Source organism: Homo sapiens, chromosome 4 (assembly GCF_000001405.40).
Source record: "Homo sapiens chromosome 4, GRCh38.p14 Primary Assembly".
Lineage (NCBI taxonomy): Eukaryota > Metazoa > Chordata > Mammalia > Primates > Hominidae > Homo > Homo sapiens.
The window spans coordinates 156105186-156177274 of NC_000004.12; the positions used below are offsets into that span (position 1 = coordinate 156105186).

At 36.3% G+C, this 72089-nt stretch overlaps 1 long non-coding RNA gene across 6 annotated transcripts, besides 2 other annotated features; it reads right to left on the bottom strand.

Annotated features, from left to right (window-relative positions):
* Nucleotides 1216-1717: an enhancer, noted in NCBI's record as "H3K27ac hESC enhancer chr4:157027553-157028054 (GRCh37/hg19 assembly coordinates)". NCBI's record gives its function as "activates a minimal SCP1, AML or CMV promoter by ChIP-STARR-seq in naive H9 embryonic stem cells {active_cell/tissue: H9 hESC(naive)}" and the evidence as "EXISTENCE:reporter gene assay evidence [ECO:0000049][PMID:30033119]".
* Nucleotides 6454-7062: an enhancer, noted in NCBI's record as "OCT4-NANOG hESC enhancer chr4:157032791-157033399 (GRCh37/hg19 assembly coordinates)". NCBI's record gives its function as "activates a minimal SCP1, AML or CMV promoter by ChIP-STARR-seq in naive H9 embryonic stem cells {active_cell/tissue: H9 hESC(naive)}" and the evidence as "EXISTENCE:reporter gene assay evidence [ECO:0000049][PMID:30033119]".
* Nucleotides 7406-38689, bottom strand: LOC102724785 (uncharacterized). 6 transcript variants are annotated; one of them, XR_939392.2, is made up of 7 exons: nt 38567-38689; nt 33641-33718; nt 24766-24823; nt 23586-23657; nt 15048-15125; nt 8603-8636; nt 7406-7568 (listed from the first exon to the last, which is right to left on the bottom strand). It is a non-coding gene; the product is annotated as an uncharacterized LOC102724785 (long non-coding RNA). The 6 variants fall into 6 exon arrangements; XR_939391.2 differs by having other exon boundaries at nt 8603-8652; XR_001741525.1 differs by lacking the exon at nt 23586-23657 and having other exon boundaries at nt 8603-8652.
* Between the last annotated feature and the right edge of the window lie 33400 nt (nt 38690-72089).

Sequence of the window (72089 nt, forward strand, 5' to 3'; positions counted from 1 at the left end):
CCTGCCTTTGCTGGTGTGTGGCGATTAGGCCTGGTGGAACCGCCATCAATAAACTAAGTGTGATCAGGGTGAGAAACAGGGAAGAAGGAAATGTGGGGAAATGGGATGAACGTCAGGTGGATCAGAGAGATGCAGTCATGAGGGTCAGGTGTGGTATCTGGAATAATGTGGGAGGCCGGACTGAAGTCCGGGGCAGGAACAATGGTAATTGTGGACACTTAACAAAGAGTGAGTACAGCTGAAGGAGCCGGGGAGCAGACAGTATATGCATCAGGTGTGAGTAAGAAAATAGATTTTGGAATTTATGAGAGCTGTAGAGAGTGAGTTGAGCATAGTTTGTGATTTTTAGGGCCTCTAAAAGTATTAAAGCAGTGGCAGCCGCTGCGGGCAGACATGAGGGCTAGGCTAAAACAGTAAGGTCAAGTTGTTTGGACAGAAAGGCTACAGGGTGTGGTCCTGGCTCTTGTGTAAGAATTCTGACAACACTAACCATGCCTAGGAAGGAAAGGAGTTGTTGTTTTGTAAGTGATTGAGGTTTGGGAGATTAACTGGACATGATCAGCAGGGACAGCACGTGTGTTTTTATGAGGTATGCCAAGATAGGTAACAGATGAAGATGAAATTTGGGCTTAACTGAAGTAATGGGAGCTATCTGTGAAGACTTGCGACAGTACAGCCCAGGTAATTTGCTGAGCCTAATGGGTGTCAGGGTCAGTCTAAGTGAAAGCAAAGAGAGGCTGGGACGAGGAGTGCAGGGGAATAGTGAAAAAAGCATCTTTAAGAACGAGAACAGAATAGTAAGTTGTGAAAGAAGGTATTGAGGACAAAAGAGTGTACGGGTTGGGCACCACAGGGTGGATAGGCAAAACAATTTGGTTGATAAAGTGCAGATCCTAAACTAATCTGTAAGACTTGTCCGGTTTTTGGACAGGTAAAATGGGGGAATTGTAAGGAGAGTTTGTAGGTTTTAGAAGCCCATGCTGTAGCAGGCGAGTGATAACAGGCATTAATCTTTTTAAAGCATGCTGTGGGATAGGATATTGGCATTGAGTGGGGTAAGGGTGATTAGGTTTTAATGGGATGGTAATGGGCTGTGATCGGTTGCCAGGGAAGGAGTAGAGATGTCCTATACTTGTGGGTTAAGGTTGGGGGATACGAGAGGAAGACACGAAGGAGGCTTTGGGTTGGGGAGAAGGGTGGCAATGAGATGCGGCTGTAGTCCAGGAATAGTCAGGGAAGCAGATAATTTTGTTAAAATATCTCAGCCTAATAAGGGAACTGGGCAGGTAGGGATAACTAAAAAAGAGTGCATAAGAGTGTTGTCCAAGTTGGCACCAGAGTGGGGGAGTTTTCAGGGGTTTAGAAGCCTGGCAGTCAATACCCACAACAGTTATGGAGGCAAGGGAAACAGGCCCTTGAAAAGAAGGTAATGTGGAGTGGGTAGCCTCCGTATTGACTAAGGGGACGGACTTACCTTCCACTGTGAGAGTTACCTGAAGCTCGGTGTCCGTGATGGTCTACGGAGCTTCCGAGGTGATCGGGCAGCGTCAGTCTTCAGCTGCTAAGCAGAGAAGGAGTCAGTCAGAGAGCCTTGGGCCAGAGTTCCAGGGGCTCTGGGAGTGGCTGCCAGGTGAGTTGAACAGTCTGATTTCCAGTGGGGTCCCGCACAGATGGGACACGGCTTAGGAGGAATCCTGGGCTGCAGGCATTCCTTGGCCTGGTGGTCAGATTTCTGGCACTTGTAGCAAGCTCCTGCAGGAGGAGGTTCTGGAGGAACACCTGGCCACTGCGGTTCAGGCGTTTGGAAGTTCTTGTGTGCTGGAGAAGTGGCTGGGGTTTGTCTCACAGTGGAGGCAAGGAATTGCAACTTTTTTCTATTATTGTACACCTTGAAGGAGAGGTTAATTAAATCCTGTTGTGGGGTTTGAGGGCCGGAATTTAATTTTTGGAGTTTTATTTAATGTCGGGAGCAGATTGGGTAATAAAATGTATTTTGAGAATAAGACGGCCTTTTGACCTTTTAGGGTCTAGGGCTGTAAAGTGTCTCAGGGTTGCTGCCAAACAAGTCATGAACTGGGCTGGATTTTTATATTTGATGAAAAAGAGCCTAAACGCTATCTGATTTGGGATAAAGAAAAAGGAGCATTAACCTTGACTATGCCTTTAGCTCCAGCCACCTTTTTAAGAGTAAATTGCTGGGCAGGTGGGGGAGGGCTAGTCACGGAATGAAACTGTAAGCCAGACCCGGTGTGAGGAGGGGAGGTAATAAAAGGATTATAGGGTGGAGGAGCAGAGGCTGAGGAAGAATTGGGAACTAGCTCGGCCTGGCGAGGAGCAGCCTGGGAGGAGGGGAGAGGTCAGATGGGTCTGTAGAAAAGGAAGATTAGAAAGACTCAGCGACACTTGGGGTTGGGACTGAGGGGACAGGCGGGAGGGAAAGAAGGAAGATTTGGGACGAGTTGCACTGGGCACAGAGACTAGGGAGGGACCGATATGTAAAAGAATGCCTGGACGTCAGGCACCTCAGACTGTTTGCCCATTTTATGACAAGAATTATTTAGATCTTGCAGGATGGAAAAATTGAAAGTGCCGTTTTCTGGCTATTTGGAACTACTGTCGAGTTTGTATTGGGGTCAAGTGGCATTGCAGAAGAAAATAAGGCACTTAGGTTTTAGGTCAGGTGTGAATTGAAGAGGTTTTAAGTTTTTGAGAACACAGGCCAAAGGAGAAGAAGGAGGAATGGAGGGTGGAAGTTTGCCTATAGTGAAGGAAGCAAGCCCAGAGAAAAGAGAGAGTAGAGACATGGAGGGAAGGGGTTCGGGGGTTCTTACCTTCTAGAAAAGCGGGAAAGGGGTTGGGGCATGGATATAAGGGATTGGGGCGCAGAGATAAGAGGTCGGGACGTGGAAACAAGGGATGGGGCGCAGAGATAAGAGGTCGGGGCATGGAAATAAGGGATCGGGGTGCAGAGATAAGAGGTTGGGGCACAGAAATAAGGGATTGGGGTGCAGAGATAAGAGGTCAGGGTGCAAAAATAAGCGATTGGGGCACAGAGATATAAGAGGTTGGGGCACGGAAATAAGGGATTGGGGCACAGAGAAACAAGGTTGGGGTACTTACCCCTCCTCTGGAAAAGCAGGACTTGCCGCTAAGAGTGAAGGAGAAGGGTTTGGGGGTTTCTTGCCCCCCGGAAAGGTAGAGAAGGGGTAGAGACATGGAGAGAAGGGGTTGGGGTACTTGCCCCTTCCCCAGAAAAGCGAGACTTGCCGCTAAGGGTGAAGGACAAAGGCAGGCGTCCCTGTGTGGTCTGACACCTCTGAAACATGGTTGAATAATCAGAGAGGCATCCCTGCAATAATTAAACACCAAGGGAAGGCTGCCTTCCCTAGTCCGTGACCGACACCGGAGTTTTGGGTCCACAGATAAAACGTGTCTCCTTTGTCTCTACCAGAAAATGAAAGGAATTGAAATTAAGAGAAGGGAGAGATTGAAGAGTGGAAAGGAGAAAGTGGTTGAGGGACAGTGAGAGAGGTTGGAGAAGAGAGTACGAAGAGGTCGCTTACCTGATTTAAAATTGGTGAGATGTTCCTTGGGCTGGTGGGTCTGAGGACCTGAGATCGTAGGTGGATCTTTTTCATGGAGCAAAGAGCAGGAGGACAGGGGATTGATCTCCCAAGGGAGGTCCCCCGATCTGAGTCACGGCACCGAATTTCATGCGCGTCCCTGTGAAGAGACAACCTAACAGGCTTTGTGTGAGCAATAAAGCTTTTAATCACCTGGGTGCAGGTGGGCTGAGTCCGAAAAGAGAGTCAGCGAAGGGAGATGGGGTTGGGCCATTTTATAGGATTTGGGTAGGTAAAGGAAAATTACAGTCAAAGGGGGGTTGTTCTCTGGCAGGCAGAGTGGGGGTCACAAGGTGCTCAGTAGGGGAGCTTTTGAGCCAGGATGAGGCAGGATAAGGAACTTCACAAGACAATGTCATCAGTTAAGGCAGGAACAGGCCATTTTCACTTCTTTTGTGGTGGAATGTCATCAGTTAAGGCAGGAACTGGCCATCTGGTTGTGTATGTGCAGGCCGCAGGGGATATGATGGCTTAGCTTGGGCTCAGAGGCCTGACAATTACCATATGTAAACATTGGTCTCAACACTAAGCATACAAGAATACACAGAAGGCAATTTATGATCTAGTTTGGGATCTAGGATATACACATCAGACATTGCCCATTGTAGGGAGCAACTGGCAAATGAATTATATAAATAATGAGGTTGGAAAAGGAAGATATCATTTTCAGTACCCATGGTGAAGAAAACTTTTATTTGTTAAAAACGATATCGTGCAGTAAATGTTTATTGAACACTATCCATAGCCAGGACAGGTTCTGACACTAGGAATACCAAAATCAAATAACACAATGTTATTAAGACCCAAAAACATTATAGAACTAAACAAATATAATGCAATGTGCTAAATGTTATCATTAAGGCATTAATATTGTACTTCGGGGGTTCAAAAGAGAGTTTCTACTCTTCCAGAGAAGTAAGGAATGGTGTTGAAGCACAGCTGTATTTTTGGTGGATTAGGAAGAAGTAGTAAGAGTACATCAGGCAAAATAGGCATAAAAAATAGGTTGTTCTCAGCAAAAGAAGGATTCATGTGCTTGGGTTTTCAGCAGGCTGAGTAGGGCGGGGCAAGGTGTTTTAAAATGCAAGTTTTATTATTATTATTCAGGTATGATGAAGCCAACAGATCAAGACATGGTTGTCACTGAAAAGTGAGTTTGTTACACAAGAGGAAGGAGCGCATCATGCCACACATTGCAACACAGGGAACCGCCAGCAGGGGTGAGGAGGCAGAAGGAGTTGGGGGTTGGGGGAATGTGAGCAACAGCCTTTATTTTTATTTTTTCTTTTGTGGGAAGGAATGAGCAAGGCAGATGCTATGGTTTGAATGTGTGAAAAAAGCATGTATTGGGAACTTAATTCCCAATCCAACAGTGTTGAGAGATGGAATCTAATGTGAGGTGTGTAGGTCATGAGGGCTCTACCCTCATGAACGGATTAATGACAATTTTAAAAGGGCTCGAGGCTACAGATTCAATCTCTTTCTTGCTCTCTGTTGCTCTTTCACCTTCCACCATAGGATAATGCACTGCAAAGGCCTTTGCTGGATGCTGGTGCCATGCTATTGGATATCCCAGCCTCCAGAACTGTGAGCCAAATAATGTTTGTTTGTTTTCTTTTAAGTTATCTAGTCTCAGGCATTCTGTTGTAGCAGCACAAAACAGACAAAGACGACAGGATAAGCAGGCTAAGTAGGTTTAGAAACGGTTAGTGTAAATAATTTCTGTGAGCTCTGAGATTTAGGGACTGACTCTAGTTGTCTGATGCCTGGTTCTGGGATGATTCGGTCAGGGAGATAGTGACCCAGGAGTTTAAGAACTTGGCCTCACCTCAGATGGAGGAGGGGAAGTAGTAGTAGCAGCGTGCTGAATCTAGCCAAGGAGCTGGGGGAATTGCTGGATTGCCCTAGAAACGCCGCCAATTCTTTTCTTTTGCATGATGATACATGTTTCCTGGAACTCGTTAATCCCTGCCTGTTCTTCCTCACCCTGATACTACATGTTCTGTTAACTAAGGCAGGAAGTGGGAGGGCCAACTTGTCTCCTATGGTTTGCTCTGATATGTCTCCTCATCCCTTAATCTCCTTAAAAAGACACTCATGTACTTAAGATAAAATATATAGGTTAAATATCCTGTGTGATTCCAGCTCCATATGGAAAGTGCAAAACTTGTATTGCTTTCTCCTTTAATATACAAATGCCACCCAAGTAGTTACTGAATTTCAGGGAAGGGGCTTGGAGATCTGTTTATTTTGGAGCTAACAAATAGTAAAAGAGCACTTTCAGGAATTTTTCCTTAAGGGCAAATTTACTTCAGGTTTAATAAAACATATTAATTGGACATCAAGCAAAAAGATGAAGTGTGTACATTTCCGTCAAATACTCATGGACCCCTTGTTACATTGTGAGCTTTGACACGTGCTTTTCTTAAAAGCGTCTTTCAGCCCAGGGTCTTTAATCACTTCACAGTTATTGTGACCTTGCAGGTGTACTTATTATCTCTCTTTTGCATCTAGAAAACCTGAGACCCAAGGGTTTCTTCCCTGGAGCTGCGCTAATTTTTCATCTATAAAAATAACTAGTATTTACTGATACTTTACATTCTTTCTGTTTAAAGAAACCACGAATTATAGGGGTTTGTCTATCACTTTTAAATCCAAAATTTACGGTTCTTATTTTCAATTTTCAGGTAGTATCATCATTATGAGGTGATTGTTAAAAATGTGTATGAAAAGGGCTTCTAAATTTTAAAAAAGTATGTGTTTATTCCTACTGAATGTACCATATTTTTAAATGCATTTTATATCCCAATATATTGGAGGACAATTGATTTCAATACCAAACAAATACGTTTTATTAATTATTATAGCACATTTACCATGTTTATTTAAATATTCCCTCCTCACCTATTTTGAGAATATACATCCAAAATATTTTTTATGTTTTCCTGTATATATTTCCGACCCACCCAAGCTCTGAGGGAGCATCTGCAGCTGTTGGAAGAAGATGTTAAGGATGGACCACAGAATGAGGACATTTTAATGGAATTTAATAGCTGAATAGCAGGCACATTCTTAGGCGAACGTTTTTCCTAATGCCTCGGCATCCAGCTGCTTTCCTTAGCCTTCAGTTGGTGAATATGAAAGTGAGTGCTACTGCTAACATCTTACTTAGATTCTTCTCCCCATCTCCCTTTGTTTCTTCCCTCTCAAATGTCTTGAACTGTGATCAGATGCTATATTCGGTGTGTTGCAAACTAAGTGCCACTCAGCTAATTCACTCAAAGGCTGCCACAGTGTCCCCTGTGCTGGTGGACACTAATCCCATAAAGTGGGTCTGTGGCACTTGTATCTCCTTGTGAAACTAACCTGAGACTAAAAAATAAAGTTAAATTCTAAATGTTAATATATAATGGGAATATAAAAACAGTAAAGGAATTATAAAATTCACTACGGTCTATAATAATTGCATGATTTTTCTAGATAAAAGCAATTACCAATATTGAGTCAAGAGAGGCAGCATTATTTTAGATGATATGGCCATCTACTTAAAAACTTAGAAGAATCTACTGAAAAACCATTGAAATTAATAAGAGGGCTCAGTAATACAAGATCAACATTAAAAAATGACTTTCCTGTACCTGTAATGACCAAATAAGCAGCATGGAGACAGTTTTTATTCATATAGAAAATTAGCTTGCAATGTCACTTTTACACACATGCACAAAAATTCTAAGTTGACTACATAGTCAAATAACATATAAAATAATAAAAATAATCAGAAGAAAACATAGAGAAATACTTTATTAAAATTACAGTAAGAATGTTTTCTAGCATATTTATAACCAGGAAAAGAGCATGGTGAGATAATGACAATTACTCTAATATTTGCTTGAGGAAGATTTTAGTTTTTCCATATCTTCTTCTGCTGCAGCTTCAAGTTCGACCCTTGAAAGGTGAGTCAAAAAGAAAAACAAGAAAAGATCAACCTAAGGCTCAGCTTCAGAAAGCAAGTGGTATATAGAATATTATCTTTCACTATTTATCTTACATGCAAGCACAGAAACATTTTGCCAACAGTAAGATATAAGTGGTAGGTTCTATCAAGAGAAAGTTCCATTTGTGTATTTTCTTGGCAGAAATTTATATACCAGTGGATACCAGAGGAGTAAATCTATTTTTAAAGTTCTAGTTTGCTTTTTGACAACTTCAAATAAAATTTCATCAACACAGGTTTGACCACATGAAATTCCAGTCTGAAAATGACCATTAAGATTACAGTCGTTTATCCTTCTTAGGTAACTAATACCTGCTGTTTTTGACCAAAAGTGGGAACAAAAGATGAGCTTCCATATCCCTTGTATAATTTTGGAGCTCTTTATTTGTTTCTTTTGCCATGAGGAATTATTGGTCACTAGTCATCCCAAATACAACCTTCTACTTCAAATATAACCTCAAACTATGATAAAATACTTTTACCTCAAGGTGGAGCTGTTATATTTTCAGAAGAGAAAAAGACTCAACACCTTGGTCTTGTTCTAGAATTTTGTTACAATCCTGAGGAAATGTTATTTTTAATAAGAAATGACAGAAAAAAATGACCATTCCTTTTCTTCTCTCTCTTTTTCTAGAACACAGTGATTAATGTTAAAGTTACAAAAGAACACTGACCCACAGGATCATTTTGTGTGATGACATTGTCTGTTCATTCTGGCACAGGCTGTTTTGAGCATATTTGGCATGGAGCTTCTTTTGTGCAGCTGTATACAGACTATGCAAACATGGATAGAAAGGCATCAAAACCATAACTTGCCTTTGTCAGAGCTTCTAAAAACATGACACTTTATGAACCAAGTTTTGTTTCTGTGTTCTCTGTTGACCTAATTAGGGATATTCTAGACAATTACGGCAGCTTTCCAAGTAGATGTTATCCTGGATATATTCAATTCTAATATAGTTTTATGTCCTTTTAAAAAACTTACCAGAGCCAATTGTATCAGTAAATATCAGCAGTATCTGAGGTAAAGTTTAGCTGAATGAAATAAGAGCATAATAAAGCTTAATTCATCTGGTTCTTTTTTAAAACAATTCTGAGAATAAAGAAAGTCTTTAAGGGGCATTTATATCCTTGTTATATTTATTTTGAACTATTGAAAAAATGTAACTTCTACTCTAAAGGTGTGAATACCACACAAAATATTTCTTTGCATTTATTTTGCAGCTATTTTTAGCTGATGGAGAAGTCTCATTGAAGAACTTTCAGGGGCTTGGATCACAGAGAATATTCTCTTTTTAAATGAGGACTTCATAGGTTTCTCCCTGCCCGCACTATTTTTTTGATTGATAGAGAAAAAATCTTAACCTACAGGATTTTGCAAATCGTAAAAAGCTACATATAGAGTCACTATCACACTGCAGTAGAAATTATGCATTCTATAGCATGGATGGTGACAGCCATAAATATGACAATTAATATGCCTAATATATTGTCATAAAATGCTACAAAATTGTGGAAAATAATAAAAAATTAAAAATTAAAAAGTGGCATTTATTGAAGACAGTGTACTATTGTTTTTATTTATTTTACTTATTGATTTATTTTTTGAGACAGAGTCTTGCTCTGTCACTCAGGCTTGAGTACAGTGGTGCAATCTCAGCTCATTGAAGCCTGCATTTCCGGGGCTCAAGCGATCCTCCTGCCTCAGCCTCCTGAGTAGCTGGAACTACATGTGTGCACCACCACTCCCAACTAATTTTTTGTATTTTTAGTAGAGATGGTGTTTCACCATGTTGGCCAGGCTGGTCCTGAACTACTGACCTCAGGTGATCCGCCCCCCTCGGCCTCCCAAAGTGCTGGGATTACAGGCACAAGCCACCGCATCTGCTGACAGTGTATTATTAAAAACAAGAAATCTTAGGTACTTTGTGACACATCATAAATTTATAATACAAACACAATGTTCATGTTTTTGAAAAATAGGTAGATTTTAAAATGTGGTTTCATAATGCTTTGATGTCAGAGCTTCCCAGTGTGTCCTGATGGGAGCGGAGTGAGATAAAGGAGGAACAGAGCTTCTCATTTTCTCTCAGCTGCCTGATCCTAGTCTTTTCCAGAATTTCCAAATAAAACATGTTTGCTCCAAAATTAAGTCCAAATGTAACTTGATATACAAGCTATCCTTATACTCACTATACTTTTGTTCTATTTTGATTATTAAGTGAGTGATTTTTAAATCGACTTGGATTTCAATACCTATTTTGCTAATGAGATTATTCTGTTTTTAGTAGTGTCGAATTATCTTCACAAGAACAAAATATCTGAATCAAATTATAGAAATAAAGGCCAAAATATTGCACTGCTACTGACTTCAGGGTTGCTGAATCACTTGTAACAATGAATGTGATATTTTTATCAAAAGGTTCATGGGCAAACCCCAACAATCCCCTGGCAAAGTCTCAAGATGTCTTTAGTTTAAAAAAAAGTAAGAGGTCTATCATTAGATGCCACAGAACATGAAATCTCACCGAAAAGCAATGAATTTATTGTTTAAAAGAATATTCTGCCACTCGGCTTTTTACAAAGAATAGATACACTTTTAAATTCTAAAAATGTTAGAGAACTTTGCTATTCCATACCAAATCATTCTAAGATTGTTCCTTTGTAGTCTTTGCTATATTCTATAGCAGCACCATGAAACAGGACTTTCTGAAAACACTGAAATATTTCTATGACCTCACAAAATGAAGCCACTAGCTGTCTGTGACTACTGATCCCTGGAATGTGGTTAGTGTGCCTGAGGAACACATTTTAAAATTGAACTTCATTTTAGTTTTTAACTTAAACTTATCTTATGTATTTATTTTGAGGTGAAATCTTGCTCTTGTCACCCAGGCTGGAGTGCAGTGGCGCGATCTTGGCTCACTGCAACCTCTGCCTCCCGGGTTCAAGCAAGTCTCTTGCCTCAGCCTCCCAAGTAGCTGAGATTACAGGCACCGGCCACCATGCCTGGTTGATTTTTGTATTTTTAGTAGAGATGGGGTTTCACATTGTTGGTCAGGCTGGTTTCGAACTCCTGACCTCAGGTGATCTGCCCACCTTGACCTCCCAAAATGCTGGCATTACAGACGTGAGCCACCACACCTGGTCTTTAACTTAAATTTAAATGGTCACATGTGACTGGTTCCTATCCCATCGGAAGGTACAACTCTAGACACTCCATTATGAGAGTACTTCAGTGCTCTGTCTCCTCAACTCTACTCTTCTCCACACTCAACATCAACACATGCTAAAAAGATTTCTTTTCTGGGATATTAGACTTCAGATCTTGCTGATTTAAATAAATCTCACATTTTCAGGAATACAACCTGAGCATTATTCAAATAAATTGTATATTTGGAAGTGACAGTTCTAAGAAAATACTGCTGGTGAGTACTGTCTCTTCTATATAGTAAATTCCTCACTAATCCCAGATTTAAAGCTGATTTATTTCAAAATAAAATGAGTAGTATTTCTTTGTTGTTTTTCATTCTGCAGATGTAAAGACTTATCCAAATCCCCAGTCAATGGGTTTCTATTTTAAATGAATTCTGATTGAATTACTTATCCTTTTAACTATCCACAGGTGCCCCTGAAGAAACCTTTAACCTATAACTAAACTAAACATGTGTCATCTAGACATTCCTGAGAGCAGTAGCTTTTTTGGAGGCATTTCTCCTCAGGAGTTCTAATTCAGGTAGGGGCCATTTCACTGTCAGTCAAAGTGATATTAGACCTGAACACATTCCAGAACAGTAGTGATTATGGCTGATGGAAGTAGACACTTTTGAAATATTCTCACTTGTCAAATCAATTAAGAAAAGTTTTGGAATCTTATTGCTTAGCCATTTTAATTCAGATAAAAACTTTTGAAAAAGCTAACAGTAAAGTTTCTATAAGACTTTGAAAAAAATCATCTCTAATTCCTATGCTGGTTGATTATAGTTAAAATAAAGGCTTTGATTTAGAGTTGAATCTACTAGCACCTTTCTTCTGAAGCATTGTTATTAATTAGCCAATAATTTGCTAATTGACCTAAGCCAATTGGCTTGCCAGTCACATTTTAAAAATAAAGATTCTATATATTTAAATAGTAATAGTAATGATAATATATTGAGTATTTATTATGTCATAGCATATATTAAGTGCTGTTCCAAATATTGTATACATGAGTTATATATATTATATATATATAATGTGTATATACACACACACACACACACACACATGCACACACAAACTCATTTGTCACTGAAATGACACTGAGATACATATAATAACATTAGTTGCATTTTACAAATAGGAAGCTGAGCCACAGGGAATTTAAGCTGCTTATTTATGGCCTCAGAGATAGTAAGTGACAGCAGCAGAAGCCAAATTCAGGCAGTCAGCTAAAATCTGAGTTTGGATGCTGGTTCTTCAATTGACACTCTTTAAAGTAGAATTTTTCAAACCATGCTGTGCATACCAATTGCATTTTAAGATGTAAATTCTAATTCAGTAGATCAGGCATAGGACTTCAGAATATACAATTCTGATTTTTTAGTTTTGAAAAATAATGGTGTATATTTAAAGTGTACAACTTGATTTGATATAGGTATGCATTGTGAAATAATGACTATAATCAAGCTAATTAACATATTCATTGCCTTATATATTTACCATGTTTTTGATGTAGTGAGCACACTTAGAATCTATTATCTTAGCAAATTTCAAGTATACAAACTGTTTTATTATCTATAGATGTTATCTATAGAGAGATGATTATTCTCAAAGTCTTATAGAAACTTCAGTATTAGCATTTTCAAAAAGCTATACATTCTATTAGATCTCCAAGTTTATTCATCTTACATAATGGAAAGTTTGTACTTCTTTCCCAGGTGATGTCAATGCTGCCATTCAGGGACTCAAACTTTGAGGAGCAATTCAGATTAACAAAAATAAAAAAACTAATACAAACTTGGAATTTGTATTGCTGGGGTTTTTTAGATCCCAAAGGGCTCTCAATCTGTGTTCCATTTATACTTTTAAAGCAGAGGTCCTCAGGATTTTTCTATAAAGTGCCAGATAGTAAATGTTCAGGTTGGCAGGACATACGGTCTTGGTAATAATCTGAAGTAGTTATATTGCAATGAAACTTTACTTACAAAAATAGTCAGGGGCTGGATTTGGTCCACTGGCTGTAGTTTGTCAACCCCAGTTATAAAGCACATAAGAGAAAGCTTATTTAAAAGTGCATTTTGAATATAGTGTTCTCAAAATACCAAAAATGTCAAATTATTTGTCAGAGACCATTTGGTCAGTATATGACTCATTTTTCAGAACCAGTTCAAATCCTACTTTTTCTGGGAAGTCTGACTAATTAGCACTTAATCTAAATACATGCTTAGCTTCATGTACACTTCCCACAGGAGTCAAAATTAATAAGTACCTTAAAATATAGTAGATATAAATTTAAAAATAAAAACAAATTATGTCTAAGTTGGGAGATCAAGTGTCAGATATTAGGTAGCATTTTTAGGTTAATCATGAAGCCTGGACAAAATTTGACAGGTTTAATAAAGAAATTCAAAGGGGGAAGAAACAGACCAAACCAAATGTATGTATGTTTATAAAGTTAGAGACTTCTGGTTTCTGGTCAAGCACCTAAGGAGTTTAGAAGTCTTCACTCAGTCCTAGCAAAAGATAAAAAGCTGAACAAACTAAAACATTAAAAACTCTTCTTAGCTCCATCAGACAAGTGGGGTCTCAGGACAAATCTACTGCCCCAACAATTGGAGAGATAGGTGCATACAGAGAATCACAGCTTACTGGAGTAGAAATCCGTTAGTAGAAACCTTCATAGCAACAGTGCTGGGTTAGAAAAATCTGAACAGTAGTTGATGGATAGCTGGAGGCTCAGAATGTACAAGTCTGAGAGTTAAAAACTCTAGGGGGACCCTCAGACTCTTACAACTTTTATTTCCAGGAATTCTACCAGATCCTAACAGTGAATACTGGAGAAAAATCCCCTCATGCCTCTGGCAAGGGAAGGGGAATAGGAAACATTTTGAAACACACCAGAGAATTCTCTTCTTCTTAATTAGGCCTACCCTCAAAAGAAACTAATTAACCAGAACCTAACCTGCTGGGATTATATCAGAGCTTAATCTACCTAAGGGTAGGGAAATACCCAACTGTAGCCCATCTAGTCATTTTGTCTCACCTAATGTGGGGAGTAGGGAGACTGAGAAAAGTCTGCAGTCCAGAGGCATGGGATTACCGTAAGACTGAGATGTAATAGTAGGACTATACATCACTTCCTGTCCACTCCCTTCTTACCACTTTATTACTATAAGCCTGTTTATAGAAGTTTCTTTTACCTGGCACAACACATCTACCTTTCAACAAGGTGTAATAAAAAAATTAACAAGAAACACTGAAAGGCAAAAGAACTGTTTGAAGCGACCTGACAATCATCAGAGCAATATTCAGATATGGCAGGAATGTTGGAATTATCAGACCAGGAATTTAAAAAAAAAAAACAACTTAAACTATGACTAAAATGCTAAGAATAGAACACAATGTGCAAGAACTGTGGCATAACTATAAATAGATGTAACTTATACATAATGATAATGCTGGAAAGAGAAGAAGGAGAGATAGGAGCTAAAGCAATATGGACGCAAAAATTACAAATTCCCTAAATTAATGTCAGACACCAAACTACAGATCCAGAAATCTCAGAAAATACCAAGAAGAATAAATGCCAAAAAAGTACATCTAGGCATTTATCATATAAAAACTTAGAAAATCAAAGCTGAAAAAAAATCTTGGGAGAAACCAGAGGAAAAGAACAGTTCACCTATAGAGGAGCAGAGAACTACAACTGACTTCTCCTGAGAAACAAGGAAGCAAGCAAGCTTGCTGCATAGCAAGAAGAGAGTGGGATAAAATATTTTAAGTGTTAAGAGATAAAACCCACCAACTTAAAGCTCTGCACCTTGTGAGGTTATTCTTCAAAAGTAAAGGAGCAATAAGGATTTCCTCAGAAAAATAAAAATTAAGGGATTTTTTTTCATTAGTAAACCTGCCTTGCAAAAGAAGTTCTTCATAGGGAAAAAATTATGTAGGTCAGAAATTCAGATCAACATAAATAAAGGAAGAGCACCAGAAAATGCATAAGTAAAGGTAAAATACTAACTTTTCTTTTCCTTAGTTGATCTAACAGAAAACAATAATAATAATAGCAATAGTGTATTCAATTATGTACACATATATGTGTGTATATATATATATATACATACACATATATATGCATGCTTATGCATATGTGAAATGAATGTAACAATACTATAAGGACAGAAGGGAGAAGCTAGTAATATTTTGTTATTATAAGGTACTTGGCTTACCTACGTGGTGATATGGTGTTATTTGAAAGCAGGTTTGGATTAATTGTAAATTTATGTTGCAAAATTCTAAGGTAACAACTAAAAAAGTACAAAGAAAAAAAGTATAATTAACATGCTAAGAAATGAGAGAAAATAAAATCAGAAAATATTCAAACTGTAAAATATATAATGTGATCTAATTTGTCCATTTTTACTATGGTTGGCTGTGGTTTTGAGGTCTTATTCAAGAAATCCTTCCCCACACCAATATCCTGAAATGGTTCCCCGATGTTTCATAGTTTCAGGTATTAGATGTAAGTCTTTAATTCATTTTGATTTTGTTTTTGTGTAAGGTGAGATAGCAGTCTAGTTTCATTCTCCAGCATATAGATATCCAGTTTTCCCCGAGCTATTTGTTGAATAAACTGTCCTTTCTCCAATGCATGTTTTTAATACCTCGGTCAAAAGTGAGTTGAATGAAAATGTGTGGATTTATTTCTGAGTTCTCTATTCTGTTCTATTGGTCTATGTGTCTGTATGCCAGTACTACAATGTTTCAATTGCTATAACTTTGTAGTATAATTTGAAGTTTAGTAATGTGATGACTTCAGCTTTGTTCTTTTAGCTCAGGGTTGCCTTAGCTATTCAGGGCTTTTTCTGATTCCATATACATTTTAGTCTTATATTTTCTATTTCTGTGAAGAATGTCATTGGTATTTTGATAAGGATTGCGTTGAATCTATACATTGCCTTGGGTAGAATGGACATTTTAATAACATTGATTCTTTGATTCATCATCATGGAATATCTTTTCACTTTTTTGGTGTCTTCTTCCATCTCTTTTAGTGATGTTTTATAGTTTTCATTGTAGAGATCTTTCAATTTTTGGTTAAGTTTATTACTGTGTATTTTATTTTGTTTGTGGCTATTGTAAATGGTATTACTTTCACAGTTTCTATTTCAGACTGTTTGCTGTTGGCATACAGAAATGCTATTCTTTTTTGTATGTTGATTTTGTATGCTGCAACTTTACTGAATTTGTTTATTGGTTTGAATGGTTTTGTTTGTGGAATCTTTAGGTTTTTCTGAAATTAAGATTATATAATCTGCAAACAAGAATAATTTGACTTCTTCCATTCCAATTTGGATGCCATTTATTTCTTTCCTTTATGTAATCTCTCTGGCTAGGACTTCCTGTATTATGTTACATAAAAGGGTGAAAGTGGGCATCCTCATCTTGTTTCAGCCAGGCACACTGCCTCATGCCTCTAATCCCAGCACTTTGGGAGGCCAAGGTGGGTGGATCACCTGAGGTCAGGAGTTCGAGACTAGCCTAGCCAACATGGTGAAACCCCGTCTCTATTAAAAATACAAAAATTAGCCGGGTATGGTGGCGCATACCTGTAATCCCAGCTACTCGAGAGGCTGAAGCAGGAGACTCACTTGAACCAGGTAGGCTGAAGCTGCAGTGAGCCAAGATCATGCCACTGCACTGTAGCCTGGGTGACACAGCAAGACTCTGTCTCAAAAAATAAAAAATAAAAAATAAAGAAATAAAAAGGAAAGGCTTTCTGTTGTTCTCCTTCAGTATGATACCAGCTATAAGTTTGTCATATACAGTTATTATTGTCTTGAGGTATGTTTCTTTAATACTCAGTTTTTTGAGAGTTTCTATCATGACGGGATATTGAATTTTATCAAATACTTTTTGGCATCTATTGAAATGATCATACGGTTTTTAATCCTTCTCATCAAGCTACAAAGCTTCTGGATAGCAAAGAGAATATTCAACAAAATGAAGAGGCAAACCACAGGATGTGAGAAAATATTTACAAACTACCCATCTGACAGGAGATTAATAACCTGAATATAAGGAGCTCAAACAACTCAATAGCAAAAAGTCAAATAATCTCATTTAAAATGGAAAAAATATCAGAATAGGCATTCTTAAAATGAGGCATACAAATGGCCAACAGATAAATGGAAAAATGCTCAACATCACTAATTGTCAGAGAAGTGCAAAACAAAACTAAAATGAGACATCATCTCACTCCAGTTAAAATGGCTTTTATCAAAAGACAGGCAAAGCTGGCATGTTTGAAGAAAAGGGAGCCCTCATACACTGCTGGTGATAATATAAATTAGTACTGCCAGTATGGAAGACAATTTGGAGATTCCTCAAAAAACTAAAGGTAGAACTACCATATAATCCACCGTCACAATAGCCAGTCTATGGAATTAACCTAAGTGTCCAGCAGTGGGTTAATGAATAAAGCAAATGTAGATATACAAAATGGAATTATTCAGACATGAAATGAATGAAATCTTATCATTTGTAGCAACATGGATGGGACCAATTATTATGTTAAATGAAATAAACCAAGCATGGAAAGACAAATATCACATGTTGTCACTCGTATTGAAAGCTAAAAAAGTTTATCTCATGGAGTTAAAGTAGAATGATGGTTACCACAGGCTGGGAAGAGTAGTAGGTGGGAGAGTGATAAAAGGCTATATTTCATGGGTAAAAAAAAAAAAAATTATATTGAAGGAATAAAACCTAGTATTTGGTAGTAAAATAGGACTACTGTAGCTAACAATAACTTTTATTTCAAAATAACAAAAAGAGTAGAATTGGAACACTCCTAACACCAACAAATGATAAATGCTTGAGTTGATGGATATCCCAATTACTCTGATTTAGGCAGTGCACATTTTATGCTCGGATCAAAATTTCACAGCTACCCCATAAATTTGTGCAACTATTATGTATTTATAATAATTAAAAATAAAAAAAATTAAATAATAAAACTATAAAAAAGAGAAAAAGTGTAAAAACAAAAATAGACAAAATGAAAAGGAAAACAAACAGAAAACATGAACAAATATGGTAGAAATTAATTGAACCATATCAATATTAATCTGAAATATCAAGTCTAAATACACTAATGAAAAGACAAGATTGAGTATATCAAACAAGAAGACTCAACTATATGCCATCTATTAGAAACCCACTTTGAATATAAAGACACGTACACATTGAAAGTAAATGAGTAAAGGAAAATATACCTTGCTAGCACTAAAAAAGCAAAGTATCTGTTAATTTTAATATCGATGTTAAATTTAGAGCAGACTTCAGAGCAAGTAAAGTTATCAGAGATAAACAGAGACATTATATATTGATAATGGAGGTAATACACCAAGAAGATATAACAACCCTTAAAGTACATGTGTTTAACAAGAAAGTGTCAAAATAGATGAGACAAAAACCAAAAACTGACAGAGTTGCAAGAAAAAATAAATGAGTCCACTATTATAATTGGAGATCCCATTCAGAAATGAATAGATTCAGCAGTCAAAAACTCAGTAAGAACACAGTTGAACTCAATAACTGGAATTCAATAACTCATCCATCAACTGGAAATATGTGGCATCTATTGATTACTCCATTGAACAACAGCAGAATGCACATTCTTCTCAAGCTCACATGGAATATTCACCAGTTTAGATTGTATTATGTTATGTAAGTCACACCTTAATAAATTTAAAAGAATAAATCTATCCTATGTCTGCTCTCAGATCATGATGGAATCTATAATGGAAATCAATTTAGAAATCAACAGAAAGATGGCTGGAAAATTCTAAAATACTTAGAGATTAAACAACACACTTCTAATAACACATGAGTCAAAGAAGAAATCTTAAGAGAAACTAAAAAATAAGTTGAACTAAATGAAAATAATAATAAAACTCATCATAATTTGTGAGATGTAATGAAAGCAGTGCTTATGGGGAAATTTATGCCACTGAATGCATATATTAGAAATAATCATCTAAAATCAGTTATCTAATTTTTCCCCTTAGGAAACTAGAAAAGCAGAGCAAATTAAATACAAAGTAGGAAGAAGAGAAGAGTTAGTAAAAATTAGAGCAGAAATCAATGAAATTAAACAAGAAATCAATACAGAGTATCAACAAAACCCAAAAGCTGATTCTATAAAAAGACCAGTTAAGTCAATGAGCCTCTTGCCCCAGCAAGCCTAACTAAGCCAAAAAGAGAAACACAAATTACTAATATCAGAAATGAAAGAGGGGACATCACTACCTGCTTATGAACATTAAAAGGATAACAAAAGAACATTCTGAACAACTGTGTGCCCACAAATCTGATATCTCAGATAAAACAAACGAATTCCTTGAATGACATAATTTGCCAAAACTCACAAAAGAAAGAATAGAAAATATGAATTTGTTTGTATCTATTAAAGACATTGCATCAGTAATCAATAACCTTCCAAAACAGAAAGTACCAGGTCTAGATGGGTGCACTGGTGAATTCAACAAGACATTTAAGAAACAAATTATATCAATTCTCTACAGTCTCTTTCAGAAAACAGATGAAGAGGAAATATTGAATAACTCATTCTGTAAAATCAGCATTACCCTAATACCAAAACCTGCCAAAGACATTACAAGAAAGTAAAACTACAAACCAATCTTTTTTATTAATAGACACAGAAATCCTCAACAAAATATTATCAAATTAAAACCAACAATATAGAAAAAGAATTATACACCTTGACAAAGTGCAATTTATCCCAGTATGCAAAGCTCATTCAAATTTCAAACATCAATGTAAACCATCATATCAATGCACTAACTAGAAAAAAATCACATGATCTTATCAATAGGTTTCAAAAAAACCATTTGACAAAATTTCACATTTCATTCGTAATTAAAACTCTCACTGTACCAGAGATATATCAGAACTTTTTCAATTTGATAAAGAACACCTACAAAAATCTTACAGCTAATACCATATTTAATGCTGAGAAACTAGAAGCTTTTCCACTAAGATCAGGAACAAAGTGGCAAGGGTATCTCCTCTCATCATTCCTTTTTAACATAATATTGGAAGTCCTAGCTAGTGCAATAAGACAAGAAAAATAAATAAATAAATATATAGATTGGAATGGAAAAAATAAAACAGTATTTGTTTGAAGATGGCATGGTCATCTAACTAGAAAATCTGAAAGAATTTACAAAGAAAGCTTTTGAAACTAATAAGTTATCCTAACAAGGTTGCAGTATATAATGTTAACATAAGAAAGCCAATTGCTCTCTTACATACAACAATGAACAAGCGGGATTTGAAATTAGAAGCATAATAATATTTACTCAGCATCCCCCTCCAAAAATGGATTACTTAGATATAAATCTGACAAAATATGTTCAAGACCTATATGAGAAAAACTATAAAACTCTGATTCACGCCTGTAATCCCAGCACTTTGGGAGGCCGAGGCGGGTGGATCACGAGGTCAGGAGATTGAGACCATCCTGGCTAACACAGTGAAACCCCGGCTCTACTAAAAATACAAAAATTAGCTGGGCGTGTTGGTGGGTGCCTGTAGTCCCAGCCACTCAGGAGGCTGAGACAGAAGAATGGCGTGAACCCGGGAGGCGGAGCTTGCAGTGAGCCGAGATCACGTCACTGCACTGCAGCCTGGGCGACAGAGCGAGACTGTATCTCAAAAAAACAAAAACAAAAACAAAAACAAACTCTGATAAAAGATATCAAAGAAGAGCTAAATGGAGATATTTCATGTTCATAGATAGGAAGACTCAATATTGTCAAGATATCAGTTATTTCTAACATTATCTATAGGTTCAATGTAATCATAATCAAAATCCTGGCATGTTATTCTTTGAATATCAACAAACTGATTTTAAAGCGTATATAGAGAGTGAAAAGATTTAGCATAGTCAATGCAGTATTGAAAGAGAATAACTAAATTAAAAAACTGACAATTATAAACCTTCTATTAAAAAGGGAGATGCATAAGGAAACTTTTCAAGGTTACTTTGATAGTGGTGATGGTTTTATAGCTATATGCATACATTCAAACTCACACAATGTATGCAATGAATCAATTCATAATGCCAAACTCATTTAGATTTTATTATATTCACTACAGATGTACAGATTGTGAGTATTATACTTCAAAACATGGTTAAACACAGGCCTTATTATAAAGAAACAGTAATCAAGACAATGTGGTATTGGTGAAAAAATAGACTAATTGATCAACTAATTGCTGAATAGACTAACAATAGGAGCTCAGAAATAGACTGAAATAAATCCAGTCAACTGGTCTTTGACAAAGGAGCAAAGGCAATATTATGAAGCAATTAGTCTTCTCAATAAATGGTGCTTGAAAAACTGGACATCTATATACAAAGAAATCTACACACAGACATTAATCCTTCAAAAATATTAACTCAAAATGGATTATAGACATAAATGTAAAATGCAAAACTATACCTATGTGGTGTTCAGTAAGATGACTTTCTAGGTAAAACACCAAAGGCTCCATCCATTTAAATAAATAATTTAAAAACTGAACTTAATTAACAACTTCCGCTCTGTGAAAGACAATGTCAGGAGAAAAAGAAGACAATCTACAGACTGAGAGAAAATATATGCATAAGACACACCTGATAAAGAACTTTTATCCAAAATATGCAAAAACTCCTAAAACTCAGCAATAAGAAAATGAACAACCTAGTTTCAAAGCGAGTAAAAGACTTGAATGTCTGTTCACCCCATCAAAGACGGCAAATAAGCATTTGAAAAGATGTTTAACATTGTGTTATTAGGAAATTGCAAATTAAAACAAAAATAAGATTCTACTACATACATACCTGAACGGCCAAAATCCAAAACATCGATAATACCATATGCTGGTGAGGATGTAAAGAGACTCTCTCATTCAATGCTGGTGAGAATGCAAATAGTACAACCACTTCGAAAGACACTTTGATAGTTTCTTATAAAGCTAAACATACTTATACTATGTAATCTAGCAATTGTACTCCTTGGTATTTATCCAAATAAATTGAAAACTTTTGCCAACAGAAGTTCCTGCACAGGGATGTTTATAGTTGCTTTATTTATAGCTGCCAAAACTTGGAATCAACCAAGTTGTCCTCTAATAGGTGATTGGATAAATAAACTATGGTACAACCAGACAATGGAATATTGTTCAATACTAAAAAACATCGAAAAGTTTTTCTCTATGAAAATACATGGAGAAAACATAAATGCGTGTTACTAAGTGAAATATGCCCATCTGAAAAGGCTACTATATGCATACTGTATAATTCTAACTATATGACATTCCAGAAAATGCAAAACTATGGAGGCTAAAAATATCAGTGGTTGCTGGGGTATGGGGAGAAGGAGGGATGAATAGGCAGAGCACAAGTAATTTTAAGGCAGTGAAACTATTCTGTATGATATTATGACAGCAGATATTTGTCAATAAGCATTTGTCAATACCCATAGAATGTACAATATCATGATTGAATGCTAATGTAAACTAGGTAATTTAGGTGATAATGATGTCTCAGTGCAACTTCACAGAGTGTAACAAATGTACGACTATGGTGGAAGTTGTTGACAGTGGAAGAAGTTGTGCATGTGTGGGGACAGGGTGTATGTGGGAAATCTCTGTACTTCTGCTCAATTTTGCTGTGAATCTACAACTTCTCTAAAAATAAAGTTTTTATTAAAAGTTAAAAACAACATCAATATTATATAGTGCTGAATAAACACAAAAGTAAAACTGGAGAAATCTGAATAAGATGACCAGTTTGTATCAATGTCAGTATTGTAGTTGCAGAATTACACTACAGTTTTGCAAAATGTTATCAGTAGGGGAAACTGAGTGAAGTGTAGAGGAGAATCTATATTGACTTTTACAACTGCATCTGAATATACATCTATCTGAATGCAAAGTTCAATTTAAAAAATAAGGTTATGTCTGCTACCGGAGTAGGTAGCCAGATCGAGAGTTTTATTCTAAAAATACAATGAAGAAAATGTCATGAGAATCAATGAGGGTATCTACACTTCTTGAATGCTCACTACTTAATTGAGTAGTGGAGCAGAAAAAGAAAATGACTAGATTTGAAAACTGGATGGTAGGGAGAATCACAGCAGCCACAGCAGGGCTAAGAAACCCATGAAAAGCAAAAGCACTTGATATTTTAACATCAAGTTGGAAGTGATTTTTAAAAAATAGAAAGAAAAAAATGTGCTTAAAGTTTAGGAAAAGAGGTCAGGATTACAGATGTAGATTTGTACATCTATAAGTTCCATGCATTGAGATAATTCAAAACATGGCAGTGGTCAAGTTGCTTACAGAAAAAAAAAATGAAAGAAAAAGGCAAAAATTATCCTGTGACCAAAATATAGAAGAATGCCTATGTTTAGTTCTTAGGCAAGGCATACAGTGAACAAATAAATGAAATCAAGTAGAAAGGTAGAACATTTTTAAAAATGGATGATTACAGAGAATCAAATGCCAATCCAAATTTTGTATTGAATAACTGAGGAAGTTTTGAAATGTTGAAGTTGTTGCTGTCCTCCAAGAAAACAATCTTAGTTTAATTTATAGATCATGGTAAGGAAAGGAAGATAGTTGGTAAATCCAATGGCTCTAAGAAGTTTGGGGAACAAGATAGCCAACTGGCATACAATGCTGACTTCTTATACCTGGAAATCTTAAGCAATAGGAGAGTGATGGTTCCCAGAGGCTGGCTCATTAACAGAAACATTATTCATATCCTGTAGAGAGACAATGGTGATTGAATAATGATTGTATATGTGTGGGAAATGGTAAAAAAACAAAACAAAACAAAACCTGTAAAGGATGAAGGGAAAGGTTTCATGTTGGGCCTTTTTGTTTCCTTGTCATAGCCCTGTATATAATTTCGCTACTTAGGGCTAATTTGACTGTATCAAAAAAATCTGTTTAATTAAGGATGCCATAGACAAAAAATTAGAGATAGACTGGTTAAATATATTGAAACATCTAAAGTCAACAAGGGATGAACACATATATTATACATGGAACTCCTTTAAATTGATGAGAAAACTCATGTAAAACAGGTAAAGAAATAGACAATTCAAAGTAAGAAAAATCTCAAAGACCAATACATATACGTGCATATGCAACCTCAGTAATAGCCAGAAAAAAAAAAGAAAAAAGTAAATTACACAAAGAGATACAAGTTTACTTATCACTGACAACATTGGATAGCTGGATATTAGTAAATGTGTTAATTATATGGAAAACAAGAAACCTGGCTGGGCACGGTGGCTCACGCCTGTAATCCCAGCAATTTGGGAGGCCATACAGGTGGATCACTTGAGGTCAGGGGTTCAAGACCAACCTGACCAACATGGCAAAACCCCGTCTTCTACTAAAGATACAAAAAAAGTAGCCAGGCGTGGTGGTGCACTTCTGTAATCCCAGCTAGTGGGGACGTTGAGGCAGGAGAATTGCTTGAATCCAGGAGGTGGAGGTTGCAGTGAGCTAAGATCGCACCACTGCACTCCAGGTTGAGTGACAGAGCAAGACTTCATCTCAAAAAAAAGAAAAAAAAAGAAACCCTCAAGCAATGATGGAATATATACTGATGTAATCATTCCAGAAAGCATTACAATTAAGTTATCATTTCTCCTTTGATTCAGCAATTTCCCTATTGGACTAAACTTGCTAGGGAACCTAACCGATATTTACAGTGACCACTAACAGGATGGTCACTGTAGCTTGTGCATAGTAGCAAAGCACTGAAAATAACTTGGGTACTATTGTTTATATATAAATTAAGTTACCTGCACAAGAAGGAATTCTATGCAGTGGAGGAAGTGAATTGGTTTATATACTTACCCAAGATGTGGTAGATCAAAAGCTGATGAGAGGATAGATGAATGCCCAGAACATAACACTTAGGGGAAAAAAAGTGTAAGCAACATAAGATTAATAACCCTAAATTATTTGTAAGAATTTCAAAGATAGAAATATACACAAAATAGTACATTTGTCAAGGATTTATATATTTTTATATATAGAATTATGAAAGAAGAGTTGAAAGAACATATTCTACAAGAAAACATACAGAAAAAAATTAAACAGAAACACCTTGCAGTGGAAATGAAAATTCTATGCTGGAAGATGGCCAACTAGAAGCAGTTAGTGTGTGCCACTCTCATGGAAAGAAATAGAAGGGGAAAGTAACCTTTAACTGAAACACCTAGGTACATGCATTGGGATTCATTAAGAAAAGAACTTGACCTGCAGAGGATGGAACAAGGCAAGGTAGGATGACCGCCCACTCGGAGTCGCATGGAGCCAGAGGAGCCTCCCCACCCAGGGAAGCAGTGAGTAAGTGAGCAACCCTGGGGATCCATGCTTCTCCCATGGATCTTTGCAACTCTTGGGTCAGGAGATTCCCTCATAAACCCAGTCCACCAAGGCCTTCATTCTAACAGGCCAAGCTATGTGGAGTCTTGGCAGAGCAGCTGCTCAGGCACATGTGGAGCCCCAGAAGCTTTAGATACCCAGGGTTCCTGGCAAAAGTGGCTGCAACTCCAGCAAAATGGGAGGTAAGACCCCCATACATACCCCTAGAGAAGAGGCTGAATCTAGGGGACTGAGCAGCCACAGTCTGCAGGCCTTGCTTCCATGGCATCTTGCAGGATAAGACCCTGTGGCTTGGAACTCCAGCTAGCCATGAGTAGCAACATTACATTTCCCTGAGACACAGATCCCAGAGGGAGGGGCAGTCTGCCCACTTGGCTATTTTGCAGCTTTAGTCATTGATGCCTTCAGGTTCTGAGGAATTCAAGGTGTCTAGGAACTGGAGTGGTCCCCCAGCACAGCACAGTAGCTCTATGAAGAGGCAGCCAGACTGCTTTTTCATACAGACCCTGGAACCCATTTCTCTTCACTGAGTGGAATCCCACAACCAAGGTCTACAACCACCCCCACAGGTGTTTTCCAGCTAGCAGCAATTCCAAACCTACCTGGGATGGAGCTCCCAAAGGGAAGGGAGGGTCATCATCTTTTCTGTTTTGCAGCTTTAGCCACTGTCACCTTCAGGCTTTGGAGAGTCTAAGGTGACTGGGGGCTGGAGCAGACCCCCCAGCACAGCACGGCTGCTGTACGGAAAAGTGCCAGAGTGCTCTATAAAGTAGGTCCCTCATCCCCTTCCTTCCCACTGGGTGGGAGCTCCCTACCGAGGTTTCCAGCCACCACTGCCAGTGTGTTCAGGCTGGCAACAGATCTGTATCTCCCTGGGGTGGAGCTCCCAGATGGAGGGGCAGGCCACCATCTTTGCTGTTTTGCAGCCTTCACTGAAGATGCCTTCAGGTACTAGAAAATCTGAGGTAACTAGGGACTAGAGTGGATTGCCAGCATACTGCAGCAGCCCTGTGAAAAAGCAGCCTGACTGCTTGTTACATGGGTCCCTGATCCCATATCTCCTCCCTGGGTTGGTCTTCCCAACCTGGGTCTTCTGCCACCTCCACCTGGAACTATCAAGCCAGTAGCAACTCTGCAACTTCCTGGGACAGAGTACCCAGTAGGAGGAGCAGGTTGCCCTCTTTGCTTTCTCACAGCCCTTGCCCTTGCTGTCTCCAGGCTCTGGAGAGTACCCAGGATTATGGACTGGTCAAGACCCCCAGGACAGAGCACCCATTTCATAGAAAAGTAGCTGGACTGTTCTCCATGCATGCCCCCATCCTCACTTCTCCTCACTGAGCAGGGCTGCCTGACCTGAGACTTCAGCACAACCACGCTGCTGCTGCCTGACTACTTCGACAGCCTAGCAGTTGGAGCAATAGCCACATGCAGAGATGAGAAAGAACCAACGCAAGAACTCCAACAATTCAAAAGGCCAGTGTCCTGTATCCTCCAAATCACCACATTAGTTCTTTAACAAAGGTTCTTAACCAGACTGACTTGGCTAAAATGACAGAAATAGAATTCAGAATATGGATTGGAACGAAGATCAGTGAGATTCAGGAGAACAGCAAAAACCAATCCAAGGAAATTAAGAATCACAATAAAATGATACTGGAGCTGACAGATGAAATAGCTGTTAAAAAAGAAGAATTTCCCTGGTCCGATAGACCTGAAAAACACACTACAAGGATTTCACAATGCAATCACAAGTATTGACAGCAGAATAGACCAAGCTGAGGAAAAAATCTTGGAACTTGAAGCCTCGTTCTCTGAAATAAGACAGCCAAACAAAAATAAAGAATGAAAAGGAATGAACAAAACCTTGGAAAAACATGGGATTATGTAAGGAGTCCAAATTCATGAATCACTGGCATCTCAGAAAGGGAGAGGGAGAAAGCAAATAACTTGAAAAACATATTTCAGTATAGAGTCCGTGAAAAATTCCCCAACCATGCTAGAGTGGCTAAGAGTCAAACTCAGGAAATAGAGAGAACCCTTGCAAGATTCCACACAAGAAGATCATCCTCAAGGCACATAGTAATCAAGTTTTACAAGGTTGAAATGAAAGAAAGAATGTTAAAGACAGCTAGAGAGAAAGGGGAGGTCACCTACAAAGGGAATCCCATCAGGCTAACAGTGGGCATCTCAGTAGAAGCCCTACAAGCCAGAAGAGAATGGAGGCCTATATTCAATATTCTTAAAGAAAAAATCTTCAACCAAAAATTTCATATCTAGCCAAAATAAGCTTCCTAAGTGAAGGAGAAATAAGATCCTTTCCAGATAAGCAAATACTAAGGGAGTTTGTTATCATCAGACCTGCTTTACGAGAGATATTGAAAGGAGCACTAAGTATGGAAGGAAAGAAAGTTACCAACCACTACAAAAACACATGTAAGTACACAGAGCAGTGATACAATAAACAAACCTCACAAACAAGCTGGCATAATAACCAGCTAACACCACAGTGACAGGTTCAAATCCACACACATCAATACTATTCTTGAAAGTAAATGTGCTAAATGCCCCATTTAAAAGGCATTTAGTACAATACTAATCTGTGGCAAGCTGGATAAAAACAGCAAGACCCAATGGTATGCTATCTTCGAGAGTCCCATTTCACACACAATGACATCCATAGGCTCAAAATAAAGGGATGGAGGAAAATCTACCAAGAAAATAGAAATCAGAAAAAAGCAGGGGTTCCAATCCTAACTTCAGACAAAACAGACTTTAAACCAACAAAGATCAAAAAAGACAAAGAAGGGCATTACATAATGGTAAGGAGTTAAATTCAGTAAGAAGACTTAACTATCCTAAATATAGATACACCCAACACAAGAGCACTCAGATTCATAAAGTACGTTCTTAGAGACCTACCAACAGACTTCAACTCTCACACAATAATAGTGAGAGACTTCAATGCCCCACTGACTATATTAGTCAGAACACTGAGGCAGAAAATTAACAAAGATATTCAGGACCTGAACTCAACATTGAACCAAATGGGTCTGATAGATGTATACAGAACTATCCTCCCCCAAACAACACAATATGCATTATTCTTCCCATCACCATGTGGTACATATTCTAAAATCACCACACAATTAGATATAAAACAATTATCAGCAGATGCAAAAGAACAGAAGTCATACCAAACACATTCTCGCACCACAGCACAATAAAAACAGAAATCAAGACCGAAAAAAAATCACTCAACACAATGCAACTATGTGGAAATTAAACAACCTGCTCCTGAATGACTTTCGGGTAGATAATGAAATTAAGGCAGAAATCAAGAAGTTCTTTGAAACTAATCAGAACAAAGAGACAACATACCAGGATCTCGGGGACACAGCTAAGGCACTGTTTAGAAGGAAACTTATAGAACTACATGCCCACATCAAAAAGTTAGAAAGATTTCAAATTAACAACTTAATATCAAAACTAGAAGAACTGGAGAAGCAAGAACAATCCAATCCCAAAGCTGGCAGAGGCAAAAATTAACTAAAATCAGCACTGAACTGAAGGAAATCAAGACACCAAAAAACATTCAAAAGATCAATGAATCCAGGAATTGGCATTTTGAAAAAATTATTAAGATAGATTGCTAGCTAGAGTGATACGGAAGAGAAGAGAGAAGATCCAAATAAACACAATCAGTAATGACAAAGGGGATATTACCACTGAACCCACAGAAATACAAATAACTATCAGAGACTACTATGCACACCAACAAGAAAACCTAGAATAGATGGATAAATTCCTGGACACATATACCCTTCCAATACTCAGTCAAGAAGAATTTGATTCCCTGAACAGACCAATAATGAGATTTGAAATTGAATCACTAATAAATAGCCTACCAACCAAAAGAAGCCAAGAACCAGACAGATTCACAGTCAAATTCTACCAGATATACAAAGAAGAGCCTACTACAAAGTACCATTCCTTTTGAAACTATTCCCAAAAATTGAGGAGGAGGGACTTCTCCCCAACTTATTCTATGAGACTAGCCTCATCCTGATACCAAAACCTGGCAGAGACACAACAAAGAAAATTTCAGGCCTTTATGAACATTAATGTAAAAATCTTCAACAAAATACTGGCAAACCAAATTCAGCAGCAAATCAGAAAACTTATCCACCACGATCAAGTAGGCTTTATTTCTGGGTTATAAGGTTGGTTCAAAATAAGCAAATCAATAAATGTGATTCATCACATAAACAGAACTAAAGACAAAAACCACACAATCATCCCCATAGATGCAGAAACGACTTTCAATAAAATTCCACACCTCTTTATGTTAAAAAAAAAAAAACTCAATAAACTAGGCATTGAAGGGACGTGCCTTGAAATAATAAGAGCTATTTAAGACAAACCTACAGTCGGCATCAACTGAATGGGCAAAAGCTGGAAGCATTTCCTTTAAAAACTGGCACAAGACAAGGATGCCCTCTCTCATCACTCCTATTCAATATAGTTTTGGAAGTTCTGGCTGGAGTAATCAGGCAAACAGAAGAAATAAAGGGCATCCAAATAGAGAGAGAAGTCAAACTATCCCTGTTTGCAGATGACATGATTCTATATCTAGAAAACCCCATAGTCGTGGCTCAAAAGCTCCTTAAACTGATAAACAACTTTAGCAAAGTTATAGGATACAAAATCACCATAGAAAAATCAGCATTCTTATACCCCAACAACAGCCAAGCTGAGAGCCAAATCAGGAACACAATCCCATTCACAGCTACCACACACACACACAAAAAAAATATCTAGGAATACAACGAATCGGGTGAAAGATCTCTACAATGAGAATTAAAATACACTGCTTAAAGAAGTCAGAGATGACACAAACAAATGGAAAAATATTCCATGTACATGATAGGAAGAATCAATATCTTTAAAATGGCCATAGTGCCCAATGCAATTTAGAGATTCACTGCTATTCCTATCAAACTACCAATGACATTCTTCACAAAATTAGAAAAAAAAATCTATTTTAAAATTTATATGGAACCAAAAAAGAGCCCAAATAGCCAAGGCAATCCTGAGCAAAATGAACAAAGCTGGAGGCATTATGTTACCTGACTTCAAACTATTCTACAGGGCTACAGTAACCAAAACAGCATGGTACTGGTACAAAAACATACACATAGACCAGTGGAACAGAACAGAGAGCCCAGAAATAATGCCACACACCTACAACCATCTGACCTTTGACAAAGCTGAAAAAACCAAGCAATGGGGAAAGGACTCCTATTTAATTAATGGTGCTGGGATAACTGGCTAGCCATATGCAGAAGATTGAAACTGGATCCCTTGCTTACACCATATATAAAAATCAACTCAAGATGGATTAAAGACTTAAATGTAAAAACCAAAATTATAAAAACCCTGGAAGACAACCTAGGTAATACCATTCTGAAGATAGGAACTGGCAAATATTTCATTATGAAAATGCCCAAAGTAATTGCATCAAAAGCAAAAATTGACAAATGGTGTCTAATTAAACTAAAGAGCTTCTACAGAGCAAAATAAACTATCAACAGAGTAAACGACAACCTACAGAATGGGAGAAAAATTTTGCAAATTATGTAGACAAAAGTCTAATATCTAGCCTCTATAAAGAACTTAAACAAATTTATAAGAAAAAAACCCATTAAAAAGTGGATAAAGGGCATGAATGGACACTCTTAAAAAGAAGATGTACATGTAGCCAACAAGGATATGGAAAAAAACTCCATATCACAGATCAATAGAGAAATGCAAATCAAAACCAACATGAGATACCATCTCAAACCAGAGTGGCTATTACTAAAAAGTCAAAAAATAACAGATGCTTGTAAGGTTGTGAAGAAGAGGAACACTTACATATGGTTGGTGGAAGTGTAAGTTAGTTCAACCACTGTGGAAAGCAGTGAGGCAGTTCCTCAAAGAGCTAAAAACAGAACTATCATTCAACCCAGCAATCCCATTACTTGGTGTATACCCAAAGTGATATAAATTATTCTACCATAAATACACATGCTTGTGTATGTTCATTGTAGCACTGTTCACAATATCAAAGTCATAGAATCAACTTAAATGCCCATTGATGGTAGACTGGATAAAGAAAATGTGGTACATAAACACCATGGAATACTATGCAGCCATTAAAAGAATAAGTTAATGTCCTTTGCTGGAACATGGATGGAGCTGGAGGCCATTATCCTAAACAAACTAATGCAAGAACAGAAAAACAAATACCGTGTGTTCTCACTTCTAAGTGGGAGCCAAATGATGAGAACACATGGACACAGAGAGGAACAACAGATACTGGGGCCTACTTGAAGATGGAGGGTGGGAGGAGGGAGAGGAAGAGAAAAAAACAACTGTTAGGTACTAGGATTAGTACGTGGGTGACTAAATAATCTGTACAACAACCCCCATGAGTTTACCTGTGTAACAAACCTATACATGTATTCCTGAACCTAAAATAAAAGTTAAAAAAAGAAAAAAAAATCTACACTAGAACTTCAATTCTGAGCACTTGAGATCCTTAAAAACAAAAAGGAAATAAACAAGCAAGTGTGTTTTTTGGAAATGTCAGCAGGTTTAGTGGTAGTACAATTTAATCAAGATAGTGAGAAGGAGAGACTTGAGATTGTTTCTAATTCACAAGGAAGGAACAAGGAGAAAAGGAGAGTTGAAGTACAAAGAAAACAGGGTGCTTATTTTGGAACAGTATTCTGAAGGAAGGTAGAAGGAAATGGGATTTGGAGATTCAGGTTAAATGAATATCTTTGGTAAGTAGAAAGATCCCATTTTCTTCAGCAGGAGCGAAGGAATAGAGAAGGAATGAACAGACAGAGATATTTTAAGGCAAATGTGGGGTGGTGAGAGCAGCTTTCTTTCTCTTCTTTTTTTTTTTTTAGTGTATTTCTCAATTTAGCACAGAAATGTATAGTCTTGTCTTATTTTCAAAATCATCACATGTGTATTATTCTTGGATCCTTAACTATATTGAGAGCACCTTACATTTCCTCAGAGATTATGAGAAAAATGAATTTTAGATCAAGAAGGGTCTTAAGAAGCATGTAATTAGCATTGATTATACCTGTATTATGTGATAAGCACTGTTTAAAGGGTGTACAGGCATTTCTCTAGACAAATCCTTCTTTTCCTTTTTTTTCCCCCAACGGATGATTAAATGAAGATCCAAAGAGGCTACCTGGAGGAAGTCACACACAGTAGCTAATGACAGTGTTGGGGATAAGAATCCAGATGTCTTCATTTCCAGGTCTTGGCCTGTTTTCCTCTACCTAAATCCTGCTGCGGATCAGCAGCTTCCAGTGCTGGATGATAAGTAAGCTGAAAGCATGTTCCCTGAGTGAGGATTAACAATAGGCATGTGGCCTCATTTTAAAAATCTTCAACTCACAGGCCTTGTCACAGGTTTGTACCCCAGGCTCTTCTTTTTTCTTTTTGAAAGCTTCAGTCATACAGAGAAGGATAATAAAGCCAATACTCCTCTTGCCGAGGTTTTATGAGTTTCTGTGCTGAAGACAGCATGCCAGAAGCTATTTTGGGCTATACAGTTTAAAATAATGAGAAAACCAACACCAGCAGCTGGGTGAACTGAGCACAATGCAAACAAGTAGCACTGAGCACACACGCACAGTGGGGACCCGCTCCACGGGTTTATAGCTTTTGGGAGCTGCTGCTGCAGTTCTTTTTTCCTGAGAGAACACTGACTACATTGGCGCTTTGCTAGTCTGGAGGTATCCAGTCCCAGCTTTAATGAAAGGCCTCACTGCCAGTAGTTCAGCCAAGAAGGGAACTCCCACTCCTGGGCATCATTTTGCACTGAATGGGTATTAAGCAGTTAATTATGAAACACTGCTTCTATATGGTTGCTATGGAAATCCGTGGGAAGGAAACATTAAATACTGTAGGAAATAATTCGAGAATAATGAGCTGAGAGGGACAGACCATCACCATCTCAATTATTTCCAGAGGGACAGACCATCACCATCTCAATTATTTCCATCATCACATTGTCAGGTGGAAAAAGTAAAAATCTATGGAAATTCTATGCACATTAATTTTCCTTTGTTGGAATTTGAATATTTCTAAAAAGCATAATTCATTCATATGAGGCTTCCACATTTTTTAAAAGAGTATTGGATAAAAATAGCAATAGCAAGGTAGCTAACACTCCAGATTAACTAATTATACTCCCCCCAAAGCAATGAATGTAAATATTTGGTTTACATCTTTAACAATTCAAGAATATACACACTCATAGTTTTCTACTTACATTTTTATTTTTTTCAGAAAATCCTCATTAAAATCCTCATAAATTCCAAAACGTTCATGCGTCAAAGAAGCCGTAATCCTTCAAAATGAAGAAAAGGATTAAGAGAAATAAGTCATTCTGTGACAAAAATAAGCTCTTAAGCTCACGTGTCAGTTTTAACAAAGTTTCATAGCTTGTTGCATTAGCTTCTGTCTTTGGTTATATCATGTCAAGTCAGGGCATGCCATTTGACCCATTAGTTGAAAAGAAATACTTATAAATTTTCTTTGGTCATCAAAGCTGGCAGAAGTGGAATTTAGAATGATGATATTTCCATCGTTCCTGAGCTCAATTGAGCACAATATGGGTCTTGAGTAATAGAGAACAACGGGGCTATAGTCGAAACGCACAGTTAAGCAAGAGTTTTCTGTGAGGTGGTTATGATGCGTGAGTACCAGAGTATTAATTGTCAAATAAAATTTTCAGTAATTCAAAACATAGCTGTCATACAGATATAAAATGAAGATGTGTCAAATAAAATAGAACTCATGAACAAATAAACAGTAAGATGCTAACGCTGGTTAAAAAACCATTGAGTATAGGCATTTGAGAAAAACAAGCATTAGACTATGATCTCTAGGTTAGATTTTTTTTAAAACTTTAGTGTTCTACAGGGTAATAATGAAACCATTACTTTTAAGGTATTTTTCCAATGAACAGAAATACACAAATTAACATACAACTTCACAGTGTCTAGGCCTGAATTAAAAAAAACATATGAATGACATTCACAGGTAAATTACTCTAAATAGTCCTGAGATTTGGAAATGATACACTGTGCTCTTTTTATTTAGAAGTTTTGGATATGTTTTCTTAACAGTTCCTCTATTTTGATAATAAACAACCTCTAAAAATTTTTCTTGATTTCAAAAGAGTCTGGCTCCATTATGTTTGGCCTGACATTTTACACATGTGCAGAAAACATGGTGAATTAATTATACAAGACTCCCTGAGTTTGGAGCACAGAACAAATACTGAAGCTAAAAAATTAACATTTGTGTGGAAATTTCATTTTGGAAATTAAGATTGGGTCTTTTAAATGCCTCTATTATTTGTTCTTCTATCTCAAACCTGAGTGACACACTGTAGAAAGATATTATTGCTAATAAAAAGAATGAAGAATTATCTTTCAATTGGATTAAGCCCTAGTGTTACATTTTCACAATCCTAAAGTTTGTAGAAATAATGATGTATTCTGATCAATAAACCAGTGTCAGAAATTCAAGCAGCTCAGTTTAAACAGAATTACCATTTGTCCTAAGAATCTAATTATTGGGTATGTAACCAAAGGAATATAAATCATTCTACCATAAAGACACATGCACCCATGTGTTCATCACAGCACTATTCGCAATAGCAAAGACATGGAATCAACCTAAATGTCCATCAATGGTAGAGTGGATAAATAAAACGCAGGACATACACAGCGTGGAATACTACACAGACATAAAAAAGAATGAGGTCATGTCCTTTGGAGCAACATGGATGGAGCTAGAGGCCATTATCCTAAGCAAACTAACACAGAAACAGAAAACCAAATATCACATGTTCTCACTTATATGTGGGAGCTAAACAATAAGAACACATGGACACAAAGAGGGGAACAACAAACACTGAGGATTACTTGAAAGTGGAGGGTGGGAGAAGTGGGAGGATCTCCCTTAGTACCCATAGTACCTATTGGGTACTATGCTTATTACCTGAGTAAGGAAATAATCAGTACACCAGACCCCCTAGACATACAGTTTACCTGTATAGCAAACCTACGATTTTACCCCTGAACATAAATAAAAGTTAAAAACAAAAAAAAAAATCTTCCTATCTAAAAATTAAAAAGAAACTTAAGCAGTCTGATTAATTGGCCTCTTCAAAAAATAAAAAACACAAACCCTATTAAAAAATAAAAGGTATGCCTGTTTTATAGCACAAACTAATACTAATAAAGTCACGAAAATTATATACAGCTCTTTATTCACTTTTTAAATCAAAATTATTATGCCAGTCTATTTTGTTCAAAGATTCACCTTAAGTTTATGAATTTGAATTTTTAAGTGAAAATGTTTCTAGATAGTGGTTTCATGAGGATTGTTTTTTCTCAAATGGCTAGCAGATTTAAAGTATTAAAAGTTTGGTTTCATTATTTTCTGAGAATGTTAGATGTATAATATATGTGATTAATTTGAGAGTTTTTATTATCTAGTGTAATAATATCCCCCAGAGGAAAGAAAATATTTTAAATTCACACAAAGAGAGGAAAAGGCTTTTCTCAGTTGCAGACACATCACTTTCTGCTTCAATTCAGCAGGCTCAGCTCCTGGTGAAGGATAACAATGAAGCACAAATCCACGTTTCAAAAGTCTATTCTACTTTTGATTGTTCAAAAGAAAATTTTGCAGTTGATTTGAACTCACACATAGCAAAATGAACAAACAAAAGAAGGCTAACAAACCAGATTTTATGTTGTCTCTGACCTGATAGGATAGATTTCTAGCATCCTGGTGGACATTCTTAATTACAGACATATAAACCCACTCACATATACACACAGGGTGTTCCCTGAACTATGCAATGGTGGCTAATGCTCTACCAGTTTTTGCTTCTGGCTGGGGAGAGAGAACTCAAACCATTAGTTAAATAATGCACAGACAGAGCAACAGCCGTGGCTAAGAAATATAAACAAAGACAGAAAATTAAGAGGCAAAAAGATAAAGTTCTAGTACCACTTGAGATCCTGAGAATCATGAAAACATAGGTTTCAGCTGGAAAAATGACGAATTGCATTTTTCTGACAATGCAGATGATTATCTATGGCAGATGCATCCACTTGGGCATCTTGTAAATAACCTCTAAAAATGTCCACGTTTAATTTTAGAACATAAAAATATGATTCTCATGTAAATATTGAGTACATATATATCAGGGATTTTATGCAACTGATTAATTAATGCAGATGTCAGGAAAAAAGGAGTTTTTAAAGTTTAAACAATCATTTTGGGGAGCTGGCTATTTCTAGGCAGCAATGCTCTTGTGTGGTAGTCTTTTGATTTTAAAGTTTTGGGTATTTCCTAGGGTATTTAAAAGAAACTCAGTTTATATATTTTGAGATAGTATTTGGAGAGCTATATTATGGTTTAAAATAAAAATAACATGCTTGAAAATAAATATAGTTTATATTTAGTTAATAAACATAAGAGTTAAATAAAATGTATTTTAAAGATGCATTTAAAAAACTGACTATAATATGGCCTTCAAGTAAATTCATAAAGAAAAAAACTAAAAAAAATCCCCTGACTAGAAGGAACTCAAACTTAAGCATAATGTTCTTAGAGTAATGTGGACTGCTTGCTGATACTAGCTTTAAAAACCTATACCATTCCTATTTTTATTTTTTATTTTTATACTTTTAGAGATAGGGTCTTGCTCTGTTACCCAGGCTGGAGTGCAGTGGCATGATCATAGCTCATTCTAGCCTAAAACTTCTGGGCTTAAGCAATCCTCCTGCTTCAGCCTCCCAAGTAGCTGGGACTACAGGCACCCACCACCATGTCACACTTATTTTTATTTTTGTAGAGACAGGGCATTGCTATGTTGCCCAGGCTGGTCTCAAACTCCTGGCCTCAAGCAATCCTCCCACCTTGGCCTCCCAAAGTTATGTGATCACAGGCATGAGCCACTACTCCTGGCCCCATTCCTATTTTGATTGCATATTGAGACTTAAGGGCTGAATTCTTTAGCCTTAACTAAAAACAGAATATACATTTCTATTAACCAAAAAAGACAAATTATGTTTTCTATTTTTTTGTCTGATAGATTTAGTTTTTTCAAATACTCAATTCACATGAGTTATACACAATTTATTTTGGTGGCATAAATATTTGCACACCTTATGTACTGCCATTTTAAATTATACGAGTAATACTGTGATTAGTATAATATTAATTCATTTTAAATATTATCATAATATTGATGACTTTTTGCCATTACATATTGATTGTATGATCAACAGAGTCTGCACTTTAACAAGATTCTTGGATGACTCATATGCACATTAAATTCTGAAAAACACTCATGTAAGAAAAATAAGAATTCAGATTCTAATATTGTCCTTGCAATTCAGTAGCTTTGTAATCTTACAACCTGACATAAACTCTTTTTTCATCTATTAAACGGGACAGTAAAGCCTGCCTTTTAAGGCCGTTGTAAGTACTAAATAATTCTGTTACCTATAAATTTCTTGGTAAATTCAAGTCTCTATAAATGTTAGCCATCACAATAATATCATTTTAAAAAGTCAGACTAAAGTTTCCATTGAAAAATCTTAGATCTAAAGCAAGTAATTATAATATTCAGTCTTCTAATCTCTACTACATAAAACAGTTGAGTGGGCACATATATTTTATTTAGGGCAAATTTTCCATTTCTCAATTAATTGTCCCTAGATTAGTGCTTCCAAGTAGTAGTTCCTGATTCAGTAACATTTCAATCCCTGGGAATTTGTTAGAAATGCAAATTATCCAGTCCAGCCCTTACCTAATAATAAGAAACTGTAGGAAGAGGGCCCAGCAATCCGTGTTTAACAAGTTTCCTAGGTGATTCTGATACATACTAAAGTTTGAGAACTAGTGCTCTAGATCAACCTCCAGGAATATTTAACCCAATTAATTTTCTGAGATCATCTAGCGAACACTTTTGGAGCAGACATCCAATCCACGATTACCATGCATCTAAACGTTGCTTAATGCATCTCATTGGCATCAACTTCCATCCCTGGACCTGAGTGCACACCATTTCTCTATAATGGCTAGACTTCCTAATTCTAAACATTTGGCATTTTCAATGAAATGGATTACAGTGATAATTTTTCTAAGAGAAGAATTTTGTTTTTACCTTGCTGGCAACCTCAATAAAGCTGCTTCCATACTTCTTCCTGGAGGGCTTTTGGCTGCTGTGATCCTGTAGCCAGCTATAGGCACATAGTGTCCGGAACACCTAGAGGTATTTTTGCAGCTACAGAATCTTCTCTCTGTTAACTTTCCTGTCCTTGTTCTGTTTACGGCAATGTTCATCCTGACCTTCACAGTGCATCATGTTGCCAGGGGGACTTAGCAACAAAAGCAGCAGAGGAAGTGAAGGGATATATTTAAAAAATGTAGATCTAAACCTAATCTTTGTTTTCTTTTTGGTTAAAATGAATCCATAGATGTTAGTTATTGAAACTGCATGCTTTGTTAATCATAAGTCTGTCTAAAGTCCCTTGACTTAAAAATAAGAAATTATAGGTACTGAACCATATACCCTGTGATAAACGTGGTGAGATTGACTGTCTTGGTCCATTGAGGCTATGATAACAAAATACCACAAACTACATAGCTTATAAATAACCAATAATTTATTTCTCATGATGCTAGAAGCTAGAAAGTCCAAGATAAAGGACTGAGAGGTTGGATATCTGGTGAGGGTTTGTTTTATGATTCATAGAGGCTTTCTTCGTAATGTGTCTTCACAAGTGGCAAGAGGCAAGGTAGTTCTCTGGGGTCACTTTTATAAGGGCACAAATTCTGTTCATGAGGGCTCTGCCCTCATGACTAATCACCTCCCAAAAGCTCCACCTTCTATTACCTTCACATTAGTGATTACCTTTCAACATATGAATTTTAGGAGGATATAAGCACTCATATTATAGCACTGACTACGGAAATAAATTGCAGATTTAATGAGAATCTTCAGATGATAAACGAGATTGCATATTTGGACTCTATAAGTGTCAAGTAAGATATAGATTATCAGGGAATAGAAAGAATTGAATGATTATATGGTTAGTTATCCAGCTAGTTAATGAATTCATTCCCTTTGCAGAAGTGATTAAGGGAACAGTACTCATGAATTGGATTTTTTTCACTGAGAGATAATCCATTAGCTAAATAAAGAAACATCTATACCCTTAATAAGGACTTCAAAGACTTTCATAGTCTAGACTCAGGCTGCCTTGCTGACTTCCTTTCCTACTGTGCTTCGCCTCGCTCATTTTGCTGGTTTTTGAACATATTAAGCACACTCCTCAAGGCCTCTAGTTTGGAATGCTTTTTCCCCACTGTCTTATTCTATGTTATGTTGCTATGACAGAATACCATGGACTGGGTAATGTATAATGATCAGAAATTTATTTGGCTCACAGTTCTAGAGGCTGGGAAGTTTCAGAGCTTGGCTCTGGCATCCTGTAAGGGTCTTTGTACAGTGTAATCCCATGGGGGAAGGAGGAAGAACAAGGGAGGGCAAGAGTGCTCAAAAGCAAACCCGCTCCTGAAAGCTCTTTCCTAAAGGCATAGAGCCCTCTTTAAAGGCCTCACTTCTTAATCCTGTTATGTTGGCAATTAAATATGAACACGAAGTTTGCAGGGGACATTCAAACCATAGAATCCGCTTTGTACATGACTTATGCTCATACTATTCAGTTTTCTGTTCATATTATCTTGTGTTTTGTTTTCATTTCTTTTTCTTATTTTTCCCTTTGGCTCATAGGAGAATGTTTGGATTCCTGTCCCTACCTAATAGCACCCCTGGAATTATCTATTCCTCTTCTTTATTCATATTTATAGCACTAACACTATACAACACATTTTATTTCATTTGTGTCTTTCCTCTTCACTATGGTATATGCTTTAAGAGGGGCAGAAATTTGTTTTTTCTTCTTCATGGCTATAACATCAATATATAGAACAGAGCCTGATGCGTAGGTAGTTGGGTAACATTTGTTAAATAAATGAATGAATAAATAACTTAGTGTTTTTTCAGTTTTGCTTGTGATAAACAGGCTACTTACTGTCTTGTCAGGCAACCAAGTGCAATCTTCAACAATGCACTTTGTCCAAATCTTCTTCAAAAATTAAGTCAAAAATTTCTCTATGGGTAACTTTTCCCATTTGTACTATTTGATAAAGATAGTGCTTAACATCGACTGAGCTCATACTATGTTCTAAACTGTGAACAGTGTGCATCACACTTTTCAGTGTGAAAGAATAATCAGTGAAAAAATCCAATTAATGAATACTGTTCTCTTAATCAGTGTAATGAAGGGAATAAATTCACAATTTAATAATCAAACTCTATGAAATGCACCAAGTTTTTATGGAGCCCTAACAGAGAAAGAGCTCAGTAAATGTTAGCCATGCAGGAGGAATAAAAAAAAAAAATCCTAATTCTTCTTCCATAGGAAAGTCTTTCTAAATTTGGAGATAGTTGTCACAAAATGTTGCGTCTTCTCTCTTCTCTTTAAATGCCTTCAGCTTTTAGAATATTTTCTTCTTCTTTAGTTTTCATGGATGTTCTTCTGTTTGTGCTTCAGTTTATAAATAGCCTCTTTATAATGTATCCCAAGATGGGAAACAATATTCTAGCTACAATTTAGCCTAGTGTAGAGTTCAGGCAATATAAATACAATCTTACATTGTAGCAGGTTTCAATTTAATGTTAACAATTAATTTCAGTGAATGTGTTAGTCAAACAAAATCACATGTGTCTTCTCATTTCAAGTAGTCTTAAGCAAACTGACTCTCAATGTAGTTGAATGTAAATGGTGAAATGTAAAATATTCTACAATTATTTATGTAGTTTATTTTTCTTAAATTTTAATCAATTATTTAAGGCTTTTGAGAGCTTTTTAAATCTTGATTTAAATATCCAAAATGGTAACTATCCCTCCAACTATTCTATCATTAGTATGTGTTTAATTATGACAGATATTGTTGCTTGCTTATAAAACACCCAGTATCTCTTTTCTTCACCCTAGAAGAACTTAATTTTGTTTTCTTTTAGTTGGCCACATGCCCAGGCCTGAGATATAAATCATAATTGTCTAAACAAACCAAATCAAAGTCCTAATTTGGCATTGCATGGTCTAGGAGAGGCGTATGATTCTCTTCTGGCCAATGAGACATAAGAAGTTTTCTGGGTGCTTCTGTGCAAGTTTTTCTTTTCTGATAATGAATGGTATGGAAAACAGAAAGCCCTTTGGCCACATTCCTTTATTCCAGCATAAAACACTACTGTGTGAAGGCTTGTGGACCTTTAATAACCACAAAGATGTCCATTTACCGGTATTGAGACTGTTGAAGGAAAAAGACATAATTGAGCTAGGAGAAAAATGATCATCTATTGAACCAAGGCACGGTTAGTGTAAATTCTATTACATAAAGCTAAAAGCTACAAGTTTTGCCTTATTTAGGATGCTTATATGTCATTAAATAGGAAAAGATAAATAACAGAGTCTGAACTTCTTTCCACATTAAGCATGTCAATTTTAGGGGCCAGAACTGCTCAAAAGTTTTAGATCTACCCAATCTATCATTAGTTCACATCTACCTCTTTTCCACACGAACACACACACAGAATGACTTTAAAATTTATTAAATGTCTTATTGAAAATCAGAAACCCTGTGTTACTTACCTTTTCAAAATGTCTAACCTAATCGAGTTTCTCAAAAAGGAAAATAGTATGGTTTTTAATGACTCGTTTTTGATTTTTCATGTTCCAATACTAAACCAGAGTGATTGTTGTTAGAGTGATTACTATGCTACGCGCTGAAAAAGTATTTCTGTCAAAGTCCATTTTTAATGTTTTTTTTTTTTCTTCAGGTATTAAAAGCAAAGTCACTGACTTACATTGAAGTATACATAGGGAATTATCTTTTTCACATTTTAAATACTAGAGAATATTTTCTTTTTTCCAAATTTTCAGCATTTTTTTGTGTGTCACTAAAACTTCTCAAACATTGTCTACAGTGGTCCTATGATCCAAATTTACTGTGTTTCCATACTCCAGATTGTAATTAAGAAGATCATATTGAATTCATTTGACTATATTGAAAGTATCCAGATACTCTACTGCTTAATGGAATTTAAATTACCATTAATAATGTTATACTCTCATGAAGTTCAAATCAATCTCCCTTGAAGAAAAATTGGAAGTCAGTAGGGCTATATTATCATCATTATTATTTAACAGTACTTCTGCTTCTAAAGTTGGGACTATCTTTCTTAGTCACTTTTCTATAAACACTCTTCTGTGGAAAAAGACAGATTCAAAGTACTATAAAAATGGTTGATATTTGCAAAAGAAATGCTAAGTATAAATACTACATATATTAGTATATATAGTACATATCGTATACACTTAGCATTTTCTTTTGCAATTATCAATTATTTTTGTAGTAGTTTGAGACTCATAGGCACACAGGATATATATTTAAAATTTATGTATTTATATATATTTAACATTTTCAACTGTATTGATGTATAACTGATAAAATTGTGTGTTTACGGTGTACAATGTGATGATTCGATTTGCATATATTTTGTGAAATGACTCCCACAATCAAGTTAGTTAACACAACTGTTGTCTCCGATAAAAGAAAAACTTCAACTGAATTAGATTTAAAGGAGTTTAATTGAGCAATGAACAATTTGCGAATCAGACAGCCCCCAGAATCACAGCAGATTCACAGAGAATCCAGAACAGCCATGTGGTGAAAGAGGATTTACAGACAAAAGAAGAAAAATGACGTATGTAAATTGGCAGTGAGGTACAAAAACAGCTGGATTGGTTACAGGTTGTTGTTTGCCTTATTTGAACAGTTTGAACTCTTAGCAGTCTATGAGTGGTTGAAGTATGGCTTCTTGGATTGGCCAAGACTTAGTTATAGTTACAGGCGCATACTCCTGAATTAGGTTTACAATCTTGTCTGACTATTAAGCTAGGTTACAGTTCATCTACAAGGACTAAAATATTGAAGTACGGAGTCCCTCTCAGGCCATATTTAGTTTGCTTTAGCACCTCACATAGTTACCCTTTATGACTTAAATATTTTTACATTTCCAACCACAATGTTTATGTGTGTGTGTGTTTGTGTATATACACACATGCCTGTAAGACATTATCAAAATTGTATTTTGTGAATATTATATGCATTCACACAGGAACAGTATCGATTACTGGCAAGTAACGTGAATAAGTGATGTGGATTGATGGAAACTCATGAAATGGTGTGTGTGTGTGTGTGCGCATGCCATCAGTACTGATGTTGTCTCCAGAAAATTTGGGTTTATAAGCCAATTTGAGCTGAGGTGAACAATTTTGATCTGTATCCTATTATATTTTTTTATACATGGGAAAAATAACACTAGTTCAGTGTTATTTCTTGAAGCCTAAGATATGCATCTGAGGCTTCATTCCTGGTTATAACCTGCTATCATAGGAAAGAACAATTGTCTATTGATAAGTTTATTGTAATTTTATCATCATCCTAATTTTTTCCTAAGTAGCACTGGGTTCAATTTTATTACATTTCTTTCTGTAATGCCTGAAAGGCAAAAGGCTTTACATTAGATTATAAAATTTATTTTTTCAGCCAAGATGGAGCAACAAATCATATTTATATTCTCATATGAAATGCTATAAAACAGAAATTAGACACTAGGTTGCACAGGACAGTGATTCCTGAGAGATGGGGGACAAATGACATAATTCCTACAATTTGCTCAGCTTACTACTTGGAAGATTTCTAAGTCAGAGCATAGAGAAGGGGAATCCAGGAATAACCTTCAGGTTCCTTGAGTTGAGAAGACAGAGCTAGAAGTCTACAGCCAAGGCAGCTAGAGGTTACATGCCAAAGTCCCAGACACAGACAGAGCGCTTCATAGAGAAAGGGTATGGAGATCTGCAAGTATCTCCCTTGAGTCTTCACTTGAGTACAGATCAGCTCATAAATGTGTGAGAAAACTACCCAAGGCTAGAGGCAAAAAAAAAAAAAAAAAAAATTAACCATCCATGGAGATCATATGATGGTAGGAATAGTTTGTGTTCCAACTCGCTAAGTCGGAAAACTACATAATTCATGGCGCATTTGGTAGAATAGCCAAAATTGATTTCCTGCAGTAGTAGGGAAAAATTAGCCATAGGCCAAAAGATGCTCCTGTTCTTGCTAACAATTTTAAAAGCAACCTTTGATTTTTTGTCCTTGCGATAGGGGTGGGGGGAGGGGGGAGGGATAGCATTAGGAGATATACCTAATGCTAAATGACGAGTTAATGGGTGCAGCACACCAACATGGCACACGTATACATATGTAACAAACCTGCATGTTGTGCACATGTACCCTAAAACTTAAAGTATAATAATAATAATAGAAAGAAAAAAAAAGTAACCTTTGAAAGAATCAAACCTTTTCTAAGCCACATAAATGCATTCCAGAATAAAGCATAGGGCTATTTGTAGAAATACAAAACATATAGCAACTGACAAACAAAGTTTACAGTGTTAGATATCCAATTAAAAGTTGCCAGGCAAAGGCCGAGAGCGGTGGCTCAGCACTTTGGGAGGCCGAGGCAGGCGGATCACGAGGTCAGGAGATCCAGGCCATCCTGGCTAACATAGTGAAACCCCATGTTACATGTCTCTACTAAAAATACAAAAAAAATTAGCCAGGCGTGGTGGCGGGCGCCTGTAGTCCCAGCTACTCGGGAGGCTGAGGCGGCAGAACGGCGTGAACCCGGGAGGTGGAGCTTGCAGTGAGCAGAGATCGCGCCACTGCACTCCAGCCTGGGCGACAGAGCCAAACTCCGTCTCAAAAAAAAAAAAAAAAAAAAGTTACCAGGCAAACAAAAAAGCAAAAAAATATAATGAATTGGGATGACTCACAAAAATATAACCTAAAGAAGATTGAACATCATTTTGGCAATCCCATGTACCTAAACACGTCAAATAATCCTGTTTACTGCTTTTCTGGATATTTTCAGCGTCCCTCTGATCCATCCAAAAAGCCAGGCATTAGGAAAGACAGTTTTAAAATTAAAGTTTGATTTTGGAATTCCAGATTACCATAAATTATTTATTTTGCCAAAATGATGACTGAGAAATTTTAAAGAAGAAAAACCTTTATAACCTTTTACAAAAGACCCCCACATTGTACTGTTCTAACACATCTTGCATGTAAAACTCTTTCTAGTAGTCTTAATTGAGTGTTATAATGATGACTCTTAGCAATTTTAACATAAAACCAGGTAAGTTATGTTCTGATAAGGTCTAATTCCAGCATAGCTAGGGGGTGTGGCCAACTCCACATGTCCCCAGGCCTTACCTAGCTGGAAAGCAGGCAAGTTAAACAATTTTCAAAAGCCAAAGAAGCAGTTTATGACCTTAACGCATTTAGCAAACCTAATATTTGAACATAATTTAGACCACATTTACATTTTGAAGACATTTGTATGTTACCAATAATCTTTAATAAGATTTCCTTTAGAAAGGAAAGGAGATCCTCTACAGAATGCAAATTCCCCCCACAAGGGACAGCTTTGCAGGGCCATCCCAAAATAAGCCAAATAAATATATTTTGTGGTAAAATACATTGGTTTCCTTTAGGGCCTGCTATCTGTCATGTGATGGTATCCCAGACACCAAAAATTCCAATTTTGGAATTTTGTATTTTATTGCTACAAAGAGTGATTTGTCAGTCTTACAATCTCTATTTTAATGTTAATGCTGGTCAGTTGTGTCTAAACTCCAAAGGGCGGGCTTATAATGAGGTATGTCCAAATCCCCTCTTCCCATTGTGACCTGAGCTAGTTTCTCAGGTTCGTTTGGGATTCCCTTGGCCAAGAGAGGGATCTATTTAGTCAGTTGCAAGGCTTAAAATTTCATTTTTGGCCTTAATTCTCCTGCTTCTGGACAAGATTTGCCAGAGGCAACCTCAGTGGCCAAACTTTCATTGTGTCCCATAGCATTGCTGGGTTGGTGTGGCTAGCTGCCTCAGGTTTATCCTGTTGCTTGGTGGGACTCCTATGGCCAAGGGACTTTGAGCAAAAAGGTTTATAGCCAATTTAAAGGTTCTAGGCCAGATGGGAATGGAGGTGAGCAGGCATTCATCAAACCTGAAAATCTTTTATGCAACATAGGAGTCAAAAACCAAAAGCCAAAAGGCAAGGTTACAAAATTGACTTATCTATAAATTCTATGTGTTGAGCTACTGTAATCTTGGGTTTAGTTACAGACTGGTAGCAATTAGCTACACAAAACAGGAGGATTTTGTTAAAACCATTTAAGCTAAAAAATGTAAAAAAATTTAGACATTTTTGTTGTGCTGCAATGCTTTTTGTCGTTTAAAAAAAGACAAAGTTTAAAAAAAAAACTTGTGTGTGTGTGTGTGTGTGTGTGTGTATCTGCAGAAATCCTATAACTGGGAACACTTTTCCCAGGAGTCTTGCAACAAAAATAGATTTTTTAAAGGGTTCAGATTGACTTCCAGTATGATAGTGGATAGAGCTTTGCTGACCTACTTCCCAGTGAAAAAGAAAAGAAAAGAAAAGAAAGAAAAAACAATATAAAGCCTTTGGAAATTGTCTTAAGAGCAAACAGCAAATAAAGAAGCATCTGTTCAAGAAAATCAAGAAATATTTGGTAAAAATGTTGGGCCATGACTACTCCCTCCTTCCTTTTTTTCAGCATAGTGAAAAAGAGATTTCATTTTTTTCTTCTGTAGCTAAGATCACAGGAATCTCTTTCCCTTTAGTTCCCAGTGAGAGAGCTTTCTTTCTGTCAGAAACAGGATATGAGTTTCTTATCCTGTGCCTGGCTATCTGCTACTGAGGCTAAGGTTTGGGAAAGTGTAGTTGAGAAGTGCTGTCTTCCTTCTTCCATTGAGATTCCACTCATGGAATGGAGGCTCTTCCTTGATGCAGCATGCATGCCCCAGCTTGGTAGGTGGTTCCATGCAAGAAGAGAAAATCCAAGAGGGTTTTCAGGCTCAGGCTGCTTCCCTCCCCACCACATCTTCCACTAAGCTCCTACAGTAGTCCAGAGAAGCTTGCCATTGTCTTTACTCACAACTCCAGAGCCTTACTCAAAAATTTTGCCTATGGGAAGAAACAAGCCATAAAATAGATAGCTCCTAATCTCTTCCCAAAGGAACTGACATCAATTGCAGCAGAACATAGAGAAGTTCCATAGTATAGACACTCTTAAGAACAATGGAGGTAGTTGTGGTAAAAGACAATTAGAAAGAGGCTCTTGGATTTAACATAGATAAAGTCTAGATGATAGCTGGGTAGTTTTAGGAGAGAACTGAGGAATAAGACAGCTGGAAGGAGCCCTTCTGAGGTCAGAATAAATATCAAATATAGACACAGAAACTGTGACCGCCCAACTGGTTCGCCTCGTCCACTGCCTAGACAGAGCCGATTTATCAAGACAGGGGAATTACAATAGAGAAAGAGTAATTCATGTAGAGCTGACTGTGTGTGGAGACTAGAGTTTTATTATTATTCAAATCAGTCTCCCTATAATTCAGGGATCAGAGTTTTTTAAGACTAATTTGGGGGGTTAGGGCTTGGGAAGTGGGGAGTGCTGATTGGTTGGGTTGGAGATGGAATAATAGGGAGTTGAAGCTGTCCTCTTGCGCTGAGTCAGCTCCTGGGTGGGGGGCCACAAGACCAGATGAGTCACTTTATCCATCTGGGTGGTGCCAGTGGATCCATCAAGTGCAGGGTCTGTAAAATATCTCAAGCACTGATCTTAGGTTTTGTAATAGTGATGTTATCCTCAGGAGCAATCTGAGAGGGTTTACAAACTTGCAGCCTCCAGTGGCATGACTCCTAATACATAATTTCTGATCTTTTGGCTAATTTGTTAGTCTTACAAAGGCAGTCTAGTCCCTAGGCAGGAAGGAGGTTTGTTTGGGGAAAGGGCTGTTATTGTCTTTGTTGTAGAGCTAAACCAGAAACTAAGTTCCTCCCAGAGTTAGTGCGGCCTACTCAAAGGAATGAACAAGGATGGGTTAGAGGTTAGAAGCAAGATGGAGTCAGTTAGGTCAGATCTCTTTCACTGTAATAACTGTCTTAGTGATAACTTTTGCAAAGGCAATTTCAAAGCCTCCTTCAAAGGAACTAGAATTTATTAGATTGGTGTAGAGAAATTTATTCAGGATACTTTTGAAAACAATAGATCCATCACTCAGCAGTTACTAGAGTTTAACAGCTGGATGTGGACAGGGAAAAAGAATAAGAGAGCCATATCAAACCACTGTTGTCCCAGGATGCATACCCAAAGCTGTGCCTTCAAGAAGAACAATATTAGAGGCCTAACACTGATAGAGGGTGGAATGGAGTTAATTAAAATTTTCAAGCCAATTTTTCAACAAATAAACAAGAAATAACTATAGCAAGCCCCAGAGAGGGGAGAGGACCAGTACCTAAACTTGCAGCAACATTTTATCTAAAAGGTCAAGGTTTCAACAATAATTTCAAGGCATGCAAACAAATAAAAAATTATGGCTCATGTACCAGCAAAAAAAGAAAACAGACAACAGAAACTTCACGTAAGTGTAACCAAACTTCAAAGATGCCATTATAAGTATATTTAAAGAACTAAAAGAGGCTGGGCATGGTGGCTCACTCCTGTAATCCCAGACCTTTGGGAGGCCAAAATGGGTGGATCACCTGAAGTCAAGAGTTTTGAGACCAGCCTACCAATATGGTGAAACCGTGTCTCCACTAGAAATACAAAAATTAGCTGGAAGTGGTGGTGGGCACCTGTAGTCCCAGCTATTCAGGAGGCTGAAACAGGAGTATCGCTTGAACCTGGGAGGCAGAGATTGCAGTGAGCCGAGATCGCACCACTGCTCTCTAGCCTGGGTGACAGAGTGAGACTCCGTCTCAAAAAAAAAAAAAAAAAAACAAAAGCAAAACAAACAAAAAAAGAACTAAAGCATTGAAGCAGAAAAAAAAAGCATGATGTTATATTAAATATGTTAATAAAGAGATATGAATCATAAAAAGAACCAATGGGAAGTCTAGAGTTCAAAAGTACAATACCTAAAATAAAAATTGCCCAAAAAGACTAAATAGTAGATATTAACTGATATAAAAAAGAATTAGTAAACTTGAAGATATAATAATAGAGATTATACAAGCCAAAGAGAAGAGAGAAAGAAGAAAAAAGAAAACTTAACAAAGCCTCAGAGAAAGGCAGTATACCATTAAACATGACAGTTATGTTTACTTATAAGATCATGGAGAGGAAGAAAAATATTTGAAAAAGTAATAGCAGAAAACTTCCTAAATTTATTGAAAAATAATAACCTACACATCCAGGATGCTCAATAAATTCCAAGTAAGATAAACGCAGAGATCCAGAAGAAGACATGTCATAGTAAAAAGTCTGCAAATCAGACAAGGAGGAAATGTCGAGTGCAGTAAGATAAAAACAACTCATTGCTTATGCGAAAAACAAATGAAACTAATAACTGACTTCTCAGCAGAAACACCAGAGGGCAGAAGGCAGTGAGAAAACATTTTATTAGGCATGAAAGAGAAAAAAATAACTGAACAAACACTCTGGAGAACTATATATCCTGCAAACATGTCTTTCAAAATTAAAGATGAAATAAGACTTTCCCAGATAAACACAGAGATTTTGCTGCTAGCTATCTCACGTGACAAGAAATATTAAAATATTTTCTACAGTCTGAAAATGAGACCAAATGGTATTTCAAATCTACAGGAGAAAACAAAAGTCATTGACAGATAAAATTTATTATGTTATTTTAAATAAGTGTAAAAATTCATATTCTTTTTTTTCTTCTCTCAAGTGATTCTTAAAATTGTATGTGTGTGTATATATATGCCATATTGTTGGGTTTGTAACATACAGAAATGCAATACTTGTGTAATGTATCTGACTGTAACAGCACAAAGCAGATGGAAGTGGGCAAAGCTATACTAGGTAAGTAAATAACCTCAGATGGTAAAGAATAATTATAAAATGTATCATTAGATGTAATATATATAACAGTAATATCATCGAAAGGGGAAATCAAATAGAAATATGTGGGAGTAATATTTTCCTATATTATGGGAATTGAATTCATATAAGTTTGAAAAAGATTCTGATAAATTAAGAGGTATATGGTAAGCTCTAAAGCAATCACCAAGGAAATAACTCAAAGAAATGTAGTAAAAATAATTAAAGGAATTAAAATGTTACACAAGAAAATATTCATTATTGGAAAAGAAAGCAGCAAAAAAAGGACTCCTAAGCCCCTATGCTCAGCCCACTCCCACCCTGTGGAGGGTACTTTTGTTTTCAATAAATCTCTGCCTTTGTTGCTTTGGAAAAAAAAAAAGAAAGAAAGTAGAAAAAGAGGAATAGAATAAACAAAGAGAAAAGACATATAGAAAATGAAAAGTAAAATGATAGGCAAAATCCCAGCTGTATTAAAAATAACATTAAATATAAATTGATTGAAAAATCCAATAAAAAAGATTGTCAGAATGGATTTTAAAGAGCCAACTTTCTGCTGTGTAAAAGAGACACAATTTAAATTCAAAGACCCAAATAGAATAATGATCAAAAGATGGAAAAAGACATATTAAGTAATCAGGCACCACAAGAAAGCTATACTGACCTCAGACAAAATAGACATGAAACAAAAGATGCCTCAGGAGATAAAAGGGGACCTTTTATACTGATAAAGGTCAATCTACCAGGAAGATGTAACAGTTATAAACCAATAACAGAGTGGTAAAATATATGAAGAAATATTGACAGATGTGAAGGGAGAAATAGTTCAACAATAATAGTTGGAGACTTTAATAACCTACTTTCAATATGAGATAAAACAACTAGGCAAAAGATCCACAAGATATAAGAGACTTATACAATTGTATAAACCAAATAGGCCTAACAGACTCTATAGAACACTACACCCATCAGCTGCAGTATGTATATTTTTCTCAAGTGCACATGGAGCATTCTCCAGGATAGACCATTTGCTATTCTGTTAAACAAGCCTCAATAAATTTACAAAAAAAAGATACAAAGTATGTTCCTGAACAAAATGAAATAGAATTAGCAATCGATAGCAGGAAAAAATCTGGAGCTCTTGCAAATATATGGAAATTAAACAATACACTCCTAAACAACCAATGAATCAAAGAAGAAATAAGTAAAATCAGAAAATACTTTGAGATGACTGAAAATACAAACATGACATACTAAAGTTATATCATATAGGTAATGCAGAGTTTAGAGAGAAATTCATAGCTGTGAATGATTATATTAAGAAAAACGACCTCAAATCAATAACCTAAACTTCCACCTTAAGACACTGCAAAAAGAAGAGCAAATTAAACCTAATCAAGGAGAAGAAAGAAAATAATAAAGATTAGATTACAAATGAACAGAGACCAGAAAAACAATAGAGAAAATCAGTAAAACCAAAAGCTTGTCTTTGAAAAGACAAAATCACCCTTTAGCTTGAATGACCAAGAAAAGAAAAGAGTCAAATTACTAAAACTGGAAATGAAACAAGGGTCATTATTAGTGGCCTGAAAGAAATAAAAAGGATTATAAAGGAATAATCAATAAAATATTAGGAAACCAAATCTAATAACATATAAAAATAATTATACATCATGACCAAGTGAGACTTATCTCAGGAATGCAGGGTTTGTTTAACATCTGAAAATGAATTAACCCAATACAGCATATCAATAAATTAAAAAATAAAAATTGTATGCTCATCTCAATAGACACAAAAAAAACATTTAACGAAAACCAGTAACATTTTGTGATTTAGAAATCCTTAAGAAATAAGTAACAGAAGGAAACTTCCTCAGACTGATAAAGGGCAACTTTCAAACCCATATCTGACATAATACTTAATGGAATAAACTGGATGAATTCTTCCCAACATCCAGAACAAGACAAGGATGTCTGCTCTTGCCACTTCTATTCTGCAGTGTACGAGCTATTTTAGCCAGCACAGGAAAAAAATAAAAAGCATCTAAACTGGAAAAGAAAAGGTAAAACGATCTATTGGAAGATTACATGATCTTGTATTTAGAAAATCCTAAGGAATACACACACATGCACACACACACACACGCACACACAAACTAATACAACTAATAAATGAGGTCAGCAAGGTGTTGGGATACAAGATCGATACACAAAACGTATCACAATGAACAGTCTGAAAATAAAATCAAGAAAACAATGTATTTATAATAGCATCAAAAAGAATACAATATTAATATATTTAACAAAAGAAGTGCAAAAGTAATACCCTGAAAACTGCAAAACATTGTTTAAAGAAGATCTAAGTAAATGGAAAAACAACTCATGTTTATTGATTAGAAGACTTAACATTTTTTAAATGCCAATAGTTTCCAAATTGTTCTAGTAATTTAATTCCAGCTATCAGATTCCCTATTAGAACCCCAGTTAACTTCTTTATAAAAATTGAGAAATTGATTCAAAAACTTATATGGAATTGTAAACATCTCATAATAGCCAAAACGATTTTGAAATACAAGACCAAAATAAGAGGACTTATACTTACTGATTTCAAAGCTACAAAACCATGACAATCAAGACAGTGGTACATATACTTATTCCTCAGTATACCCAAATTTCCTGGTACAAGCCAACAGTTCAAAAAACAAAGGTAGTTATTTAATTTATGCAATATAAAGTTTTACTCAAAATGAATCAAGGATCTAATATAAGAGTAAAACTATAAAAATCTTGGAAGAAAACATAGGGCTAACACTTCATTATCTTGGTTTTGACAAATAATTATTAGATTTAGCACCAAAAGCATGAACAATAAAAGTAAAAGTAATAAAATTGAACCTTGTCTACATTTAAAAATTTTGCGCTTTAAAGGACACCATCTAGAGAATAAAAAAATAATCTACAGAATGGGGAAATATTTTCAAATCGTATAACTTATATGGTAATTGTATCTGGAATATATAAACAACACTTACAACTTGATAATAAAAAAGCAAATAACCCAATTAAAAAAGAAGCAAAGAATCTGAATAAGTATTTTTCTAAGGAATATATACAAATGGCCAATAAGCACATAAAAAGTTTGATATCATTAGTCATCAGGGAAATAAAAATCAAAACCACAATGAAAATCTACTTAAACATGATAGTATGCCTAGAATCAAAGAGTCAGATAATAACAAGTGTTAACAAAGATGCAAAGGAACTGAAACCCTCATAGACTGCTGGTGGGACTCTAAAATAATGCTGCTCCTTTGAAAAAGAGTGTAGCAGTTCCTTATATGACTGAACATATAGTTGCCAGATGACCTAGAAATTTCACTTCTAAATATATACCCAACAGAAATAAACACATGCAAATATAAATGAACACACAAAATAATTTTATATAAGCCATGAATAAAAGAATAAATCAAAATAATGAGAAAGCATTTTGAATTTTATGAATATAAAAATGAAGATGCATCATATCAATATTTGTAGGAAGAAACTAAAGTAGTACTTAGAGGAAAATTGATAGTGTTAAATGAGTATATTTGGAAAGTCTCAAATAAATAACCAGAACTTCCACCTTAGGAAATTTTAAACATAAGAACAAATTAAGTTCTGGTTTCAAATTGGGGTATAGCAGCAGGCTGGCTTCACTCTCACTCCCATCTGAAGAAAACCAAAACCAAATCTACAATGCTGCAATATTTCATAATTCAAATATGATGATGTGACAGTTCACAGGGCCAAAGAGAAGTGAAAAAACTCCAGCAGCAGATAATAAAGGAATTGGACTTTCATATCCATAACACCCTTCATCCCAATCTGCCAAGTACCCAGCTTGCAGAAAATTTCCATCTGACTCACGGTTTCTACACTGGAAAAAGTGAGATTGAGGATGGATAACCAGCTTTCTCACTATCTTGGTTTCCCTTGCAGGAGACCTGTCCCTGCGTCAACTCATGGGAAACACTGAGAATACCTGAAGACAGAAATAGCCCTTAAGACAGCCAGAAACAAAGGGAAAAGGCAGGACTCCCATCCCCAGCCGTGGAAACTCTGCTCTGTAACTCTGCCAAAAGATTTGCCAAATGAGAGTGGCTGTTCAGCAGCACCACATGGTATGTCTGTTTCAGAGGTGCCCTGGGCAGGAACCCCTCACCAGCCTTCCCACACTAGTGGAATATCCCCTTCAGGAGCTTCCCCACTTAGGACCAGCAGCACTATGATTGTTTACCAGAACCAAGACAAACCTGGGCTTAAGGTGCCATACAATAGTGCCAAAAAAGAGGCAGTAGCCTGTTGGAAAAATCAATAGGTAAATTATAAAGAATATCTAAATGAACAAATACAAGAAAAACCAAAATAAACCAGACAGAGAAGACTAGAATAAATAGCTAATCCTTCAGAGCAAAGACATAGACATACATTCACAAGAAACAACAGCAAACAGCAAACCATGACCTCCTCAAAAGGACAAAGCAAGGAACCAATGACTGACCCTAAAGAAACAGCAATATGTGAACTCTCTAAGAATTCAAAAGAGCAGTTTTAAGAAAAGTACTTAAACACGATAGTGATCTCCAAGATCGAAGGTGCTAATAGCACACATTGGGGAGAGGTCAGTCTTTTCAATAATAGTGCTGGGAAAACTGGATAACCATATGCAGAAGAATGAAACTAGATTTTTATCTCTCACCATATACCAAAGTTAAATAAAAATGAATTAAAGACATAAATTTAAGACATGAAACCATGAAACTACTAGAAGAAAACATTGGAGAAAGACTTTAGGATAATGGTCTGGGCAAATATTTTTTGTGTAAGACTTCAAAAACATGGGTAACCACAGCAAAACTAGACAAATGGGATTACATCAAGCTAAAAAGTTTCTGCACAGCAAAGGAAACAATCAACAAAAAAACATACAATCCAATTTAAAAATGAGCAAAAGTTCTGAATAGACATTTCTCAAAAGAATATATACAAATGACCAACAAGTATCTGAAAAAAATGCTCACCATCACTAATCATTAGAGAAATGCAAATCAAAACCACAATGAGATCTCATCTCACTTCAGTTAAAATGGCTTTTATCAAAAAGACCGGAAATAATGGATGCTGGTGAAGATGTGAAGAATGGGGTACCTTCTGACACTATTGGTGGGAATATAAATTAGCACAGCCACTATGGAAAACTGTATGGAAGTTCTTCCAAAAACGAAAAACAGAACTACCATATGATCCAGCAATTTCACTATGGGGTATATATTTAAAAAATTGGGCCAGGCGCAGTGGCTCACGCCTGTAATCCTAGCACTTTGGGAGGCTGAGGCAGGTGGATCATGAGGTCAGGAGATCGAGACCATCCTGGCTAACACGGTGAAACCCCATCTCTACTAAAAATACAAAAAAATTAGCCTGGCGTGGTGGCAGGCGCCTGTAATCCCAGCTACTCGGGAGGCTGAGGCAGGAGAATGGCATGAACCCGGGAGGCGGAGCTTGCAGTGAGCCAAGATCCGCCACTGCATTCCAGCCTGGGCAACAGAGCGAGACTCCATCTCAAAAAAAAAAAAAAATTGAAATTAGGCTCTTGAAGAGATCTGTACACCCATGTTCATTGAAGAGTTATTCACAATAATAGCCTAGATACATAAACAGTCCAAATGTCCATCAACAGATTATATAAAGAATATGTGATATATACACACTTGAAAGCTTAGATGAAATGGACAAATTCACTTAAATGCACAAACTACTAAACTTATTGATACAAATAAATTACTTGAATAGCCTATGTATGTTAATTCTGTAATCCATTTAAGGAAGAAATAGTACCAATTCCACATAAATTATTCTAGAAAATTGGAGAAGAAATACCCCACAACACATTTTCCGAGGTTGTTATTGTTATTGCTCTGAACCAGACATTTTAAAAGAATACAAACAAATATCTCCATGAACATAGATGCAATTCTTAACAGAATTTTAGCAAATCAAATTCAACTACATATATATATTTCCATATGTATGTGTTTATATAAATATGTGTGTATATATTATATGTGTGTATATATATGTGTATGTGTATATATACACATATATGTACACACACACATATAATGTATATACATATGTATATACATTATATTGTATTACATATATACATATATACAATACATATATAGTATACATATATAGTATATATGTATACTATATATGTATTGTATATATATATGTATTGTATATATAGTATATATATGTATTGTATACATTATATTGTATTACATATATAATGTATACAATACATATATTGTATATGTATATGTATATGTATACAATATATGTATTGTATACATGTATATATGTAATACAATATAATGTATATACATATGTATATACATTATATGTGTGTGTACATATATGTGTATATATACATATATACAATATATATAGTATATACATATATATATACAGATATACGCACACACATATATATATAAAGATAATATGCCATAATCAAGTGGGCCTTATTCAGAAAGTCAAAGTTGGTTTAATCTTAGAATATCAATTGATGTAATTCTTTGCATTTTAAGACAGAGAAAGTGAAATCATATCATCATCTCAATAGAAGCAGGAACAAAAATTGATAAAACCCAACTCTCATGCCTGATAGACTTCTCCATAATTTAGTCCTGAAAGGGAACCTCCTCGACTTGATAAAGGGCATCTCTAACAGAGCGAAGGATTATAGTTTTTGGAAGAGAATAAGTTTTCAATAAAAATCTTTCTCTAGAAATATCTATACTCTGTTTGGTAGTTTAAACTAAAACTATCTGCACCCACCAACTATTATAGTCGTCTTTTGATATGTGTAGTGGATTGATTCCAGAAAACCTGCTCCCCATACCAAAATTCTATACATAAGCAAGTCCCACAGTTAGCCCTGGGGAACTTGAATATATGTAAAGTAGGCCCTGTGTATAGGTGGGTTTTGCATCTTGTGAATACTGTATTTTTTATCTGCATTTGGTTGAAAAAATCCACTTTTAAGTGTATTGGACCCATGCAGCTCAAACTTATGTTGTTGAGGAATAAACTTATAATGAAGACATACATAGAGACAAGCACATACAGAAATTTTCCTTTCACATTTGACTACAGTATAACAAGTGTCGGTATAGATATAGTTTAGTTACGAGAAGATAAATTGCCTGCTGATAACCAGTACAGCCTCCTTCCATGATGAAGTTGAATGTAAGGGGAAAAAAATGAAATAGCAAAGAACGTAGTTGAAAAGTCATACTATGTCCTTTCTTTTCTAGGATCACATTCTCTTCATTGTTTTCTTCATTGCAAACCCTCATTTTTAAAGAGTTACTCAAAAGGAGCTTGGCAAATTACTACCTAAATGTTTTTTTAAAGTGCTACCCAATTTGAATAGCACTATGACCTATTCAACTAAATATGAATTTAGTTACCTATGGGTAACTAAACTCTGGGTTACCTGTGACCCAGATCAATGAAATATAACTCTTTAGAGGCCTATTCTCCATCCAGGAAATTATGTAAGAATATTGCTTTGGTTTTGGTTTTGTTCTTGTTTGTTTTTAAATATTGCTTTACTTTGTTAACTAGCTAGGAATATTTATTACTTTGATAATTTTCCTGTTCTGGCTTGACTTGTGATATTATGTACTATCATGTTATTGGTTTTATTGGAGCTGGTTTTGAACAATCCTGTAAAGATGATTGAAATGTTTTAGAAAGGTAGTAGTACAGTGTAATGGGTTGGGAGCTTGCATTCTGTAGACACATACTGTGGGTTTGAATTTCTGCTTTGTAACTTACTAACTTTAATCTTCAGTAAGTTTCTTATCCTTTATGTAACTCATTTCTCTTACCTCAAAATGAGAATAATAATGGTACCTACCTTATAAGGCTTGTAGGTGCATTAAATGATTTGATATATACAAAGTGCCTAGAAAAGTTCCTGGCACACAGTGAGTGCAAAGTTATAGCAGCATTATATTAAACCTTATGTTCTTCATTTGGGTGGGGTAGACATTTAACAAAATTCTAACTGACACTGTTTCAGATTAATTTCTAGAGTACTGTGTTTTTAAGTATGGAATTTCCATAAAAATTCTGATACAAAAAAATGAAGTTTTTAAACTTTTAATCATTTCAAGTACTAAACAAGTAACATAGTCAAAACAAATCAGTGTTTCTGGCCTTTTGGAAATATCAAAAAGCAGAATTTGACTCAAGGAAAAGGAGAAAATATCATTGCTTAGGATTTTTGCTTTGAAGCCTCTTGGAAATTAAGATGATAACTCACATGAGTTATCACAAAAAGAAATAAGGAACTCTAGCCGCACAACATTTTGAAACATTGCTAAACTCATTCAATTGTTTGTCTGTTGAACTAAGCATATTTAAAATATGATTACAGCATTTTCCACATATAAACAAATTCCTTTCACTCCACACCAGATGAATGTGTGCAAGGCTCTGTGTTATATTTCATACTAATTAACGACAAATTAAACTTGGAGCCTAATTCGTATTTATTCACATACCAAACACATTTGAATGTTTTAGATATCCCAGGTGGCATATAAGGTATAGGAGATACAAAGTTGAAGGAAATAGATATGGTTCTTGCCCGGATGGATCTTCCAATTTAGAGAGAGACAGGATATATATGTATATAAATCAACAGAATACTTAACGGTGGATATCATGTACTATAAAGGAGCTAAACAATAAAACAATAGGGAAAAGAGAACAATCACTCAGTGAGTAAGCCACTGCCTTTGAGGGCATGGTCAGAAAGCCTCTCTGAGTGCACCAAATTTAAGGTAAGACTTAAAAGCTTAAGAAGGAATCAGCCTAGTGAAAATATGAAGATCATGGGTTGGCCATTCTAAATACAAGGATCAGTAGATATTTATATAAAGGGTCTGATATGGAAGAATGCATGGTGTCTTTCAGTTTCTTTCAGAATTAGGAAGATCAGAATTAGGGAGGGTAGAGTAGCATAAGAGAATGTGTTTGTGGTGGTAAGATCAACTCAAGATGTAAGCCATGGCTAATAATATAGATTTTATAGTATAAAAGCAGTAAGAAGCCATTTTAAACAGGATAGTAATGTGATTTGTTTTATATTTCAAAAAGATTACTCTGCTTCCTGTGTAGACGGTGGAGTGGTGGGAGACAAAGATGGAAAGGAGGGAGTCTAAATAGATAAGTAGGTTTTCAGCGTTCTGAGGAAGAGACAATGATGACATTGACTATGATTATGATCCTGAGTTTGAGAGAAGCAGACAGATTCAAAAATACTTTGTAGGTAGAACAATTAGGATATATCGATATATTAGATGTGGGTTTTTTTTTTTAAAAAAGGAGAAATCAAAAGGTAATACATAAGTGTTCGTTTTTGTCTTTCTTGATTTGAGCAATTGGGTGAATACTGGTACAGTTTAGAGTAAAATAGAAGACTGGACCAGGCTTAAGAGATATAAAGGAATGAAATATTTAGTTTTGGTTATGTTTATTTAAAGATGTCCTTTAGAAAATAGGCAGTTGGGTTTAAGAGTCTGAAGCTTAGAACAGGAAACACATTCTGATAATGACCACATTTATATTTGTAGAGGCTGGGAGAGACAAGGAAAATTTATATTCCTCAAAAGCAGCGGTCTATCAGTCTCAGCTTTTGTGATTTTAAATGTCTGGTATTTTTTCCACAAAGGAAGATGCTTGTTTCTCAACAAGTTTTATCTCAGGTCTGATACCACTGCTTCATACCATCCGACTTAATTAATGACTCCGTAGATGAAAATCATAGGGGACATATAACATTTTTTCATCAAATGCTGTTTTGTGTTTACCTCATACCTCAGGATTTCTATGCAACTTGGAAAATTAGTGTCTTTGTTAATATGACAAATGAATATTAACCTACACAATACTTCCAGACATGTTCTTATGACTGAGAAGTAAATCTTTAATTCCATATAATCAGTTCTCCTTTATCATATCAGAAAACTCGTCTTCATTCTGGAAATTATATTATTTTTCAGGTTTTTATTCTGAATATCTTATATAAAATAAAACAACAAAGTTTAGTAAAATTCTGTCTTAAAATGTAAGTGGATTCTATTCATAGAAAATGTGGGATGTATTGTTACTAGAGTAATTAAAAAAAATAGTATTTTCAGTCAGCTTTCTACCAGTTATTGTAAAAAAAAAAAGGTGGGGGGGAGAGTGATATTTTCTTAATAGGTGGGGAGTTGACTGATTCCATACAACGTGAACAATTGTCATGGGCTGAGAAAGTTCCAAATAATCACCAGGACTCTCATTTTCAACTCTCCCACCCTCGCATAGAAGAATAAACAAACAAACAAACAATAACAAATTTTAGACTGCCGTCATTGGAGAATGAGTCTGGCTAAAACACAGGAGCCAATCACCAATTATCATGAATATTGGGTTTTACTTTGATATTGCATTTTCATATGTGGCTTATAGAACCTTTTCATTACTTTGTATCAATGATCAACAGATGTCTTCTACAAAGAGCCAGATAGCAAATGTTTGAGGCTTTTCTGGCCATATGATCTCTCACCACTATGCAACTCTACCACTGTGGTTTTGAGCCAGTGAATTTAGGTGGCGAAGTGTGGCTTAAGATGCTCCATTTTCTTGAGATTTTTCTAGAGAAATAGGTAAGTTTTACATTGAGTCCTACTAAGAAATTATGATGCAGAGTCACCTTTTAGCTATCACTGCAGAGAAAAGTTATCATGATTCACCTTGTCTTGAGAAATTATCAGGTATGGGAAGTACTGAGACTGAATATTATTAGTACACAAGGTGGATTTGCAAAATTTCCACCATTGGAACTAGAAAATAGAGGATAAATACTACACTCCTATTTTATCTGAACTGATATGCATGAGTCAGTCAAAAATTAAATTCATTTCTAGAAAATGTTTTAGAATGTCTCATCATACAACAGCCACAAGATTCTCTTTAAATGTTGGCTTCAAAATGCAGATGAGAGATAATCATTTCAAACATACCTCTAGATCACTTGGTGATTTTCCATTTTCTTGTTCTACTTCTTCTCTAAGATGCCTGAAAAAGTTTGATTTTGGCTAGTTGTCTGTTTTCTCCATTTGTCCTACTGTTTGTCCTTCAGTATTTATTCTGCCTCTTAAGACTCTTGGTTTCCTGATTTCTGGTAGTGACCTGATCTTGTGTATATTTCAAACTTACAAGCACACATTCACAGGAGTTAGGACTCTGCGATCAATTGATATAATATTAATAGGATGCTTTTTACTGAGCCCCATGATTCTCTGTATCTATTACATTTTTCCAATAGATTTCGGAACCAGAAATAGCTTACAAGTTAACGAGAAGTCTTATAAACAAATCAATAATCACAATACATTCTAATAAATGTATGATACATGTTTGATCTAAGATTTTCATTTTGTATAGGTCGATTAAAAGTGACTGTTATAATATTTTGTGCATACTTATAAATGGGACTCTACATATATCTAAGCCTGTGCATCTCCTAAGGACCAAAGTATCATATGGAATTTCTTCCCAGATATCAGTAACAGAATATTAGGGGCAAAAGAAACTCAGTATTTGGATGGCTTCTTGAAACTACTCTCTCTGGTATTGTAATTGGTAGGGGTCAGATTTACTGAAAGTCAGAGAGTATCGATTGATAAGAGTACAAAAGAGTAACTAACTATGGGCATATTCATTAGTTAGAGCTTGGGAGTGGCTTTGCTGGGTTGTTCTGGTTCCAAATTTCTCGTGAGCTTGCAGATAAGATGGTGGCCCGCACTTCAATCATTTTGTGATTTAATTGAGAAACGATGGTCCACTTCTCAGATGGATAATTCACATAGCTGTTGGCAGGAGCCTCCATTTATGTTGGCTATTGGCAGGAGGCTTTAATTCCTCATTGTCTGTTGACAGGAGATCTTAATTCTTTGCTTCATGGGTTTCCCCATAGGGTTTCTTGAGTGTTCTCATAATATGGCAACTGGCTTCCTTCTGAGATAATGATCTGAGAGAAGGAGAACGAATAAAGGATGATGCCACAGAACACAGTCATTTTCACAATCTGCAATTATTTACACAACTTAGTCTGATTCAACCGCACAAGAACATGGAGTAGGGAAACTTTGAAGGCTATCTTGGAGGCTGGCCTACCTTAGTGGGGTTAGAATAATGGCAGGGTAGAAGAGGTATATGAGTGCAATATGCAAAAAGATAGGGATTTACATGAATAGATTTTTATGGTAGTAAAGAAAAACTGGAAAAAATACATAGAATTCAGATTGGAGGCTTGCCAGAAGAAAACTATAAAAGGGAAGCTTAACAAGTTAAGAGGTTACTGGAAATAATTGTCGTTGCTATTGGGAAAAACACCCAAATCTTTAATATTGTTTTCAAATCGTCACATGGTCCAAATATTAGCTTGCTGTTAAAGCCCCATCTCCTAGGATGCTTCGGTATTGCTGTCTCTCTATGCCAGACACATTGATTGGCCTCCTTGAAGATCATTAAATAAGTATGTTCCTGCCTTTAAACATGTGCCCTACATTTGGAATGCCCTTTCCCACCCCTTTACCTAATTATCCTCTATTCAGCCATCATACTAAGCTCAAGCACCAGCTCCTTCAGGCATAACCTTTGGTCTCAGGTTGTCTAGCTATTTTCTCGTGTATGACTATATCTATTACTGTCATCATCATCATCATCATCATCATCATCATCATCATCATTTCAGGGACATTTTTAATGTTTTTAATTATACAACTGTCAGTGTCCTTAATCTCTAAACTAAAGTTTAAGCTATATAAGAAAAAAGAATCACATCTGACTATTCCATGTGCCAAGCACAGTGTCTGGTAAATTAGAAGGACTTAGTCATTTTTCATTTAAAGAGGCAGTTAGTCATTTCTCACTTCAAGAATAAATACACTATTCCCTGAGATAGATGATAAGGATACGAATTAGCATGATGGTAAGAAGGTAGAAAGTAGATGGCACATTCAAAAAAGATGTTAAATCAAGGCCAAGGCATGAAGGAAACTGAGTCATCAAGAATAATGATAAATATCTGATATTTTAAAACTGAACAACAGCAAAAGATTATAGGACAAAATAACAATATAAAATGAAGGCGTTAACTTTGAGAATTTTATTAATCAGACCCCAACCAGGAACACAGAAAATACACTGTGTTAATTTCTATGTATTGCCCTTACCTCCAAATTGACCCCTCAGTGCCTGCTCTGAAGTAATGGACTGATTGCTTTAAACATTTCTCTTTAAGCACAGCACCATGTTAAGCTTTGTCAATAGAGGGCACTGGAGTCACATTACAGAAGGAAGGGGCTTCTCTTTCCAGTTTTGGCTGTTTTGCTTTGGATTTTCAGCCCTCTCTGGCTCCTGCTGCAGTCCTGCTGTGTGGGTGTGTAAGAACATTCAGTGATGCCTTGTCCAGCCACACACCCAGAAGGCAAAATCCGTCAGTGACCTCATAGGCCCTGCCTAAGCCCTATGACTACCTTCCCAAGGCTTCTTATCTCCACCCGAACATACTGACACTGCATGCTCCAAGCCCATAACACCCACAGAGTGTCCAGATTTCCTCTGTGTACTTGCCGACCAACCTGGCTTGCCAGCACCCTGGAGGTTTATCTCTTTCTTGTGTGATGAATGCAGACCAGCTTTGTCCCAGCCAACCTAACAAACTTCTCTGCTATTCCATGAGCTGCAAACATGCTTTCTCCAAGATGAGAACTCAGCCCTGAAGAGGGTCCCACCTTCTAAGTTTGTCCTTCCTTTGAAAGTCAGCTTCAGCATAGGGTTCCCTTTAGAATTGCTTCTGTATCTTTATAGTTGCTTTCCTATCATAGTTTAATAATTATTTCATATTAAATTCCTGTTAAATTTACGGCGTGGTTTATCTTTCCTAGCAAAATTAAAGAATATTACCAACTTACTATGAAAATAAAGAACATTTTATGCAGGGAACTGGTCATGCAACTCTGAAGAGCTGAGAAGCCAAATGTAGGCCTCGGAGGCAACTCATAAATTAGCATCTACAAGAAGTTGCTACCTTTTGAAGTCTGCAGGGACAAGAGAAGAGGCAGTGTTACAAGGGCCAAGATGACACATTGGAAGAAAACTATGTCCAACTCTCTGGCAAAATCTAGAGCTACAGAGGAGAAGCCATTGCTATCAGAGTCCCTGTCTGGCTTTTCCTTTTCTTCATCTGACAATTTCCTGTAGGTGGCTCCCATTGTTTGAAACCAGCTGGCAACCAGCTTACAAGGGAACCCAAGAATGCATCTCGGAGACGGCCATCTGCAGAACACTGCAGATTAGGAGGAAGCTGAAGAATGGATCCCAGAGCAAAAAGACCAAAGACTGGCAGAGATTTACTCAGGTTTATGCATTAACAACCAGCTTCCCAGGAGAGCAATGCCCTTTGTTGTAATGTTTTTCTGCATTTCTGATGTAACTATTCTTACTATGGGTGGTTTCAAGAAGCAAACATGAACATCACTGGACCCTAAGTCTGGAAGGAATGCACCTCAGCACACCATGTATAGTAGTTCCACTATATTCAATGAATTTTTTTAAGTATAGATATTGGCATCTTGAAGAAACTGCTTGTAATGATCAGCAATACCATTCATTTAATAACAAAATTTCTTTAAAACTTCAGAAGCTGATATCTAGATATTATAATGAAAGCTAAACAATTCAAAAGCAACAAGTTAATCCACAATTTTAAAGTATGCGTGGTTACAGAGGACATGCTCCTAGACACTGATAGTAACCAAAGAGAGGAGGGTAAAGGGGAACCTGCTTGTGGTTGTTTATAGTTTACCTGCTTCTTCTGAAATATTATTCTCAGCCCTCCATGCAGACATAATCTGGGCAAGAGATGAAAAACAAATATGGCAGGGGCTGCTAATTTCACTTTTGATTGATATAATCAGGAGGGGAAAGCTAGGCCGTTTATTTTTCTACCTTCTAACTGTTACTTTATTCCCTTACTCTGGAGATGGAGGCAAAGAGAACATCTTCTACTCCTAAGTGGCAGAAAATCTCTCAGAAGGTTATTTTGCATATGTATCAGAGTCACCATCAGAGCCCTTTCTAAAGGTGAACACCACAGGGTATGGTGGCTCAATCCTGTAATTCCAGCACTTTGGGAGGCCAAGGCAGGCGGATCATGAGGTCAGGAGATCGAGACCATCCTGGCTAAAATGGTGAAACCCCGTCTCTACTAAAAATACAAAAATTAGCCGGCCATGGTGGTGGGCGCCTGTAGTTCCAGCTACTCGGGAGGCTGAGGCAGAAGAATTGCTTGAACCCAGGAGGTGGAGGTTGCAGTGAGCCGGACATCAAGCCACTGCACTCCAGCCTGGGCGACAGAGCGAGACTCCATCTCCAAAAAAAAAATGGTGAACACTCATGAGGGAATGCAGTCAGACTTTGAAGGTTACCACATGCCACTTGCCATACAATTAACAAAGGGCTCTACATTGTTTTTGGCTTTATAATGTAAACATATTTTTATTAATAAGTTATATGATTCCTGCATTATTTCATAATTTGAGCTCATCAAGAAACTGTCTAACATTCTATTAAAATACATTATTAACTCCCCGCCCCCACCATTTGGCAAAGTTTTCTTTTTCTTACAAAGAAATAAAGGAAATAAGGTAGAAAAACCCGACAATTTAAGAATGATTAAGCATGTTAAACTTTATTCTGAACTTTTATCAGGAAAAAGTTCAAAGAGCCTGACTCTCAGTGTTGACCATGTGAATTTAGAAGTCGTCAGTCCAAAATGTGCCTTCATGCAAACCTTTAATTAAATATGGAGAATTTAATTTACTTTGATAACTTTAGGGTTTTCAAATATGTCCAGAGAAAGGAAATTAAACAATCAAATTATCCAAACAAAGGCCATTTTTGCCAACATTCCCTGGACAATAAGAATAGATTTTTTTCCCCTAAATTTTCTACAACGAACATGTATTACAATAAGAAAAAAAAAATGCTTACTTTTCCTAAACATTCAATGTTTCACTAGTTTTTAATTGTATTTACTTAGTATTTTTGAGTCACTGTCTCGCTCTTTCACTGAGGCTGGAATGCAGTGGTGCAATCACAGTTCACTGCAGCCTCAAACTCCTGGGCTCAAGTGATCCTCCCACTTCAGCCTCCCAAGTAGCTGGGACTACAGACGCATGCCATCACCCCTGGCTAATTTTTTAATTTTTTTGTATAGAGAGGGGTCTTGCTATGTTGCCCAGGCTGGTCTCAAACTCCTAGGTTCAAATGATCCTCTTATTTCATTCTCCCAAAATTCTATGATTACAGGCATAAGCCACCCCACGTGGCACACACTAGTTTTTAAATGACTGATTTGCTACATAAAGATATAAAAAAAGATGAGGCACATGTGCCACTTTTCTTAGAAAATATATTCTGTTGTAAGTTCTCTGAAAAAAAAAGTCATCTCTGTACTTGTCTTAGTCAATCTGGGGTGCTATAACAAAAATACCATAAGTTGGTGGCTTAAACAAAAATTAAATTCTCATGGTGCTTATTAGTCCAAGATTAAGAAACCAGCAGATTTGGTATCTGGTGAGGGCTGTCTTCCTGGTTCATAGCCAGCTGTCTTCTCATTGTGTCCTCACATGGCTGAAAAATTAAATGAACTCTCTGGGGTCTCTTTTATAAGGGTACAAATCTCATTCATGAGGCTCTGCCCTCATCACCTAATCACCTTCCAAAGGCCCCATCTCTTAATAAGATCACGTCAGAGGGTAAAGTTTCAACATATGAATTTTGAGGGAACACAAACATTTAGATATTGACATTTTGCTCCTGATCTCCAAAGTTTATATTCTTCTCACGTGCAAAATACATTTATTCTATCCCAATAACCCCCGAAGTCTTAACCTATTCCAGCATCAACTCTAAAGTCTAAAATACAAAGCCTCATCTATTAATAGATATCATCTAAATTAGTAATGAATGAGACTATAATTCATCCTGAAGCAAAATTTCTCTCCAGCTGTGAACCTGTGAAACCAAACAAGTTATATGCATTCAGAAAATAGTGTGGGACAGGTATAGGATAGACACGTTTATTCCAAAAGGGATAAACAGGAAGGAAGGAAGGAAGGGGTACTGGGTTTCAAGAAAGTCCAAAACTTACTGGGGCAAACTTTATTACCTTTTGAGGCTCAAAAATAATCCTCTTTGGCACGCTACTCCGTCTTCCAGGCCTACTACAGTGGTAATGTCAGTCCTCTGGCTTGGTAGAGATGGTCCCACAGTGGCTCTCTGCCTTAGCCTTCTGCTGGGGTCCCACAGATCTGTTGGGCTGGGTCCAATGCCCTTGGCTCACCCAGGCTGAAATCATAGTCCCATGGCTCCAGGTGGTCCTGTGTTTTGAAACCTAGGTGGAGGCAGCTGGGCCCTGAAGGCTCATGCACTGTGGCCTGTGATGGGAGTTGGCAACCTGATCATCTCTGAATCACCTTCAGAGCTATTCTTCCCTTGTCTTGAGAATAACATCTGGCCTTTGTTGAGATGACTGATAAATACTAATCTCCTTATCAAATGGACAATTGGCGACATTCATAGTGTTCTCATTTTTTTGCAATATTGGTAGGCTAGGTTTTTTTTTCAAATCTTTAAGTTCTGCTTTCTTTTTACTGAAAAATTATGTCTTTTAGCCATTTCTCTCTTCTCACATTTCACTGTAATCATAATATAATACAGCAGCTAAGCTGCTTCCATATTGGCTTTCAGTTGAAGGCAAGCCATACTTTCACCACTTTGCTTAATAATAGCTTCAGCTAAATATCCAATTTCATCACTCACACTTTCCACCTTCTACAAAGCACTAGAGCATGAACACAACTCAGCCAACTTCCTTGTCACTGTGTAACAGGAATCACCTTTCCTCCATTTTCCAACAGCATGTTCATTTCTGTCTGAGGCTTCATCAGTATGGTCTTTACCATCCATATTTATACCAACATTCTATTCATGATTACCAAAGTATTCCTTAAGGAGATTGAGGCTTTCTCTATAGTTTTACTCTTTCCTGATTCCTTATGAGAATCACCTTTAAAGGTCCATTCATAGTATTGTAAATTTTTTTTAAGTTTGCACCTCAGAACTCTTCCAGCCTCTAGTCATTATCCAATTTCAAAAGCACTTCTACATTTTTAGGAATTTGTTATAACATCACTTCCATTTCTCAGTACCAATTTCTGTCTTAGTTTAGGTTGCTATGGCAGCATACTGTACACGTAATGCCTCAGAAGCAACAGAAAGTTATTTCTCAAGTGTTAAAACCCCAAGATTGAGGCAATGGCATATTCTAGTTCACAGATGGCCATCTTCTTGCTGTGGTCACATGGGGGGAAGGGGTGAGGGAGCTCTCTGGAGTCTCTCTTATAATGGCACTACTTCCACTGAAGAGGGCTCTGCCTTCATGAACTAATCACCTACCAAATGTTTTCCCTCTTCAAATACCATCACATTGGGAATTAGCATTCAGCATATAAATTATGGAGACATTAACATTCAGTGTGTAGGACTTCATCAGGATTAAAAGTGATTTACCCACTACTGTTAGATTAGTACAGTATTCTGTATTTTTTTATATATGTATCTTTACCAGTGAGCTACACACTTTTATGTTCCTCTGTAGCATCTTTCCATTTTATCTTGAGGAACTCCCTTTAGCATTTCTTTGTAAGGTTGGTCTAGTGGTAGTGAATTCCTTCAGCTTTTGTTTATCTGGGAAAATATTTATCTTTGTTTTTTTTTGAGGAACAGTTTTGCATTATATTATCCTTGGTCAGCTGTTTTTTTGTTGTTGTTAGTGGGTTTTTGTTGTTTTTGTTGTTGTTTCTTTGTTTGTTTGTTTTTTTCCAGCACTTTGGATGTATTATTCTATTCCTTTCTGGCCTGCAAGGTTTCTGATAAGAAATCACTTATTCTTATGAAGACTGCCTTCTATATGAAGAGACATTTTTTTTTCTTGCTGCTTTCAAAATCTCCATTTGTGTTGAACTTTTGACAATTATGCTGTTTCTAGGTGTGGACATCTTTGTGTTCATTCTCATTGTGTCATTTGGACTTCTTGTATCTTGATGATTATTTCCTTCCCTAGATTTGAGAAGTTTTCAGCCATTATTTATTTAAATAAGATTTGTATCCTTTATGCTCTATCTTCTTCTGGAACATCCATAATGCATATGTTGGTCCACTTGATGATGTCCTATAAGTCTCTTAGACTTTCTTCACTGTTTTTCATTCTTTTTTTTTTTCTCTTCGACTCAGTAACTTCAAATGACATGTCTTAAAGTTCACTGATTCTTCTCCTTGATCAAATCTGCTTCCTCTCATGAATTTTTCAGTTTGGTTATAGCATTGTTTAGCTCTGAATGTCCTGTTTTTTGTTTTATATATTTTCTTTCTCTGTTGAAGTTCTCCTTTTGTTCATTTGTCTGACCTCCTTCATATTTATTTTGAATTCTTTTTCTGATAATTCACATACCTTAATTTCTTTTGTAACAAATTCTGAAGCCTTATAATGATCCTTTCAGTTGAGCCATATCCCCTCTTTGTTCATGGGTCTTGTAACTTTGTTTTGGTATTCACACTTTTTAAAAAAACAGCCACATTTCCTAGTCTTTATGGGTAGGTTTTGTACAGGGAAAGACCTTCACTAATCAGCCCAGCTAGAGTTTCTGGAAGTCTTTTAATACTTTTCTGTTTCTGTGCACTTACTTGTTTAGATTCTTAATTAGGGGGATTTGGTATTTTTTTTTTTAGTGTATATTCTTTTGTTCTCTCTCTTGTCTATGCTATATCATGGATTCTGTGAAGTAGCAGCTCCTTTTTTATTGTCAGCAGAGCCCCAGGCATTTAATGTACGTTAGATCTCATCAGTTGGACTAGACTCCATTCATTCAGGTAGCCCCCTAAAAAGCCGGAACATTAGTCACTCTCTCCAGTCTTCTCTTTACTCACAGTAGGAGAGGCTGGCGAGCTGTATTGGCCTATACAGAGGATCCTCTGGAGTAACAGCAACCCACTCAGGTCTTTTTTATTTTTGTTTTTGTTTGTCCTTGTGGCTCCCAGGCATGTAGTGCTATGTTAGGTCCCATCAGCACACTGAGACAGGCTAAACAGAAGCCTATTTAGGCAGATGGCCTTAAATATCAGAACATTAAATGTATAGTCCAGTGTTCTCTTTACCTCCCTAGAAAGAAGCTGGGAGCTGGGACTTTCCTCTCAATCATGTGGTACTGTCCCAGGGGCAGATGCTGTGGCAAGAAGGTGCCACAAGTTTTCCTACAAGATTTGATCCAGCTAGTTTTGTGCTTTCTTCAGTTGTAACAGCCACTTAACTAGCTTCTGAATTTCTCAAAAAGATAATTTATCTGTATATTGGTGTTGAATTGGTGTCTGTCTCTGCATGAGGAAGAAGATCTAGAGCTTCCTATTCTGTTATGTTGCTGATGTTATTAAGGGCTCTTCATTTTATTGGTACATAATAAATACCAATTACTAGATTCCAAATCATCTATTGAAGGTATACAGTGAAGAAGTAATTTAGATATAGCAATGAAAATATGTTTCAGAGTTAGAAAAGTATATTAAAATATATAAAACTATATAGTCAATGTAAGTTTTGTAAACACATGTAATACTCAGACATGTATGTACATATACTCACATGCATATATTATTACATATGTAGAGAAGATCCCAGAAAAAAAATCATCAAAATGACAAGACAGAAATATTAGCTAATTTTAATTTCCGTTTTTATGATATTTCATTTTTAAAACATTCTATAGTCCACAAGAGCTAGTTTTTTCTTTCAAAAACTTAATAAATATGTGTTACTTGAAGGAAGAAAGGAGGAAGAAACTGGATTCAAAGAGGACATTTGAAAGGAAGAATTCTTTAATTACTTTATACCATTAATTCCTACTTTGTCAAGGTCATATTATGATGTGACATTTGTAACTTACTTATTCTGCATGCTGACTGAAACGTACTGCAGAACAGCTATAACATGGCTTTTAAAAAGGATTAGAGCTAAATTATTCATGCTACAAGCCATATTGAGAGTTGATGGCCCCCAAATTAGAATGCCAGTACATGAATTTTATGCACGTTTCCTTTCCCTCAGAGAAACAGCTTATACAATTTACTGAATATAGCCACAGGTAAGAAATGCTGATAACATTTCCTTCTTGAAATGCCAGGTCTTTATAGTGGAGATAAGGAGCAAGATGTTGACGCCTTGCAATTTTATGTGCTAACAAGATGCTTCAGCACAGTATCCAGAGTACTGCTTACTATTACCATAAGAAAGACAGGCATTTCTTGACGGATGAAAAGGTTTGATCTCACTGTTCACACAGAACATAATTAAAATACAGATACAAGTGCTAAATGGCACTGATTCCA